General features: G+C 42.6%; 1 long non-coding RNA gene across 3 annotated transcripts; it reads left to right on the forward strand.

Moving 5' to 3' along the window:
* Nucleotides 1–12,026: 12,026 nt before the first annotated feature.
* LOC112673485 (uncharacterized) lies at nucleotides 12,027–30,142 on the forward strand. Of its 3 annotated transcripts, none has more exons than XR_003144806.3 (3): nucleotides 13,000–13,647; nucleotides 14,737–14,900; nucleotides 30,025–30,142. It is a non-coding gene; the product is annotated as an uncharacterized LOC112673485 (long non-coding RNA). The 3 variants fall into 3 exon arrangements; XR_004808864.2 differs by lacking the exon at nucleotides 30,025–30,142 and adding an exon at nucleotides 15,517–16,524; XR_004808863.2 differs by lacking the exon at nucleotides 30,025–30,142 and having other exon boundaries at nucleotides 12,027–13,647; nucleotides 14,737–15,237.
* Nucleotides 30,143–72,089: the final 41,947 nt, after the last annotated feature.

Here is a 72,089-nt window from a genome sequence, read left to right on the forward strand (position 1 = left end):
AAGCGGGCTCCATGCACCGGGAGCCCGACGTGGGATTCGATCCCGGGTCTCCAGGATCGCGCCCTGGGCCAAAGGCAGGCGCCAAACCGCTGCGCCACCCAGGGATCCCTTAAGTTAGAATTTTTTAAAAATTTTAATGTCAACATTTTGTTACAAAAATTTTCAAACATACAGAAAAGTTAAAAGAAATTTATCCATATCTGTATCCATATCCATATACTGATTCAGGATGACTTTTGAGCAGAAATATGATATTTTTCAAATATATTTGAAGATGATGAACATAAATTAACTAGTAGATAGAGAAATGTGTGTCGTTTTCCAGCTAGTGGTCCTTGGACATGATAACCATGGCAATATATCATAATATTTTACAGTCTTTGGTATTTTTCAAAATATCTTCAGGTCCATTTTCTTGCTGGATCATCAACATCCTTGAGGTATAGCCAAGGCAAGTGTTACCAGGTGTTATTTGTATATTGATACATGAGGAAACACATGATCAGAGAAGTTAGGGGGATTACCCAACATCACACAGCAGGAAAGGTGCCACTGCAATACCAATCCTGAGCTCTTAGTCCAACCACATTCCTATAGAAATGTTTCCCTCTAATTAATTAACAAGTTAGTTAATTACAGGTTTTCTGTGACCCTGTCAGCTCCTTAATTCTGGTTGCCTGTGACTTTGGATCTTTTTAGGTTATAAATGCAGGAGCATGTGCCCGCCGTAGTCTAGCCACCAGAAACACCAACATGAGGATTACCAACCAGCTATAAGCAGGTTCAAAAGCTCCACCTAATTCCAACACTTTACTTTCTTTAAAAAAAAAATCATTTAAATTCAATTTGCCAACATACAGTGCAACACCCCATGTTACAGATCACCTCATCAGGTGACATCCTCAGTGCCCATCACCCAGTTCCAACACTTTTTCTAAAGACAGAATTTCTCCTTGTCTATAAAAGTAGAGCTAATTTGGACAATAATTAGACCCCAAAAGCAAGTGTATGCATATGTTGTGTTTCTCCCTTGAGAAAAGAATCCAGGAAGAATCTGGATAGTTTGGGAGTCCAGGGATTCGTTCTGGAAACATAACCACCAACACCATCCTTCCAAGTTTCATGCCAGAGACTAGCAAAGACCAACATCCTTGCCTGCACCTCAAATGTGGATTTTCAGCATTTATGGTGATTTCTCCAAAACACCTCAGTGCTCTGGGTTTCAATTTCCCACCTTGGGAACACAGGCTTTAACGTTTAAGAGCATGACCAGAGGGTGGACCTGACGCTCCCATCTGACATGGCAAAGTCCTTGTGGGAGCAGGAGGCATCTTCACAGGATCTCACAGACTGCTCCATCCTTGCTCGAGTACCACATTTCACCCACACAGAGAGCCCACTGCTGCCAGGGGCACCATTAATCTGCTTTATGGATGAAGAAGCTGAGCCTAGGAAAAACGAAGAGTGACCATCTCAGGGGAGATGGACTCATTTCAGAAGTGAACTAACTGGGCCAGAATCTACTCCTGCTCTGAAGCCCTTGACTCTTTTATGGGTCACAGGTCTCACGTTATGCACATGAGGGGAGGCTATGCCGGTGCAGTTTCCCCTCCTCCAGCCTGGTGCTGTTTTGGACTTCGGGGCTGCTCTCATTTTGTGCGGACAGAGCTATCCTGGTCACAGCATTCTTATGCTGGTGCAGAAAAACATACCAGAAGTCAGAGCCAGAGGTCCACCAGATATAGGAGCTCATAGAGTGGCTGCACTCTGAGCATGAGCTTTGCAAAATGGCTATTAACCAGTCAGTGTTTTTTTTTACAGAAAAATGCCCTCTGCTTTCTGCATATTTCATAGTAGCTAAACTTAGGGTGTATATGTGTGTTTCTTTTTAGCCTCCATAAGAGCATCTATTCAATGTAAAGTATAAAGAGCAAGTATTGGTAAACCATTGGGGAGACCTTTTTTAATGGGAACATCTGCTTGTACTTGCCCTTTGGAAAAATCAATGAATTTGATTTTTGGACAGTCAGTTCCTTAAGCCTGAAAAAATTCATTGGAACACTACGAGTGAACAAAGTCCACCCTCCAGCTCTCATCAATTTCTCTGAAGTTGGCCAGATGTTTCGCAATTTCCCCATAACAGGCCTTGGGAAGGTCTGTAGTGAGAACAGCACCCGGGAGCTTGCGTGAAGCAGCAGTGAGTGGCTGCAGATAGGATAGTTATTACAGGCAGATAATTTTTTAAGATGATAATATCTCTTACAGAAAGAAATGCAAATCCTATAACAAAAGCCACCAGGCTAGTGGAAATCCAGCAGCAGTGCCTTCATAATGTGGAATTTCATAACTTGTGACTTACTATCTTGTCCCAAACTAAATGATGGAGAAGCTTTCCAAATGGAATCAATTATGAAATCTATTGCCAAGTTGGCCTCCTTCTGGGGCTAGCGGGCTGAAAAGTGCCATCAGTCTGATGGGTTTGAGGAGACCCCAAGAAATGAACTGGAACACTAGAGACGGGAGAATTTTGTCCAAAGCAAGTGTCATGAAGGCCCGCAGAAATTCTAGCACCTCCCCAGAGAATCAGGTGCAATTTTACTCTTTGCAGAGAAGGATCCAGGAGCCCCGAGTGCTGGTCTATTTCTCTTTACACTGTGACTTGTTAGCCTCTTCCTTCAGCCAATGGCCTCAACTTTGTTTTCCCCACATTGTCATTTTTGTGGCCCAGACATGCCAACGAGACAACATCATTTTGAGGAGAATTTTATTTCATGGTTAGGATTACAAGCAAAGAACATAACAGCTTTCTGCTCACCAAGGAATCTCTGGCAGAGGGGAATAAAACCTGATAATCCGGGGAAGGGGGAAGGGCATTCACTTTTATTGCACTCCTCCTAAATCCAGGTACTTTACATAGTTTATCTCAGATAAGTTCATCCTAGGCAACAGCTCTATGAGGATTGTCATTCAACAAAGAGATTTAAGAGGGTTGAAAAAGTTACCCAAGACTTTAAGACCAGAGCTTAAAGGCAGGCAGACACAGGACCAAAGTCTAGAATCTTTTGATTTACAAAGCACCACCTTTGAATACAGACCTGTAACTCTTAGACCAACTCCTAAGGCCTGGAGACCAGCAGGTAAAGGAGGGATGGCAGTCACCTAGTGTCTTGGGTCTGGGAAGAGGTCCACATGGGAGCCCTGAAAGAACTGGAACCACCACTGAGGGGCTAGTCTTCCTACTCCAAAATGCAGCTCTTGCTTTGTGCAGTGAGAAATAACAATCTGAAGAGTGCATGACACAACCCTTGCCTTCAGTCCAGGGCTGTAGCTCCAAGTTCCCACCTGGAATGATCCAAGCCCTCACCTAGCTATCCAGGTAAGTCGGGCTGACTTGTCACCTTTAGCCTGCACCAGGGTGAATGGCCAGATGGCATTCAGGCTGATTCTGTGCCTCTGGCTGACAAATCTCCGCAGGTACAAGAGTCAACAGAAGCCTTGGGGACACCATATGTCCCTGACTCATCGTACTTGCTGGAATCACCATCATTCTATATGACATATGCTTTCCTGGGCCACAGTGGGGGTGGCTCAGAGGAAACTTGTCTTATAGTTGAGGGCAGAATGATTAAAAAGATAAAGATATATAGGGAGTGTCCATCTGTTAGTCATATCCTAAATGACATTTATTTTTTAAATGTGCTTTGTTTTACTAGACAATGTCAACTCCTATCCCTTCTTCCAGGGCCCAACACAACGCTGGCCTTCATAGGCACTCAGGGATGTGAACTGAATCAAAGGGTCGCATTCCTAATCGGTGTTCTTTGTTTATCAGTCTGCAACTTCACCCTGAGATGAAAATGAAATCAACCCTAGTTTAAAGATCTCCTGTTGACATGGGGAATTGCCACCCAAGAGGCTGCCCCTTTTATTCTACACACTACAGATTCAATCCATCAAGACATCCCATTAGTTCTACCTCAAAAGTTCAGGACTGTGCATTGAGAATCATGCTACTTTCCACCACTTGCGCTGTTACCAAAGTGACCCTCCACAACCTTGCTCCTGGATTATTGCAGGAACCTCCTCACTGGTATCATGCTGGCTCATCCACAGTCTATTTTCAATAAACCAGGAAGAGTCATCCTCTAAAAATGTAAAGTGGTTGAAACTACATGCCACTTTAACAATTGCCAGCAACATCCCCATCTCCCTGAGATTCAAGTAAAATTTCCTACATGCTCAGCCCCACTACCTCACTGAGACCACCTACTGCTCTCCCCTTGGTCATCTGCTTTTGCTCCACAGACCTCCAGTCCATCTGGAATGTTCTCCCAGCATGGCAGACATCCTTGACCCACTTCATGTCTTTGCTCCAATACGACCTGGTTACTGAAAACATCACATTTACTATAGTAATCCATTTGCCTGCACCTTCCTCCTTCCTTCTCTTGCTTCACTTCTTTTTTTTTTTTTTTCCTGTAGTACTCATTAGCTTTGAGCATGCTCTAAAATTCTAAAATTCACTATTTCTTATTTTTATTGCTTACTCACTGCCTCTCCTCATGAGAAGATATAGTGGAAGAGAACTGAGTGCCAGGAGCAGTGTCTGGCATACAGAAGGTGGTTAGTAGCTTTTACCAACTAAATAAATCAATAAATGGGTACAATTGCTTTGAAATGGCTTGAATGTCACCTTAGGTTTCTAAGAACTGATTGCAAATGACATTCCTCAGAAACACAGTCTCTTATTAAAATCCTGGTTTAAATGGCCTTTTCATTGAACAAAGAAATATAAATATTTGATACTTACTGATAAGTACAGAGAGATTTATACAATCAGCCAAATTCTAAAAATATAATTAACCTTTAGAAAATAAAAAGAAACAGGTAAAATTAAGAATATTTTATTTGACCTGATATATACAAATATTATGTCAGTGGTTAATCAGCATAAACATGCATTTGAATGAGATAGTTTACATTATTTTTTGCATATCAAATCATCAAAATCTAGTGTGTATTTTACATTCAGAGCACAACTCAATTTGGACCAGCACCTTTCAAGTGCTTAATAGCCACATGTGGGTCACAGCTACCATATTGAACATCACAGGTCTAAACAGTTCCCAATTAGGTAAAGGTCTTGTCTGGAAGATTGACTTTGTTTGCTTGCCTTTGTAATGAACGACTAATTGGAAATATACACTAAATTCTAGTGTTATACATGAGTTAGTTTTCAGAGCAGCCCACATAAATCCTGTTAATGACTCATACATCTGACTATTAGTTCTTAATCACATTTAACCACTGCTATCAATTTGATGTCTATCTATCACCAGAGTCCAGGCTTGTAGCAGGCTTGAGTCAGCAGAGTTGAGACTCCTTTAATATTTTTGCATAAGAACTCATCTGTCTAGGTCAGACACCCTGCTCCCCTGGCACTATAGTTTCAAAGTTGAGAAGCAATGTATGAGGAAAAGGGTTTTCCTTGATAACTCTTTACTCCTACCCATTTGTAAGTGTGCATGCTTCATTGATTAAGAACTATTGTTATTAACCTGGAAAATTTCCTGATAGCTTGGGTCAAACAATTGTACCTCTTTTCCATATTTACTCTTCATTGTCAAATTGTGAACGATATAGATGAACTAGGAGAGGTCATGTGTTATCATGGCTTTAAGAAGTTGATACATTGATTACCTGTTTTTGTTTTTTGGGTGTTTCTTTCCCCTCACCCAGGGAAGTGTTACTGAACTGGCCATGGTGCTAGGCATTTGGTTCTTTTAACGAGTCAATGGGTTAAAGGAATGTGAGGCCCAGATAGTTGTGACTCTTTTGCCTTATTTAATGAGGACTTACTATGTGTTAGGTCCCATAGTGCATTATTTTATTGACTCTCCCCAGACCCCAAGAGGGATGTTCCCATATTTTCCCCATTGTGCTGATGAGGTTTGTGAAGGGTAAAGAATTTAGTGAGATCTCTCTGATCCTGACTTCAATTCTCAAAATTTTTTGAAAATCATAGTGAATGGAAATATAGACAAATGATAACAATAATATTAAGTTGATCATTTTTGCTAACACTTTTATGTGCATTTTAAAAATCATTTTCTGAGATTCTGGCCAAATGGAGAACTAATGAACTGGAGATCAATTTTAAACCTGGTGAGCCACAGATGGAAGGCAGAAAGTTGTTGGTTCTCTTAGTGAATCAGGGAATAGCAACCTAGGGGCAGAGGGCCAGGTACCAAATGGAAGTTGGTTGGGGTTTCCCCATCATGTGTTTTCTTTCCCCATACTTCCTCAGGAAGGATCATTGCTTGCCCATCATCTTTTTTTTTTTTTTAAGATTTTATTTATTTATTTATTTATTTATTTATTTATTTATTTATTTATTCATGATAGACACAGAGAGAGAAAGAGAGGCAGAGACACAGGCAGAGGGAGAAGCAGGCTCCATGCAGGGAGCCTGATGCAGGACTTGATCCCGGGGCTCCAGGATCACGCCCTGGACCAAAGGCAGGCACTAAACCACTGAGCCACCCAAGGATCCCCTGCCCCATCATCTTGATGGGGAACCAATCCCACCAGCCTGGGGTTGGTTAGCCCAGCACCAGCTGGTGCACGGAGTCCATTACAGAAGACAGCACACTGGCTGGTTCCCAAGCACACACCCTCTCCAGTTTATACCTAGGTCAAGTGCAAGACAATTTCAAAGGAAGCAACTATGGAAACAGCACTGGGCCCAGGAAGTCTCCAGAGCACCTCAGTTCCCTGGCACGGGGTGGGTGACTCTGAGAGTGGTCTGGTTGACTATAAGCATCAAAGTCCACCACTCTGACATCATTCCTGACCTGTGTCCTCACCAGGAAGCAGGGTAAGTCTGGGCCTGCGCCTTGTTCCACCTTCAAGGGACAGCTGACCCACCAAGGCAGCTGGTGCTCCCTACTGCAGGTGGGCTCACAAGGAAAATAAAAAGATTTCTCAGGAGCATCCCTGATAACTAAGTGACCTCCACTGGATAACATATCACTGGTAGGCCAGAAGTTTAATAAATATCCTCAGAGATATCAGGAAGCACAAAACAGGAATACACAGACATAAACTTCAATTGTTGAAATAAAGAGCTCACTAGAGGGACTTAATAGCAGGATGGATATAGAAGAAGAACAAATTAGGGAGCAGAAGGTCATATTAAGAACCTCTGCAGACCTCAGGAAGTTAAAGAGATGACAAATACAGAAGAAAAGTTAAGAATATGGAGGATGGAAGTGTCTGTATTCATAAAACAGGAATACCCAAAAGAGACAAAATAAACAGGGGTGGAAATATATGTAACTTCAGATACCAAGGTCTCATAGGTAGACAATTTAGCAGGAGATGCCAATATATCTTTAATATAAAAACTATCTGGAGGCACTTGGGTGGCTCAGTAAGTTAAATATCTGCCTTCGGCTCACGTCAAGATCTCAGGTTCCTGGGATTGAGCCCCACATTGGGCTCCCTGCTTAGTGGGGAGACTGTTTCTCCCTCTCCCTTTGCCCTCTCATGCTCTCTCTCTCAAATAAATAATAAATAAAATCTTTAAAAATAATAAAAATAGGGATCCCTGGGTGGCGCAGCGGTTTGGCGCCTGCCTTTGGCCCAGGGTGCGATCCTGGAGACCCGGGATCGAATCCCACATCGGGCTCCTGGTGCATGGAGCCTGCTTCTCCCTCTGCCTGTGTCTCTGCCTCTCTCTCGCTCTCTGTGACTATCATAAATAATAATAAAAATAATAATAATAATAATAAAAATAAAAACTATTTGATTAAAGAGACAAAAATTAGCAAACATTGGAAATGTGTGAAAAGCAGTTATAAGCATAATTTAATGCTGTTTTGTCCAACATGGTAGAAGAAAACCACATGTGGCTCTTCAGTATTTGAAAGGTGGGTAAGGCAAGTGAGGCACTGAATTTTTATTCAATTTTAAAATATTTCTTAAAATCTTTTTTTAATTGAAATATAATTGACATACAATGTTATATTAATTTAAGATGTCTAACATGTAGATTCAACCATTCTATACATTACTCAGGGCTCACCATGGTAAGTTTAGTCACCATTGTCACTATACACCATTATTAACAATATTATTGACTATATTCTTTATGCTGTACTTTCCATCTCTGTCCCTTATTTGTTTTATAACTGGAAGTTTGTACCTTTTAATCTCCTTTACCTATTTCTCCCAATTTCCCATCCATCTCCCCACTGGCAACCACCAGTTTGTTCTCTATATTTTAGTCTGTTTGTTTTTTGTTTATTTGTTCTTTTGTTTTCTTTTCAGATTCCACATATAAATGAAATCATATGATATTTGTCTTTCTCTGACTTATTTCACTTAACATAATACACTTTAGGTCCATCCATATTGTCTCAAATGGCAATATTTCATTCTTTTTTATGGATGATATCATTCCATTGTATACATATATCATATCTTTTTTATCCATTTTTCTATCAGTGGATGCTTGGGATGCTTCCATATCTTGGTTATTGTTAATAATGTTGCAATAAACACAGAGATCCATATATCTTTTTGAATAAGTGTTTTAATTTTCTTTGAGTATATACCCAGTAGTGGAATTATTGGATATGTCATTTCCATTTTTAATTTTTTGAGGAACCTCCATACTGTTTCCTACAGTGGCTGTACCAGTTTACGTTCCCACCAACACTGTACAAGGGTTCCTTTTTCTGTACATCCTCACCAATGCCTGTTGTTTCTTATCTTTTTTATACTAGCCATTTGGACAGATATAAAGCGATATCTCATTGTGGTTTTGATATGCATTTCCCTGATGATAAGTGATGTTGAGCATCTTTTTGTGACTCCTGGCCATCTGGATTACTTCTTTGGAAATTCAGCTCCTCTGTCCATTTTTTAAATCAGATTGTTTGTTTGTTTGTTTGGGGTATTGAGATATGTGAGTTCTTTTTGAGTTTTATTTTGGTGTAGTCCTGATAGTTTATTTTTGGTTTTGTTACCCTTGTCTTAGGAAACATATCCATAAATGTGTTGGGAAGGCCAATGTTCAAGAGATTACTACCTATGTTTTCTCTTAGAAGCTTTGTGATTTCAGGTCTCACATAATTTTAAGTAATTTAAATTAAGAACATTTGATTCAAGTATTACAAAACTTTTAAGTATGTTTGTTTGGAAAAACTTGGGTATGAGCCCACTCTTCCAATTATAAATTGAAACCTAAATATACATCAAGTGTATCTGATGTGAATTTATTTATTTATTTATTTATTTATTTATTTATTTATTTATATAAATTTACTCATGAGAGACACAGAGAGAGAGGCAGAGACATAGGTGGAGGGAGAAACAGGCTCCATGCAGGGAGCCTACTGTGAGACTTGATTACAGGACCCTGGGATTAAGATCTGAGCCAAGGCAGATGCTCAACCGCTGAGCTACCCAGGTGTCCCGAATTTCATGTTTATATTGAGATATACCTTCACTGCAGGTTACTTAATACAAATAAAAAATAATGTAAAATGTCTCACTAATAGTTTTATATTGATTATGTGATGAAATTATGCTATTTTGGATCTATTGTGTTAAATAAAATAAACAATTAAAATGAATTTCACCTATATATATTTACTTTGTTAATATGGCTACTGGCAAATCTATAAAATTATATATTCCTAAAAAAAAATTATATATTCCTGGGAACTGACCTGCCTTGGGCTCAAATAAATAAATAAATAAATAAATCATTTTTTAAAAAGTGAGATGACAAAAAGATGTGTATGACATTCTATAATGCATATTGACACCGGGTTAAATGGACAATGGCAGGGATGCCTGGGTGGCTTAGTGGTTGAGCGCCTGCCTTCGGCCCAGGGTGTGATCCTGGAGTCCCAGGATCAAGTCCCACATCTGGCTCCCTGCGTGGAGACTGCTTCTCCCTCTGCCTGTGTCTCTGCCTCTCTCTCTCTTTCTGTGCCTCTCATGAATAAATGAGATCTTAAAAAAAAAAAAAAAGAACAATAGCGTGGGGAAAAATAAAGATCCTTTACTGGAGAAATCCATGGAAAGAAGTTGACATGAAATCAACAGATGTCCTTCAACTCTCAAACAAGCACTGTCAAAAGAGAGAGCCCCACACCAACCTTCAGGGGTCTGCCCAGACTTCAACCTGCACGTGAAATACATTTGGGTGGTGCCTTTGGGAGCAAGTGGTTTGGGAGCCAGAATACAGAGGGTCAAGAGGAAATAACAAAGGAAGATAAATCAACAGAGGGGCCTGTGTGAACAACATGTGCTCTGGCCTCACCTGAGTATTCTTTTTATTTCAGTTCTCTGCACTTAGGGAGATGTACAAAGTTCCTTTAAATGCTGTAAAGATTTTTGGGTTGCCCTTCTCAGCCCATGCTTTTCTCCTTTCTTGAATTCCAAAAATGTGGTAACAAAATTTAGCAATGCATTTCCCACTGGGGGCTCCTGTCCTGCAGTTTCTAAATGGAAAGCTCTTTAGAAATGAAACAGATATCTGATCACTCTGATCATGAGATCAGTAGTGTTTCGTGGCTGGTGATTGGCTCTTCAGGACAGCACCTGAGTGCAGAGCCCTGTGCAGAGCCCTGGCCGAGTATGCATGTATGTGCATGTGACAGAGACGACAGAGACAGAGAGAGATTGAAGAGGGGGTAACTTTTTCCTGGCTTTTTCTTTGATTCCGTAGATGTAGTCATAGGGTTAATTTTAAGGCTTACCCACTGGGTGCAGTATCTTCAATTTTATAACTGGAATTGATCTAATTTTGTCTGAGGAGGCTGCCGAAAGCAAATAGGGCACTTGTTGGGTGAGATGGGGTGCCCATATACCACTTATAGAAGAAGAGAAAGCCATCTGAGCTGTCAGAAATACTCATTTGATCAAGGCATCACTTTTTTCCTGACATACCCAGATTAAGGCTGTAACCCCTGGGGTTTGGGGCTGTAGGCACAGCCACCCAGCCAGCCTCTTTGCCTCACATCGTCTCTCTTTGTCTGTAAATAGCACCGAGGAGCAGCAGGTTGGAGGCCCAGCTTCAACAGCTGACCGAGCCAGGTGTGTTTCCATTGGCTGCAGGGGCCAGGGTGAGCTCTATTTTCTTCTGTACATAAAGATAAGAAGCCAAGGGCCCCCTTCCGAAAGCAAACACATTTAATTTGAACCACCACCTCCCCATGATTCACCGGATGGAATTTACGATGGTGTTTACCCTTTTCCACAAAAGTAGCAAATGAATCAGTCCTAATAGGAAATATAAATCCTTAGCAGATGCATTTGGAAGCTCACAGGGGAGATTTTGCTGAGGAGACCACCGGGAGTCCAGAGTGTCCCCTCTCCAGAACTATAAAGACTGGTCCAGTTCTCTGGAGGAGAAGCAACTCCAATGACGAGCAAAACAAGTCTTTGCATGTGCCAAGTTCTGCTTGGCCCCTCTTAGCAGCGGGAATCCAGACAAAACTCCAGGAATGCTTTGCTGGGCAGCTGTGGTACATTCAAAGCGGAGAAACAGCCTTAATCTTTGCAAAACCAACAAAGATAAGCAATTGCTTTAGCTGGGTTGAAATTAGCCAACGCACTGCTACACAATGTCCTTGTGACCATTATCCAGGCTCTGACCGCCGAATGGCACTGCTCAAGTATGCTGGCAATGTTTAACAAACCATCTGTCTTGTACCTGTTCCCACTGAACAGGAGCCTTTGTCTGAGCCCTGGCCCCATCCAGCATGTCTGCTGTCTGCTCGCCGACAAGTGACACCACACCTTCTCTTTGCATCATATCAGTTTCTCAACACTCTTGATGATGGTTTGTCCTTCTACGGAAAGAGGACAGTTTTGAAAGGGGATATGGATTTTCCGTCTGTCCATCTATTACATTACATTATCACTGTGTGTAAAAGCCTTACTTGCCTATTTGATTTTTCTTCTTTTAGGAGGAATTTCTGTATTCATTCAAATGTAAGTATTGCCGATTTAATTTTCTTTCTTGGTATTGTTTCCTTTTTTTTTTTTTTTGAAGACTTTATTTATTTATTCATGAGAGAGACACAGACAGAGATTCAGAGACACGGGGAGAGGGAGAAGCAGGCTCCATACAGGGAGCCCGATGTGGGAGTCGATCCCAGGACCCCAGGATCACGACCTGAGCTGAAGGCAGACCCCAACCATTGAGCCACCCAGGCATCCCAGTTAATTGTTCTTAAATTAGACCCACACCCTCAATATATTTTTTATACCCCAGTAAAAGGTTTTCTGCTTATGTTACCTAAGGGCTAGGTTGAACTATTTGAACTTTACACTTTTGTAGGCCTAATGCAGTCAGATATTGGCATCTTCATATGGCTCCACATATATAGATTTCCTTGTCAACTTGCCCATTGTGCTTTAGAGTAACAGCATAAGAAGATAATTAAAGCAGTTCATGGATTTTATTTTGTAAACAAAAATTTTTAATCAAGCAAAATAATCTTTTCAGAATTGATTTCTCCTGCTCTGCCTTGTCCTGCTCAGAAGTAATATGTCCCCATGTTCGTTTTCTACATATCACAATGTAGACACACAGTTGATCCCTGGACAACATGATTTGAACTGTGAAGATACACTTATATGTGGATTTTTAAAAATAAAAACAGTATGGGGCTATAAATGTATTTTCTCTTCTTTATGATTTCCTTAATATATTTTTTGTCTCTAGCTTACTCTATTGTAAGAAGACAATGCATAATACACACAATGTGCACAATATTATTAATCAATGGTTTGTGTGATCAGTAAGGCTTCCAGTCACAGGAGACTATTAATTGTTAAGTTTTAGAGGAGTCAGAGTCATAAGTGGGGGGGTGGTGTCCTTTACCCCCACATTGTTCGAACATCATACTGTTGGCTACAACTGTCTCTGGTATGTCTTCACAATGGTAACCATAGAAATCAGCTTCATGGTGATGCTGTCCTTGAAACTCACCCTTCAAGCCCTCACCCCAGCGGTCCGACCTCAGGCCTGGATGCCAAGCACCACCTAGCTGCCTTATCTCCACCCCTCACTTGGACTTTCAGGACATGCTTCTTATCTAGTCCAGGAGACTGGGTTTGATAAGGGGTAAACAAAAAGTTAGATGCACAGGGGCTCCAAGAAGCATAGAGTATGGAGTTGAAAATAGCTCTGTGTTTGGAGATCTTTAAACATATGTGTCCACACTCATGTTCTAGCACCCAGAGATCCCCACCTTTATTTCATTATGCTCATGGGCATGTCCTAAACTCAGAGCACACAGATCAAGTTGAAGGAATCCAAATGCCCACGCTGTCTTTCTAGAGGAAATTTGGAAAACAAAACAGTTGCTTTAAAACCAGCAGCACAACAAATCTTGTCCTTAAATCTAAATCTTCACTGAAGGCAGAAAGGAAAGCAAAGATAGAGGATGGGAAATCTCTTCAGATTTTAACTTCTGGAATATCTTGGGGAAGAGAAGCAATTGTGGGAGCAGTCTAACAGATTGGTGGTCCCCACTGGGGGCTCAAGGAAAGAGGAATTCCTTTATATTTTTAATCTCATCCTTCAGTTTCAAGTTTGGTGTATGTTCTACGCTTTGTAAGGTAATCTAATATTAGATTTAATTTAATGTTGAATTAACCTGTTGAATTAATATATTTTACTATCATATATGTATTATTCACTAAACAGTTAAATGTATATATGCACTATATATATAAATATATATATATAAATTCATTCATGAATGTATCCATTCATCCGACATCTGGACTGTTTTCACCTTTTGGCTATGGTGAATAATGCTGCTATGAACGGGCCAGTACATGTATTTGGGTATCTGTTTTCAGTTTTGGGGGCATATACCTTGGAGTGAAATTGCTGAGTCATATGAGAATTCTGTGCTAAAATTTTTGAAGAGCCACCAAACTGCCCTCCAGAGCAGCTATACCATTTTATTTTCCCACCAGCCACATACAAAAGTTATAGTTTCTCCACCTCTTTGCCAAAACTTATATTCTTTTTTCTAAAAATGATTATGGCTCTCTTAGGGGATATGAAGTGGTATCTCATTGTGGTTTTGATTTGCACATTCCAGGAGTCATCTTTGTCCACATGATACCAGGATGCATTCTCTGGTATTTGTCATCTGGAATGATCTTTGGATCATTGGCCCTCCACGGACGCCCCCTGGCATGTCCCAAAACCACCAAAAGGCTGCATGTGCTGATACCTCAACAGGATCCCCCTTTCTCAAAGGACATTATTGCCACCAGGAGTGGGAGTGGCATGTATCTGACAATGAGGGGGATAAAAAAGAGGTTTTCGCTCCAGGCTGAGAGGAGTAGGGTCCTGACATCTGCACAGTGGGGGTGAGCAGGTTTTTGGAAGTCAGAGAATATTGTGAAGCAGATGACCCCATGTTGGGCCAGAGTCCTGGAGCCTTAGCTGGACCAGAGAGCACAGAAGTGTGTGTCCTGAGTCCCCAGGCAAATGGGAGCATCCTGATGCAAGAGCAGGTGGGCAGACATGGAGCCCAGTGACATCTCAGGAACGGAGGAGCAGGTGAGTAATGTGGGATCAGGACAGGAAGAGTCAGGGTCTTGGAGTCCAAATACATGGCTGGTTTTCAGAGAAACAAATCCAAGAGCAATCCCTGCTTATGAGCCTACTGCTTTCTGTCCCCTCTCTAGGGTTTGAATGGTGATACTCACTGTGGCTGCACATCAGAATCACCTGGAGGCTTTGAAAACTCCCAATGCCCAGGCCAAGAGATCAGACTCATTGCATGGGGGACGCGTGGCCAGGATTTCAGCATTCCTCAAGTGATCTGAATGGATAGCCAAGGCTGAAAAAAGTAGAATTTTAGATTTAAAACAGGGTTAAAAATAGACTTTATTAGATTGCTGTTTTTATTATAAAAGAAATATGGGCACATTATAGAAGTTTGGATGGAGCAAGGATGTTGGGGGAGGATGTCACCCCATAGTTGCCCCATGGCCTCGGGGCTGCTATATAGATAGTGCATCTGTGCCCTATTTGGGTCTCCATTCCCAGAAGGGTGGATGAGGGCTGGCCGCCAGGGCAGGGCTGTACGGCGGAGGACACACAGGATGTAATGTATTTTCTGTGTCTGCGTCCCTGTGTGGGCACAGTGAGGGCTGCACTCAATAAATGTTTGTAGGATGAGTGAATGGAAGCAGGAAGGCATGAATTCATGAAAAGCGGCCTAAGACACGGTCCCTGCCCTCTAGGAACTTACAAAGGGGCAGTTGAATAGACATTATAATGACAATAATCGGATGGCAATAACAGTTCCTGCATCAGTGGCTGTGTGTGTCTGTGCACGCAGCCCTGCAGCCAGGGAAACCAGGGGAAAGTTTTTGAAAACTCTGTTTTGTAGCTAGGGCCTCTCTTATCTTTATTAATGCCCTGCAAGGCCCTGACACACTGCCCCCTTCTTGACAAAACAGGTAAACAGGAGCAGAGCAAAAGCCAAGGAGGCAGGTTGCCTGTGGTACCCAGAGCCCACCTGAATGGTCACTGAGAGGGCAGTGAGAGTGGAGAAAACTCTGCCTCTCCGATATGGAGTTATTCTGTTGATTGTTTGTTCTTTGCTTGTTTGGCCAAAATTCCCCAAGCACTCTGGCCTACAGAGGAATTAAGTAAGCTGATAAACCTCAAGTTCCTTGTCAGTTAAGGCTTCCTCCTCAGAAATGGTGGTCATGGTGTAAAGAACACTAAAAGGACACGGGAAAGCTAGGGACTTGTCTTGTTTTATTGTCAACTATCCAGATGACCTTAGCAAATTTCCATACCTTCTCTGACCTGCAGAGCAAGCAGCAGTTTCTGTTCACTTTCCTTGTGTGGTGGCTGCACACGTTCAGCAAGATGGAATGATTGCCCTAAAAGGCACCCTTGAATCCTTAGGTGCTCTTAGCCTCCTGTTACTTACTGTGCAGGGGGTCCACAGGTCCCTTCTGTCCCAGGGCTGGCCCACAGGCTGGGTGTACTGACTTTGGCAGGGCTGCTGTCACACCCCCCTGCCACCTCTTATACACGCGGGGGGAACGTGGGCGATGCCAGGAACCAGTAGGTACTAGACTTCTACAAGCATGCTGAAGAGTTACTTATACACACAGCCTTATTAGTCACCACTGGTATAATTTCTCTTCCCATTTCCCTGTTAGTCCCTGGCACCCCTCTCCTGTTCAGAGGCAAAATGACCTTTTCCCCCATGGCCCATTCTGCTTGTTGTTGTGGTGGTGGTTAATAAATCTGGATCAAAATGTGTTTGGGTGGCCTTAGGTGACCAGTGAGGGTGAGTTGGTGAGGACCCTGGGAACATTGACCCCTGCCAGTCTAGATCCCTTCTATCAGAGGGCACTGGCAAATGTGTACTTTGAGCCTACTGGGTGGCTCTCCCCAGAGTGGTTCACCTGTGCTGGTCATCTCGTGTCAGGCTGACAAAAGCCGAGTGACAGCCAGCTTGCCTACATGCTGTTTGAAGAGCTGGAATGTCAGTTAGCTTTTACAATTTTTTAAAAGTTATTTAATTTTATTTTATTTAAGATTTTATTTATTGATGGTTAGCCATGCCACAGAGCTTCTCTGTGTACTTTCACTTCAGAAGTGAATTGGAAATTCCAACTTATTTCTGAGCTTCTTAAAGGGAGAGAAGCAGTAAAGTAAAATAAAAGCCTTAGTGGACGTAGAAGAGAAGATGCCACACTTTTCTCAGCTTTGCTGATGAACTGCTCTATGGCTGACTAATTCTCCTCTGTGGGCCTCATTTTTCTCTTCTGTACAATGGGAAGTTTGGATGACTCCTACGTTTCTCAAGATTTCTTCAGAAAAATAACTGGCCCTATTTTCAAATAACTTTGTTTTGTTTTGTTTTAGATTTTATTTATTTATTCATGAAAGACAAACACACACACACACACACACACACACACACACACACACACAGAGGCAGACACAGGCAGAGGGAGAAGCAGGCTCCATGCAGGGAGCCCAACGCAGGACTTGAACCCGGGACTCCAGGATCACGCCCTGGGTGGAAGACAGATGCTAAACCACTGAGCCACCCAGGGATTCTCGCAAATAACTTTGTATGGCACAGACCTCAATCTGTAAAACTCAAAAAGGAGATATTCTACTAGTTTAATGACTAGCTGGTATACTAATTCTAGTTTAAATTGGTAACATTTGCTTATCCTAAAATCACCTATGATAATTTTATGGTTAACATATAAACATATAGCTTTTATCATATAAAAAGGTAAATCATATCAAATTCAGCATGCTATTTTTAAGGACAATTTTATTGGTTGCACAGCCTGTATAACATTTTGAATCACAGCACTGAGCAGTTGTAAGTGCTACCTTTCTTTAAATTGTATTATTATTTTTAAGATTTTATTCATTTGAAAGAGAGAAAGAGAGAGCGAGAGCACAAAAGGAGGTCAGGGAGAGGGAGAAGCAGTCTCTTAGCTGAGTAGGGAGCCTGATGTGGGGCTTGATCCCAGAACCTCAGGATCATGACCTGTCTGAAGACAGACACTTGACCAACTGAGCCACCCAGGTGCCCCTAAGTGCTATCTTTCAAGGCACAATCTACCTATAATCTCCACTTCTTTCTCTGTGACAGGAAAGGGCAGGTGAAGCTGTCTTTTGAGGCTGGGGCCAATATGTCTTCAGGTGGTGGGGAGTGTGCACGCCATTTCTTTTTAAAGATTTTATTTGTTTATTTATTTATTCATGAGAGACAGAGAGAGAGAGAGTGGCAGAGACACAGGTATATGGAGAAGTAGGCTCCATACAGGGAGCCTGACGTGGGACTCGATCCTGAGTCTCTAGGATCACACCCTGGGCTGAAGGCAGTGCTAAACCACTGAGCCACCCGGGCTGCCTGTGCGTGCCATTTGTAATTCCAATCTCAAAATCATTTCCAGAATATTAAAAAAAAAAAATCCAAGCAAATGTTTTCTGGCCACTCAAACACACATTAGGGAAGCAAGATAAACAGAACATGTTTAAACCCCTGAGCTGCCCTCAATAGCCAGCCTAGACAGCAAACATCTGGGTGGAAATATGAAAATACTTTGACATTGGTACTTTCTCTTCAAATTACACAGAAAGCATTAAGACAGTGATTTTTTTTTTTTTGTAATCCCACATTTGTTAGGATCACATAATATAACCCTGTAGACCTACTTCTGTTAATTGACCCCTGAGCCTTCAACAAATCAGCACAGAAGTGATTGTGTCCTCTATCATCTTACTCTGGAGGTTCACTCTCCCTCATGCTATCAGGAAAAGGAAACTTTTCATTAAATAGCTTGACTGGGTCCTCATACACAGAGGTGTTCAGAACCACATGCCTGGTCCAAAAAATGCTTACCTGTTGCCACTTTCCTTGCTCCCTGCAATCTCTACTTGCTAACACTTCTATTCACAGTGATTTGAAATAAGGGGAATCATCTTGTTTTGAGGCTGTGAGAGGCACTGCCTGCTTTCTCACCAAGAGACACTCTCCACCTGGTAAGGGGTGGGGCTGGAGGCAGGAAGGAATTAGAGGGCAGAGCTTCCTCTGCATTGCAAAGTTGCCCTTGCGGACCACCCAGCAGTGCAGACTAGGGAAATCTGGCCCAGTGGCCTGGCAGGAGTTTGGTTCTGGGAGGCAGTGATGTATGGTATGGAGTGATTATGTTTATACACAGGTAGCTGGCACAGCAACACTCTGGTGCCTACCCCATAGGTGCACTTAATGCCCATGGATCCTACTCTGTAGGTCAAGAGACAGCCAGCAGGTCCTACTTGTGCATAGCTGCCGTCCCACTGGGGGAGAAGGGCTGCCTGTGAACTCTTCTGCTCCCTTGGTTTGGGTCCTGCCTGTTTCTCTGAGCATGAGCAACTGGTAAGATTCTTGTGTTCTCACAAATGAATACTGGAACTCCAGCCAATACTTCACCAGCTGCTTGTGTAAGGAAATGGCCATTTTTTTTCTGCTGCTGGAGGAGAAACGGATGCTGGAGGTTTGCCCATACCAAGATACAATATGGCATCATCTTTCTGAGTAATTTCAGAGATTTTTCAGGGGTTACTTTCAACCATATTTGTGCCCTACACATCAACGATAGAATTCACAAGCTATGGCTCTCCTGTGTTCAGAACAGATGCAAGCCAATGCCCAAGAGGTGCCAAGAGGGTCATCAGCATATTCAATACCAGGTGCTGCCTGCAGGTGCTTTCTGTCTCCTCACTGAGACTGTGAGAACATTTTTAGCTGGTTTAATACAGATGGTTTCGTTCTGCCTAGGATGCAGCATGAAATAGAGCCCTGCTTCTACGCACACGTGTACATACAAACGTGTAAGACACCTACAAACCATTAACACACATATGTTAACCAGGTAATTGGAAGCCTAGGGATGAACCTGGCCAATTACAAGAATTTCTGTAGAATTCTCCAACCCTAAACCTCTGCTTAGTGAAAAACAAAAGGCAATGTGGGATGTGGGAGGGTGGTTTCAAACACTTGTGTGTCCAGTATTGCTTATGATGGGGTAAAATGTCAGTGTCTAGGGCAGCATGGTCAATAGAACTGTCTGTGAGGATGTTGTACTTCTGCCCTGTCTAGTACCATAGCCTGCAGCCACCCACGTGTGGCCTCTGAGCACCTGACATGTGGTTTGTGTCCCAGAGCAGATTCAAGGGCTTGAACTCTAGTGATTGTGCAGCATGGCTTTATAATCACCTCTATCTGAAATTTCCTACCTTTTCACCAACGTGGAGTTCCCAGACAATCTCTAACTCACATCAGGACTCTGACTTATGCCAACATTCCCGTGTTTGAATTCGGAACTCCCCTTTCCATAGTTGGCCCGTAGATGGCTCCCGGCAGGGAGAGCCTTCCCATACCTTTGTGGGGACTGAACCCCGAACCCCTGCTGTCAAGCAAATTCCAAACAAGAATGACACTGTGAACCTCAAGATGTTCAGGTACAATTTTTTAAAAAAATTTTTATTTATTTATTTGAGAGTGAGAGAGAGAAGGAGCAGGGGGAAAGGGAGAAGCAGACTCCCTGCTGAGCAGAGCCTGACATGGGGCTGGATCCTAGGACCCTAGGATCATGATCTGAGCTGAAGGAAGATGCCTAACCAACTGAGCTCCCCAGGCACCCCTAATTTAGTGCTTTAAAACTTGGGAATGAGATAATTGTGGTATTGCTTCCAAACAATCTGGCCTCCTGAAACCTACCAGATCATGGAAATGATGCAAATGGTCCCTGGACAGAGCCCAGTGCCCTGAGGACCAAAGTCTGGCTTCTTTAACAAGACCTGTGAATTCTTTACTGGGTGGCCCTGCCTTCTAGATCTGTGTCCTCTCTGATCACTCTCCTCTGTGCGCTGGGCAAGCCAAACTCTTGCTTGTTTCCCCAGACACCTCTTTGCACCTCTTTTATGTCATCCCCTGCTGGGCTGGGCTCCCTTTCCTTACCTAGGTGTCTCCTCTGGGTTCAGAGCCTTGTTCACCCCCAACCCAGCATCTGCTGTCAGCTCCCCAGGAGACAGGTGGCTCTATCCTACACTCCACAGAGGCCTACTTTGGGGTTCCCCTGTCTCCCAGCTGGCACACCAAGCAGGAATTGGGACAAACGTTGGTGGTTAAATTCAAAATGGGAATTTCAAAGGCTGCCTCAGTTTCCTGAATGGCTTTGAGTAGAAGTTTCCTCACTCTGCCCCTACCCCCACTCCCACCCCACCACATAAGAAAAAGAATGACTTCTTTGTTCTTCTGGGGCAAACTTTTTTTTTTTTTTTTTTTTTTTTTTTTTAATCTTGCTCAGCCTGCCCCTATAAAAGGCTTATCTTCACTGCTGGTAGGAGACATTTTAATTCCTTCCTGTTTGCTGATCCTTGCTCCTCAAGGTCCCTCTGCAGGCACCAGGTAACGTCACCAAGGAGTTGTTGGAGCCCATCTGTCACCTGACACACTATATTTATAGTCATGATAGCTTGGGTGCTGGCCACCCAGACCCTGGGAGTCACTTCTAGCAACACTTCCAGAGAGTAGCCCCACCTCTCCTCTCAAAACCCACCTCCTAACCTCGCAAGAAGGTATCTTCTTGATCATTTGACTTTGCAACTCCTCTTGCTTCATTTCCTGTTGGCCATCTCTTTTTCCAACCTTTTAGGTTTAGAGTGAAGTTATGGTAATTATCATTTTAGAATTTTGCAACATGGCTTGACATTTATGGAGATCCTGCAGGGGTGTCAGAAATTATTAACCCCTTCTGGGAGTCCCTGATTTAGGCTTTAGCCATCAGCTTTGTTTTGCCATGTTGATCACCCTGAAGGTTTCAGAAAAGAAGGTGCTGAGAAATGTCTGTGCTGGTTTGGGGAAAGGACTCTTACATTAAAAAAAAAAAATTGAGACAAATAAGATGAAGCTTTCTATTATAAAAATGGTGTAACTGAATAAAAGGATCTTTGGTACCTGGGATCCTGTGATGTTCTTTACTTGTTTCCCATTTCCTGGTCCTGGGAAGCCTGAACTATGAGTATCACAAGGATGTGGCATTGAGGAGGAAGAAAAGATATGGTGAATGTTAAGGGAGAAGAGACTTATGAAAGGAATTGGACTTTTTTTTCTACTGTCCATAGTTGGAGGAGTGAAGATTTGGAAGTGGGTTTTGGAAGACCAGAGTAGTATGTATCACCAACCAGTCAATCTCAGAAGACAAGCACAACCTACCATAGAAGATGGACCATGATGGGGGAGCTTGGAGGTAGATCTATGGGAAGCTATTTCGTCAGTGTAGCTACCACTACTGATGTCCAATTCAGTTCTTGGTCAGCAGGGCAGAGGGTCAAGAAAATGAACTAGACGCAGAGCAGAGAAGAACCAGGACAGGTTGACTCCCATCAGGTACTTCTACCTCTGTCCATCATTGTATCCAACCACTTGGCCATCCCTTGAGGGTAATGGTCACACCTTTGCTTCTGCAGTCCAAAACTTGTACTAATTCCTCTTTTGATCAGTGCTAACCCAGAACAATACAGAAATAGGGATTCTGGAAAATTTTTTTCCCAGGTTAGCTAAGTTGACACAGCATAAACCACCACAGATGTGTTGAATCAGGAGAACTGTCACCCCAAACAGCAGAGCTGGAGTGAAAAAGAGCCATTGCTGAGTGGAGCCACTTCTGAGTGGAGAAGGTGAGAATGCGGTGCAGAGCACCAGCCGGCAGTGCAGGGCAGCCAGGTGGAAACAGGAGGGGGATCGAGGCTGAAAGAGCAGTGCACAGCCAAGGCCATGAGTGTGTGCCTTTGTGTTTCAGAATGGAGCATGTTGAGCACTGTGATGAAGAGGACAGCTTGAAGGTATGTGCCTTGAGCTGGTGATAGGTGGTTTCTGTAGTGAGATGAATCCTTGGTTTCTTGGGGGTGTGACTATGGAAGGTTACCCCTAAGAATAGCAGATCCTAACGATCCCATTCTTCTAGTCCTCAGCGTTTTACCCTCGATCTCTACATCTGAACCACAGGCACCTAACCCCCAACTAAATTGCATAGGCGGCATTTGTGCTGGTTGTTATGATTAGGTCTATAATTTTTGAGGTGGTTAAAGAGGAAAAGTCAGTAACTTTCCCAAGACATTGGACACTAGCAAAGCTGGAACTCAAACCCACATGTCCTGATTCAAAGTCTAATGCTCTGTTCATTTCACCTGGTAAAAAGGAGACAGCAATTTTGTTCTGTCTGTTGTACCCCAGGCAACAATGTATATTCAAGATATATTCAACAATCTATAGACATCCCATATAGAGAGCATGATTTTGGAGTTGGTTTTTCAGTGCTGAGGATGGAGGATCGTAAGCTCACTCATATTTTTCTCATAATGGCCGTTTCAGATTGGCCGATGATAGCATTCACACAAGTAATAGAAGGCCTTTGGGGCTGAATTAATTGTCTCCAGTAAACTGTCAAGCCAGCACCTAGATATAGCCCAGCCTCCTGGGTCCACTGACCCTAAGTAGAGAGCATGGGGTCTCTGGGTCGGTGTAAAATAGGTAGTGATGAAAAGAAGCAACAAGGACTCCAAAGAGGGAATGGGGGGAAGGCTTGTTCATGGTACAGGAGAAAAATTGTGGTCATTTCAAAGGATAATTTAAGAGGAGTGATGGTTTGGAGCCCCTCACCATCATCCCTATACACCTTTTCACTCTCTTTACATTCCTTCCCTTCTGAAATATTCCCTATCTGTGTCTTCTGTGTCCCCGTATTCTATGGACCTCTGTGATCACAGATGAAGCACGTTCACATCGAAGCCTTAGAGATAGGCAGTTTTTTTTTTTTTTGAGATAGGCAGTTTTTGTGGGTAAAATAGACAACTCTAAATATAAGACAAAAATGTCAAGTTGAGGTGATTCAAGTTTCCCAGAATTTCTTTCAGTTTCCTTCAGTGGCAAGGACGATCCTCTAAGGTACCAGGACCACCATGTAAAGGGGAAGGCAGAGGCTACCCATGCTGGGTTAGCTGGGGCTTCCCAAAGGTTACTGCTGAATTGCAGGAGGCTGCAGACTTTGGTCACTGTCAAAATCACATCCTTGCCTTTACTTTCTCTGGTGTTCGGCTGGGGAAACTTTTGGCAAGCAAAAAACTGGGGATGGGACACCAAGGAAGGGTATCAGATCTGAAGGCTATTCCAGATTCAAGCTGTTGTTTGCAGAAGAAATGTGTTCTTAGAAGCAAGTAGCCCATTGGACAGCTGTTTGCAAGTCCTTAAAAAAAAAAAAAAAGAAAGAAAAACGCTGTGCCTGTAAAAAACAGCATCGGCAAAACATCTGCTGAATACACAGAGGGCTCCTGGTCCCTGGTAGGGGGTGGGGGATGAGGAGGTCTGTAAACAAGATCTGAAGCAGGTGTGCCCCAAACAGCCACTGTTGTCCCTTGTCCTTACTCACACCAACCCACATTCTAGATGAGGACAAGCGAGCCACGTGGGAGAGGCAGCTGCTGCCATCAAAAGGGAGAGGTGCCCATCAGATTACCCAAGCACAGCACCTGTGGGCTTGCTCGAAAGATGGGCAAGGTTATGAAGCATCATGGTTGGGAGCTTCCTGTAGCTGAGGGAACAAATAGGGCAAGAGAATCCTCAGGGCAGGGGTGGTGGTGGTGCGGGGGGGTGGGAGGGGTTGGGGGTGTGGAGAGGACCTTTTTGCAGGGAGGTGTTTCTTATAGATCCTGTGAGCATTTCATTGTCAGGGCCATCTGCCTGTGAAACCACTACTCACACTGGCAAAAGGTCTGAGGCTTTTTTAACTACACCGTGTGACCAACAGCCAACGATTACCCTTTGGTATAGAGGAACTTCCACGGTGTCATGGCCCAGGCCACTCTCAGCTGATGAAAGAGCACCCTCTCTTCTCCAGAACAGATGAGAAATATAACAACAACAGTTTCTGATGTTTGTGGAGTGATTTTCATTTTCTAAAACATGTTCACATCCATTACTGCATCACACTGAATCTTCCCAGCGCCTCTATTCAGTAGCCCCCACTTGTATTGCAGAGCAAGACCAGAAGCTGAGCTTGGCCAAGAGGGCTAGAGTTAGTAGAGCTCCACTCAGCTCACAGGGTGGCTACATGCCACTGGGTACTTCTCACCTCTAAGGGTCTCAGGTTTTTGTCTGTCTGGGAGCTGATAATCACTCCCACTTCATAGGGTTTTTCTCACACTTTCACAATTCAGTGGAAAGTTTGTGGAGTAGTGCTTGGCACCAAGTAAGAGCTCAATACATACTGGCAGTCTTTACTCTCAGCATATCCTTCACTATTCCCCACCAAGCTTTTCAGGGACACTGTCCCCACCATGCCGCCTCGACTCCTTCTCACTTATGTCAACCTGTGTCTAAGGCTCTCTTAGTCATGGCCTTCCTTAATCACTGGCTACAGCCAGCAACTTTTGGAATTTACTGTTATGGCATTTCTGGCAATCAACACAACTAGCATCACCTCCATGATACTGGACCTCTTCTGTCCCTCCCCTCTCTTTACCCCTGGGCCCTAGCCTGTCCATGGTGGATGCCACTTCGGGACATGTGTTCACACCGCCACCTTATAGAAACAAAGAATGGAGATTTTGAATGACTTACCAATGGGGCTAAATAGTAAGAGATTTTAAAGCCACTTAGTGAAAGCTGGTGTTTAGAATCAGCCTGAATCTTGGAAGTTAATTCAGAACAATGATATATTAGTCTGCTTGGGCTGCTGTAACAAAATATCAGACGTCTGTTTCTCACAGTTCTTGAGGCTAGAAAATCTAAGGTCAAGGTTCTGGCAGATTCTGTGTTTGATTAAGGCAGTCATCCTGGCTTGAGTCCTCACATGGCAGAGATAGAAAGAGAGAGAGACAGAGAGAGAGAGAGAGCGAGAGAAAGCTCTCTTCTTTTAAGGATGCTAATTCCATCGTGAGAGCTCCATCCTCAGGACCTCATCTAAACCTAATTATCTCCCAAAGTCCCCACCTGCAAATGCCATCCCCTTGAGAGCTAGGGTGAATTTGGGGAGAAAGAGATATTCAATCCATAATAAATAAGAATTATTTTCTTTTAATAATAGTCCACGAGCTTGCTCCACTAAGCATTCTCATCATTAGAGGCAGAGTGATGCATACTCTGTACATGCCCACAGGTTCTGAAGAGCCTCCCTATTTGCACCAGGACTCAAAATAATTGGGTTTGAAGAATAACCCAGTACATCCTAAATAGATGCAAAACTTGGTTCTGGTACAAACCAAACAGTGCTACTTAAGTATATTCTTACAAAATATTCTCAAAATTCTCCTCTTGCTCGTGTAAAGGTCTCCAAAGACCCCTGTGTATAAGAAATTAACTTTTTAAAGTTTATTTTTTAGTAATCTCTATACCCAACGTGGGGTGCCAGCTTATGACCTTGAGATCAAGAGCCACAAGCTCCTCCGACTAAGCCAGTCAGGTATTCCCAAGAAATTAATATTTGCCATCATGGCTTAGGAGTTGGGGTCACCACGAGGGGAGGGTGAGTTCAGGAATGGGAAAGAGCTAAATAAATTTTTAATGGTTTCCCTCAGGATTACATAATGAAGAATCTCAAACACATAAAAAGTCAGATGCTTTGTTCACTGAACAGCAGCCACTCAGGGGTGCCTGGACGGCTCAGTCAGCTTAGTGCCTGACTCTTGGTTTCACCTCAGATCAGAATCCCATGGGCCGTGAGATCGAGTTCTTCTTTGGGCTCTGAGTTTGTTGGGGAGTCTGCTTGGAATTCTTTCTCTCTCGGTCCTCTCCTACCCTTCCCTCTCTCTCTCTAATACATGAATACATCTTTAATTAAAAAAACACCCAGATTCTATAATCATTAACATTTCCCTTTACTTATGTTCTCATGTTCTCACCATTCTACCCATCCCTCATTGTTTCTGGTAGATTCTAAAGTAAGTTTTACACATTCATGCATTTCACATCTGAACACGGCAGTATGCCTTTTATTATCAACTAGGGTTCAATAAATGTTTGCAGTTTTTAAGGTAAAAAGTTATATATAGTAAAATGCACTCACTTTTTATTTACGATTCACTGAATTTTGATAAATGTGGACACCTCTGAGATCTAAGTCCTTGTCATGATAAAACATTTCTATTACCCCAGAAAATTATCTCCTGCCCTTCTTAATTGGTTTTGTTGTGCTTTCCTTTTTTACCATAGTTTAATTTTAATTGTTTTAGAACTTTATATAAATTGAATCATACAGCACATTGTCTTTTGAACCTGATTTCTTTCACTAAGCATAATGTTTCTGAGGTTCATCCATGTTACTAGATGTATCAAAAGTTCAACCTGTTTCATTGCTAAGTAGTATTCCATTGTTTTGATGTCCCACAGTTTATCCTTTCATCTGTGATGGACACTTGCACTGTTTTCAGTTTGGTGTTATGAATGGATTAAACTTCTCAGGTTTATCGTAAGACTCCTAAATGGTTGAGTCATCCCTCAAGCCCATCACAGGTAAACTTTGGATGTGGCATGAAATTATCCAGAATGTATGCTTTATGTTTGAAGCATTACTTTAGGGACAGAGTGGGGTAGGGAAATGGGAAATTATTCTCTATTTGATTATCGAGGGAGAAAATGAGTGTCCTAGGAAATAAATCCTTTTGTGGGGAAGGTGATTGTAATAACAAAAGGCACATATCCATATTTGTGCTTTTTAAAAAAAAAAACTAGGGAAAATGAAGTTTTTACTTTTTGGCTGATTTTTTTTTTTTAATAAGAATAGAAAAGCAGATGATTTTCCAATAGCTCATCCAAAATAGTAAATGGAGATCAAGGTAGTCCAGGGTCCTTCCTCTGTGAGGGTCAGTCCCAAAGTCAACAGACAAGGCAAACTTCCAGCATGTTGGACATTGGGATATGTCTCAGGGACTCCCTTTCAAGGCTGAAGGCCTTACGTCCAGGTGGCTGAAGAATTCCCACAGGCATCTCCTACCCAGAGCCTGTTCAACTGAGATCAAGGCTCAGTTTCCTTGCCTCAAGTAGGAACTGCCCTAAAGTCCAGCGCAGCTCCAGAACTCCCCATAGGATTGGCTAAGTCTTTCTTTGGGCCTCCCTCTCCTGATCTGCTTCCTTCCCTTTGCTCTCCCAGCTGGAGATCTCATTCCCTGATTAAACATCCTGCTAGTTTCCATTTCAGTGTCTGCTTGCCATGGAACCCAACCTGCAACATCTGTTTAGTAGATTTTATTCTTAAAAATCTTATCAGAAGGGGCCATGCTGGAGATGAACATTGCTCCTTTTGTGGGTGCCAGGGGTCAGGATTCCCTCCAATCAGAACAGACAATGGGGCATTCAGTTGAACTAGAACAGCAGAAGCAGCATTGGGTTTGCTCTTAGGAGCAGTTGTATAGACAAAGACACCCAAGGGTAAGATGGCTATGTCCTGAGAGGCACGCAGGAGGGTGAGCAGGAGAATGCAGAGTCAGTAGATTGTGGCTGGTGGGGAAGGAAAGTGGGATGTATGCCCTGCAACCCTGTCACCAGCTCCTTCTTCACTGTGCTGAGCATGTTGTTGAACTTCCTTGGTTTCCGTGCCATTCTACGTGAAGAACGACTTTTCTCAACTAGTCTCCTGAGGTCAAGATTGGTCCAAAGAGAAGAGAAAATATCATCCTACAAGAAACAGACCCAGAGGGAAAGGCGGTTTCAAAAGCTTTACCTGTTGTGACAGTCAGATGTAGGACATCCCGAGTGCCTGTGTTTCTGTGCATTTGCTATTTGCATGTTTTGTAAAAATTTGAGATGTGTCAATAGAATCAAGGGAATCTCCCCTCCTTCTGGAAAGGTGTTATTAACCTGATACTGTATAAGGAGGGGGCAGCTCAGTTGGTTAAGTGAACTCTTGGTTTCAGGTCATGATCTTATGGTTGTGAGATCCAGCCCCGAGTTGGGCTCTGTGCTCAGTGGGGTGTCTGCTTGAGATTCTTCTGTCTCCCTCTCTCTCTTTCTCTCTTCCCACTCTCATTCTCTCTCTCAAAACCTGAGGAGTTAACTCTGGGAAACGAACTAGGGGTGGTGGAAGGGGAGGAGGGCGGGGGGTGGGGGTGAGTGGGTGACGGGCACTGAGGGGGACACTTGACGGGATGAGCACTGGGTGTTATTCTGTATGTTGGTAAATTGAACACCAATAAAAAATAAATTTATTAAAAAAAACCCTGAGGAGTAAGAAAAAAATAAAATGAAGGAATAAGGTAAAATATATATACATATAAAACTGAGAATAAGGGCAGATAAGACATGGCGGCAGAGGTTCTCCAAGTGGAGTCAGTCGCCAGGAGGTTCTTGCTCCTTAGTGCACCTCAGGATCTCCTGGAGGAGTTGTTAAAACCCAGATTCCTGAGATCTACTGCAAGGGTTTCTGAACAAGCAGGCAGATTCTGAGATGTTGTATTGCTAATGAATTTCTAGGTACAGTTGATGCTGCCAGTCTAGGGATCACACTTTGGGAATCAATGATTTAAGGCATGAGTTAAAGTAAGAGTGTGGCTTCATTGAATTGAACATATAAAATGGTTTTGTACAATGATAGAGACATTAGGATGTTAAGCATGCTACAGACATGAAGCAGTAAATGCATTTAGTACACTTCCTGGTTCTTTATGATCACAGTCTATCCACCTAGCTCCCCAGGCTATTAGGAAGATGGGCTCCCATGAGGAACCGCATGGCCCACATGGGACATTTGCAAAGCCTTTGTAGTGGAACCTCCCAGAGCTCATGACAGCTTTCTTCTGCTTTTACAATAAGCCCACTGGACAGCTGCAGTCTCTGGCCCTGGTGGGAGCCTGTTTCTCCAGGCTAGAGTATGATTGTATGACAAATGGAAAACACCAGGGAGAACTATGGTTGTCCAAGAAGCAGCCTCTTGCTATCTTATGGTTAGACGTTTCCATGACTAGGGCTCTCATTTGGAGCTGTGTAAACAAGTGTTCACCTTCTTGCTCTTCCCCTCCCCCACTTCTGCTTCAGTGAAGTGTGTTGTGTGTGATGCTGTTCATGCCCTGCCCATATCCTCCTGGCCCTCCTGAGGTCATCTGCAGAAAGTTTCCCTGGCATTGAATGCTTTGTCTGTGAAAGGGCCTTCTCTGAACAGAGGAATGCATGCCCCAGTGGATCAATCGCTCAGAGAGCTTGAGTGTTTACACCCCCAGAAGAAGCCCTTAATCCATGAAGTACAGGAGTTGGTAGGAAAATGGCCCAGGTTCCCTTCCCCTTGTGGGACAGTCCGGGATTGGGTTCCACATGCTTTCTCGCTGGGTGCCCTGTAGGTTAGGCTCCAGTCATCCACTGGTAGCCTGAGAAGTAACCCACCCTTTGTGGCTCTCCTCCCTTTCTCTCTCTTTCTTTTTTTTTTTAATTTTTATTTTACTTATGATAGGCACACAGTGAGAGAGAGAGAGAGGCAGAGACACAGGCAGAGGGAGAAGCAGGCTCCATGCACCGGGAGCCCGACGTGGGATTCGATCCCGGATCTCCAGGATTGCGCCCTGGGCCAAAGGCAGGTGCTAAACCACTGAGCCACCCAGGGATCCCCCTTCTTTCTCCCTTGTGGCTCTCACCCTGTTTCCTGGGATCATGTTCCAAGTAAACAATCTGTACTCAAGTTCTTTACTTAGTGGTTGTGCCAGTGGTATCCCAAACTAAGACTTCTCTGTCTTTGCCCTCAGGAAATGAGACTATGCACAGCACAGATCCATTTCTCTTTTGATTCAACCCACTTTAGCAGTTACAGGAGAATGTCAATATCAATTAATATCCATATATCAATTTGACCTCCATTATCTGGCCCAAATGGTCATTTTAATTGCTGGTTAAATCTTAAGAAGGAGTAATTCGGATAATCCCCTACCCCCGAAAATCACAGAATAGTTTTCTCTTCTGTCCCTTGGAGGTGGTGAAGTATATTTGTCTAAACACATGTTTAGTCAACAGCTTTGCCGCTTTCAAAGCCAACGCAGAGAAACAAAGATGGATTTTTTTTTTATAGTAGAGTCAACTTTAGCTTTCTACACAAATGTGTGCTCGATGAGCCCAGATGAAATGAACTATGCAGGGTATAGACTTTGGTCATGCTCCCTGTATGGAAAGCATTTTGAAAAGTCGAGGCTGATTTACCACAGACTGTGCTCATTATGTTAAAACTGATAACGTTATTTGAATTGGATACTTTCCACATTCTAACATCCAGGCATTCTGAAATCATCAGCTTTTCCTCCCTCTGGAGAGTTTTCAGATCTGGGACAAAGCTCTACCAGGATGTAAATACTATAGCATTTCTTCATGTGACAGATAAATGCAGAGCACACTTCCTTTAGATGCTGTATTTATTTGTGGTACCTGTCTTATCTCTTGAGCTGCTGCTCCAGGATAGGAACCATGTTGTCTCTGTCTTTATTCCCTCCAGAACTGAGTGCTCTCTAGTATATAGTAGATGACTAATAAACTTGAGGGAGGCTGAGCAATTTCCTTAAGAATAAAACCAAGCAAGGACACAGCATTCAATAATAAGCATCGCATCTGTCGTCCCAAAGCAACGGTCACACAATCCAATCCTTCTGTGATTCTAATCATCTGTCTGTTGTTAGGGTTTCAAGAGGATGAAGCAAGCCAGCCAGCCAACTTTTACTTCCTCATCTGTTAAAAAAAAAAAAAAAGGCAATAAAATTTGTCATCACCCAGGATGCCCTTGTTGTTGTAAAGGTCAATTGGGTAAAATCTTTAAGGTATTCTGACTCTGGCCAACGGGAGATATATGAATATACCTACCACCGTGTTTTGTATGTAGTACCTTTATTGACAATGTCTTCATACACAATCAACATCACCTGCAAAATTTTCATGTGCTCAATGCCTAGAAAAAGCCCTTCTCTTTAAATAGCTCAAAAAATTTAAATGTCTGTCCTTTATAAGCCAGGCTTCAACGATGTACTTCTTATTTGCTTATTTTCAACTACTCTTAAAGGACAATGGGATACTCGCAGTTTAAATCTTGACAGCCAGTTTGTGTGTTCAAGGGGGCTGTAGTAACGTGGCAGCACAAATCGAAAGCACATTGTCAGTGAGCTGGAGGCGAAAGCATCAATTCGGAGGTCCTGGCTATCTTGTTTGTGGGAGTGGAGTAGCTTCACAGAGTCCAATAAAAGAACAGTTAGCAACGGGTTCCCATTTACCCTGGATGCAGTCTCTTGACACACAAGCTACTTTCTGTGAAGGCTGGGAAGGTGGTGTTGAAAAAAAAGCAGTCAGGGAAATGTGCATTTTAGGTGCTGAGATGCAAGAATCAGAGTCGTTTGCCTATGGGTGAAACTCTAAATTTTGGGAAGAGACTAGCCTATTGCTGTTTGAGCAGAATGGTCCACTCTTGGTACACATTTAAGAAAACAACAACAACAACAGACATATTCAGTTTTGCTTTGTTTTTGGAATTTTTTAACTTTATCTTTAATTTTTCTTTTTCTGGTAGGGGCAAATAAACACCTGGGGGCGGGTGGCCAGTTCATCGCATATGCAGCCTTGCTACCGGGGCTCAGGCCGATGAGGTGCAGAAACACACCGGGCCGAGCCCCCGGGACCTTGGCGGGGCGAGGCGGGTGGGGGCGTCTACCGGGGCCGGACTCGGGAGGGCAGCGCCCGGGTCCAGCTCCGGGAGGAGCGAGGAGCGCAGCCGAGGGGCTCGTCAGTACCTGGCCCGGCCGCCCGCGGCAAACACAGGCTATCAAAGCCCTGTCAGCACTCCTGAATGGGACAAAGAAAAGGCGCATTAATGATTAACTCTGCTAAAAGCTGCGGCTTTTGTATTCCCCCGGTGCTGGCCTATCTGGCTGCCATGTGACCGGCCCGGGCCCTTTTCTCGCGGCTCGGGGAAAGCTCGAGAGCAAACACAGGTGGTCGGGGCGGCGCTGTCAGGACAACCGCGGACAGCGCCAGCTATGCCGGCGAATTAGCTGCTCTGTTTGCCTCCACTTTGGCTTCCCGGGGCTCTCACTTTCTAAGTCGAATGTCACTTTGCACCCGTTTTCAACCAGTCACAAGGGCCCCGGGAAAGGGGGGCGAGGCCCCCCGGAGAACGGGAGAGGCAGACACAGAGCAGCAGGTCCTTGGAACCCCGCAGCAACGGTAGGGGGCCAAAGGCAAAGGTCTCCCAAACGAATTGAAACCCCTCAGGTCTTTAGCCCCTGGCCAGAGCACACTTTTTCTTCTCAGAGGGGTTATTTTACTGAGCCATGATGATAACGTCATAAGCCCCCCAGAGTGGACCCTGGGCTGGGCACCCTAAGGTGGGGTCTGGCAAGGGCTGGCTCCTTGAAATTGGCCGTGGCCCTGGTGGCCACCTGCAGTAGTGCACGGGGAGGGTGACCTTGCCTAGTCCTGGTTGAGAGTCAAGGTCCCTCTAGTGGCATTAGTTGTTTAAATGCATTTCTTCTTTGGTCTATATCAGACAGACTTTCTTTTTCCTGTTCAAATATTTATATGTGTTATTGCTCGCTGCTGCTTCAACTGCTCCCAACCACACCAGCAGCCATAAAGCACAGATTATCAGGGTCAGGTGATAAAGGCCCTTTGAATCAACACCAGAAATGAACAGAAAATGAAATAAAGTTATAAAGAGAGGACAGCATAAATGTCTACAAAGAGCATAGCAGTTTGAAGATATTCCAGCAATTAGCTACAACAGGACTTTTTTTTTTTTTTTTAAGATTTTATTTATTTACTCATGAGAAACACAGAGAAGCAGGCTCCCTGTGGGGAGCCCAGTGTGGAACTCCATCCCAGGACCTGAGCCAAAGGCAGACGCTCAAACACTGAGCCACCCAGGTGTCCCCAGGAAAGACATTTTATTCAAACTAACAGTACCGCTGAAATGATTACCAGTGGTTGATATTTAAATATAGCATTCTGCTGAACTCCCATGTTAAGAAACAAAATGAAACCAAAGGAAACAACGAAACACAGCCCAGCAGAGGTCTTTCTACTCAAATGCAGTTCAGAGCTGGTGAATGTTAGATCAAACACAGCTGTGGTGTGTGGGATCCAGCTGATGCTGACCTAGAATCAACGTGAGCAGCCTCTAGCCCTCACGGCCAATCAAGGCTACTGTCATCTAGGGTGGTGTTTGATGGAAGGGGTTGCGGAAGTGTTTATTCCGTATATTTCCCCATTGCTCCTAAACTTTGATTTTTTTCTGATGAAGATGACACAGTTGCAGGTCCCAGCTCCAGGGGGACTTCGTCACCAGTCAGTACAGGCACCCAATGTCAGCAAATAACTTTAGCAGATAATTAATTTTTCAGCTGATACATAATTAGTTTTCCTTTGCAAAGGCTTGCAGACAGGTGATATCCATGTTGCCTGAATTACTCAGAACAGGAAATCACAGTTAAATAAGCATCCTCTAGTAGCCAAACCAGAAATAAATGACTGTAAGGAGCACAATTATGAAACTGGCATAAAGGAACGTTCTTATGGGGCTGAACTGAAAAATCAGCTATTGGTATATGCTCAAAGGCTCTTCTTCCCCTTTTGGGTTATTTTACATTCTAAACAGATTTTGTTGCATTCCTTAAATTCTTTAAATTTACAGGTACAGAGAAAGTATCCTATAGCATCCACTGATGAAATGCAATTATGGCTAAAGTAATAATTCTTGATTATCTTTTTTTAGAAGACTACTCTATCACATGTCTGTAGCTGTTTTCAAGTTATTCTTTTTTGAAAAATTCAATACAAAAATACGGAAAAAGATTACACAAAGAAACAAAATACATGGTAATAATAATCATGTTGATGATGACACTTAGCTTTTATATGATACCTACTCTGTGCCAGACACTGTTCTAAGAACTTTTTATATATTTATTCCTATGATCCTACCAATGAACCATAAGATTTGTGAGTCTTTATCTCCAGTTTGCAGAGAGGTTAAGCACATTGCCCAGGGACACACAACCAGTTATGGCGTTGGGGTTGAAATCCGGACAGTCTAGTTCCCAAAAAAGGTGAGTTAGTCTTCTTGCCCATGCTTCTCAATGCCTCTTAATGTTCCCTGGGATATTTCACTAGTTAATAATATATGCATGCAAAAATATGTATAGATACATACATATGTGTGGTATTTTAAAAACAGAAACTCTGGGCAATTGGGGTTCAAATCAATTGAAAAAATTTTTTAAAAAGATTTTATTTATCTGAGGGAGAGAGTGAGCACAAGCAGGGGAGGGGCAGAGGGAGAGGGAGGAACAGATTCCCAGCTGAGAAGGGAGGCCTAGATGGGGCTATATCTCAGGTGGGGCTTGATTCCAGGGCCCTGGGATCATGACCTGAGCGGAAGGGAGATGCTTAACGGTGCTCCAACTGAGGCATTTCTAAGAGACTGTAGAACAGGCCTCAGACTCATCCTAGCAAAGATATTGATCCTCTAATTCCCTGCCCTGTTGAATTAGTGGTTGGCATCTCAGAGCTTCCATCCTGCCTCAACTGCATCCCAAACACACTAGTGGGCAGAGAAGTCTTTCAGACTGAGAAAGGGTGGAAGCCTCCAGGCAGCTTGGATCTTTAGACATGAGACTTCTGGGGTGGCTTACAAGGTAGGGGAAGGAGAAGAAACACTGCCAGTGTGTGCTACAAATTTAAAAAACAATTTTTTTATTAGAGTTCAATTTGCCAACATATAGCATAACACCCAGTGCTCATCCTGCCAAGTGCCCCCCTCAGTGCCCATCACCCAGTCACCCCAACCCTCTGCCCATTTCTTCTTCCACTACCACTTGTTTATTTCCCAGAGTTAGGATTCTCTCATGTTTTGTCACCCTCACTGATATTTTCACTCATTGTCTCTCCTTTGCCTTTATTTCCTTTCTACAAATTTCTTTTTTTTTTTCCTTTCTACAAATTTCTTAACCTCTCTGATGATCAACAGAAGAAGAGTTCATCTTTCCGAACTGACTAAAGAATTCTCTACTCGCTTTATTAGATATGTTCTGGTTTGTTTAAAAAAAAAAAAAAAAAAGAAAAGAAAAAACTTCTTATTTTCATGGGGTCCAGACAACCTAACATATAGTACCTGTGGCATAGGAAATAACATGCCAAGGGCCAGATGTCTGTGCTCCTGGTTTCTGACATGTGGCACATGGGACAGTCTTGAACATTAAGTTTCACAAGGTTGAGATTCAGATTATTTTATGCATCTTCACATACTAGGACCTGCTTGTAATAGGCCCTTTATAGGTTTGTTTCAGTGAATGAGTGAATTCATGAATGTATGAATGAACATTTGAATGAACAAATGCCTGGTAGGTACTGAGAAGAAAAGGACAAGAGAAACATGGGGAATATGGAAAAGAGTGGAAATCCAAGGCTAAATATGAGGATTCTTCACCTATAGACTTTATGAGAGATTTCATCCCTCTTGAGAGGAGGTCATATAAAGAAGATAGACCTCAGTAGCATGTAACAGAAGCTGGACTTTCCCTTTTTACCACTCTAATTATATTCAAATGTATAATTAATTAGGAATAAAAAAAACATAGAGATAATCTATTTCTAACTCCAACAGTGAAAATGGATTACTAGCCTGCATATTTAGAAAAAAAAATCAGATTGTAAGGAAGCTATGAAATTTTAGGCCAGAGGCTGAAAACTATCACACGTAAACTTTTCTTTTGTCCTTCAAATTTCAAATAATTTGGCAAAAATGAAAGATTGTCAATATTTGTCTACATTAAAAAAAAGATATAAAATCAAAATCCAGGGGGTGCCTGAGTAGTTCAGTTGGCTAAGCGTCTGTCTTCAGCTCAGATCATGATCCCAAGGTCCTGGGATTGAGCCCCATGTCGGGTTCCCTGCTCAGCAGGGAATCTGCTTCTCCCTCTCCCTCTGTCTCCACTTGTGCTCGTTCTGTCTCTGTCAAATAATAAATAAAATCTTAAAAAAAATCAAAATCCAGAAGGATAGTAAGCTAAATTTAAAGAAATCAGAAGAAAGCAAAAGATTAGGATTACAGTGAAGATAAATAAGATAGTGAATAGAAAAAAAAAATGGAGAAAAGAGACAAAGTCCAAAGTTGTTTCTATGAAAAGATCACTAAAACTGACAGTCTTCAGTTAGACTGACCAAGAAAAAAGAAAGATTAAAGAGCACCATCAATCAACCGGATCTCTTCAACATTTATAGAACACTAACCACCAACAGTGGAATACACATTATTTCCAAATGACTGTGAAACATGTACCAATTTTGACTACATCCTGGGCCATCAAAAAGTCTCCATAATTTTATAAGACTTGATATCACACAGACTGTATTCTCAGGCCACAGTGAAGTCAAAGTAGGAATCAGCAACAGATAACAAGAAAATCTCTAAAGACTTGGCAACTCAACAGATGGTCCTAAATATGTGAGTCAGAGGAAGTCTCAAGTCCCCAGGCAGACAAAATGCTGAACTAAATAGAAATGAAAATACATTGTGTGCACAGCTAAAGCAGTGCTGTGAGGGCAATTTATAGTATTAAATGTGCATATTAAAAAAGAGTCTCAAATCCATAATATAAGCACTCACCTAAAAAGCCTAGAGAAAGGAGAGAAAATGGTCCAAAGCAAGCAAAAAGAAGAAAATAATAAAGATAAGAAACCAATGACATTTAAAACATAAAAAAATAAAGAAAATCAATGAAACAGAATGGGTTCTTTGAAATGAACAATAAAACTGATAAGCCTTTAGCAAGATTACAAAGAAAATAAAGAGAAGACACATTGCTAGCATAAGAAGTGAAAGGGGCAGTATCATGGTACACCACACCAACAACAAAATAGTAATAAGGAAATACTACAAACAACTAGATGCACATAAACTTGACAACTTAAATGAAATGGATACATTTATTGAAGACCATAAACTGTCAGGATCCACTCAATATGAAATAGATTGAGTAGCCCTGTTACTATGAAGGAAATTGAATTGGTAATTTAATAATACCCCTCAAAAAAACCCTCCAGTCCCAGATGGAGATGCTGGAGAATGTTTCCAAATATGTGAAGAAGAGTTTACACTAACTCTAAACAGTCTCTATCAGAAGACAAAAGAAATGCTTCCTAATTCATTTTATAAAGCTAGCATTACTCGGATACCAAAACCAAAGACATTGAAAAGAAAACCATAGATCAATATCCCTCCTAAATACAGTCACACAGACACACATGCAGACACACAGAAACACATATATACAGACAAATCCTTAAAACATTAGAATAGAATGCAGTAATATATAAACATAATTATATACCATGACCAATTTGGATATATTCCAGAGATGCAAGGCTGGTCTAATTAGAAAATCCGTGAAAGTCATTAACCATACAGTCCACAGAGGGAAAAAAAATCACATGATTGTATCAATCTATACAGAAAAAGCAATTGACAAAATTCAATACCCACTCAGGATAAAAACTGTCAGAATAGAGGAATACATCCCCAACATGATAAAGACCATTTACATAAACCCACATCTAACATTATACTCACTTCTCTTGAGATTGGAAGTAAGAGAGGCTGTTCACTTTCACTAGTCTTATTCAACATAGTGCTGGAATCTCTAGCATTCGCAATAAGGCAAGGAAAGTAAATAAAAGGCATACATATCAGAAAGAAAGAAAGAGGACAACCCCGGTGGCCCAGCAGTTTAGCGCCGCCTGCAGCCCAGGGTGTGATCCTGGAGCCCCCGGGATCGAGTCCCAGGTCAGGCTCCCTGTGTGGAGCCTGCTTCTCACTCTGCCTATGTCTCTGTCTCTGTCTCTGTCTGTCTGTCTCTCTCTCTCTGTGTCTCATTAAATAAATAAAATCTTTAAAAAAGAAAGAAAAAGAAAGAAAGAAAGAAAGAAAGAAAGAAAGAAAGAAAGAAAGAAAAAGAAAACTATCTCTATTTGGAGATGACATGCTTGTCTACATAAAAAAAATCCCAAGAAATTTACAAAAAGATCTATTGGAACTAATAAGTGAATTTAGCAAGTTTGTAGGATATAAGAAAAACACACACAAAAAGATCATTGTGTTTTTATATACTAACAATAGACAATAAAATGTAATACCATTAATTGTTTTTAAAAAATAATTGCTTAGGTATAAATCTAACAAAATATATACAGGGCTTATATGCTGATGACTGTAATTCTGTTGAAAGAATCATTGAAGATCTAAATAAATGAAGTACTGTGTTCATGGGCTGGAAAATGCAATATGGTCAGGATGTAAATTCTCCCTAAATTCACATACAGGTTTAATGAAATTCCTATCAAAATTCCAGCAAAAATTTGATTAGATATAAGCAAGATCCTCCTAACATTTATATGGAAAGGCAAAGGGATTAAAATAGCTTAAACAATTTTGAAAAAGAAGAAGAAAGTGGAAGGAAAACAGTTTGTTGGACTTTAAGACCCATTTGTAGCTCCAGTAATCAATACTGTGTGGACCTGGCAGAGGAATGGATCACAGAACGGAGAATCTGAAATAAGCCTACTATAAATTTGCCCAAAAGAGTTTTGACAGAGTTGCAAAAGTCATCCACAGGAGCAAAGAGAGCCTTTTCAATAAGGTAATTGGATATCCATAGGCAAAATATGAACCTTGACCCCAGTCTCAAACCTTAGACAAAAATTAACTCGAAATGGATTATGGGCTTAAATGTGAATATAAAACTATAAAACTTTTGGAAGAAAACATTTATGATGAAGGAAAGGCTTTTATACTTGACACCAAACACATGATCCATAAAAGAAAAATTTTTAGAAAGTGGACTTTGTCAAAATTAAAAATTTTGCTTTATGGAAAACTTTGTTAAGAGAATGAGACAAGCCACAGACTGGAAGACTGCACATACTTGCAAACCACTTATCAAAAGAGGACTAGTGTATAGAATATGTTAAAACTTTCAAAACTCAATGCCAAAAGCCATACAATCCTATTTAAAAATGGGCATGAAGAGACATTTCATGGGAGAGGATATACAGATTGCAATTAATCACATGGAAATTAATTAGAGATTAGGGAGATCATTACCCATTAGAGAAATGAAATTTGAAACCACAATAAGGAATAGTGACAATACCAAAAACAGGGTAGGATGCAAAGAAACTGAATCTCTCTTATATTTCTGGTGGAAGGTAAAATCCATAGCCAGTGTGGGAAACAATTGACTGGTTTCTTTCAAAACAAAAGATGCTACTACCATATGGCCCAGCAGTTGCAATCCTGCACATTATCCCGGGGCAGTGAAGACATGCTCACTGAAACAACTTTGATGTCCCTCAGTGAGTGAACCGTTAAATGTGGTATATCCATTTCATGGCATACTACTCAGCAATAAAAAGGAGCAAATTATTGATACATGCAAGAACCTGCATGAATTCTAGAGAATTACATTGAAGGGAAAAATTAAATCTCCAAAAATAGCATAATGTGTCATTCCATTTATAAAACATTCTTGAAATGACAAAATATAGATTATAGAAGTGGAGCACAAATCAGTGGTTGCCAAGGGTGAAGCAAAGGGTAGGATAAGAAAGACACGGGTTTGCCTGTAAAAGGACAGCATGAGGAAGGCTTGTGGTGAGGCAAATTTTTTTTTTTTAAGATTTTACTTATTTGTTCATGAGAGACACACACACAGAGAGAGAGAGACAGACAGACAGACAGACACAGGCAGAGGGAGAAGCAGGCTCCACGCAGGAAGCCCGATTTGGGACTCGATTCCGAGTCTCCCGGGATCACGCCCGGGACTGAAGGCGGCGCTAAACTGCTGAGCCACCCTGGCTGCCCCAAATGTTTTGATCTTGATGCTCTCAGTGTCAATATCCCAGTTGTGATATTATCCATTAATTTTACAAAGTGTTACCAGAGGCTAAGGAGTACATGGAATTGCTTTGAATTAATTCTCACAATTACATATGAATCTACAATTATTGCAAAATTAAAGGTTGAAAACAAAAAAAAGTCTGTGCCAAGTTTTTAACAACGGTGACTTTTAAGGTTTTTTTTTTTTAATTTTTATGTATTTATGATAGTCATCAGAGAGAGAGAGAGAGAGAGGCAGAGACACAGGCAGAGCGAGAAGCAGGCCCCATGCACCGGGAGCCCGACGTGGGATTCGATCCCGGGTCTCCAGGATCGCGCCCTGGGCCAAAGGCAGGCGCCAAACCGCTGCGCCACCTAGGGATCCCGACTTCTAAGTTTTTAAGCTAGAATATGTCTGCAGAATAACACGAAGAAGCAATTGCAGCCAATGATCCTAATGTCACACCCACCGGCTCTCCAGGGACTTGTGAGTATAGCCCCAAAGCCTTCCTTCCACATCAGTTCCCTTAAAAGATGGACGGACAACCAAGGTTCTCTCCAGAACCCAAAAGCAAAATAAGAAACTTACATTTAATGTCACAATAATTTGTCTGGAAAACAGTAGGTCAGGTTAGATTAGTCACAGTATATAATTAGTCATGAATTAACCCCTTTAAACTATGTTTAACTAAAATATCCTTCTCAAGATGTATAATTGTAGTTTCAAAATAGAGATGATTTAATTCACCAGTATATAGCTCAAAAAACCACATTATTAGCTACAGGAATTGAATATCAATAGAAAAACCACAGATCAGAGAGAGAGTTGGTGGTGAATCAGTATGTATTTATCCATCTTTTTATAATTTATACCTCACAGACTTCTAGATAGAAACGAGGCACCCTCAAATATTAAAACACATCATAGCTACTCATTAATCTGTCTTCTGTAAATTGCAAGTCAAGACAATATTGCTGGTTTCTCTCTAGCCCTGCCTTTCCATCACTGGCAAAAATAGAAAAACAAAAACAAAAATACAAAAACAAAACAGAACTTCAAAAAATGGAAGGTTTATTTGCAGCCAGTTTTCCAGGCCATGAATAATGTAGATATTTTTAGGAGGGATCCTGCACTTGGGCAATGCTACTTTCCATAGCCTTTATGCATCATATGGTGGATTCCACATCCACTCTGTAGCAACCATCTTGATCCCTGATTGGCTCCCCCCTACCTCCCCAGGAAGAGCATCACAAATACTCAAACCTACTCTGGAATATGGTTACTGGCCTCTCCTTGGCAGAGGGGATCCCACATTTTCTTGTAACCCACAGTGCTTCGTAGCCACAGGAGCACGTGGGTTCTCCTGAGCCCCACAAAGGTTTGAGGTCCCAAGGGGAGTCTGCTCCCTTTGTGAAAGTGTGAGGAGGGAAGTGATACGGTGTTAATCAATACACCCAGTGATAAATGTTTATCTTGAGCAGAAAGCAAATAAAGGCAGGTTAGCCAGCCCTTTATTGTCTACAGAGTGGTCAGATCCACTGTCAGCGGCTGGAGCCTTTTCTAGGTTATGTGGCTTAAAGTTTATCAACCTTTTTTTTTTTTTTTCTAGATAACAAGTAGGGAAAGATAGGCAAAATCTGGTATTTATGTATTTTTAAGATTTTCACAAATATATAGTTGTGTGTTTTGTTTGTTTGTTTTTTCCCAAAGGCACAGGACCAACACTGGAAAACCTCCTTGTATTAAGATAAGCCTCCAAATGCTGACTGCATATGGGATAGGTTGGGGGTGGGGGATTTAAGACTACTGCAAGATTCTCAAGGAAGGCTCTCCTGTATATCCTTTGGGTTCTTCTTGAGCAGTGATTCTCAAATTTTCCAGGACTCCTGTTGAGAGCTGGTTAAAACATATTGTTGAACCCTATTCTCAGAGTTTACGATTCAATACATTTGGATTGGACCCCAGGAATTCACATTTCTGACAGGTTTCCAGCTTTTGCTGATGCTCGTGGTCAACGAATGCTACTTTGAGAACCACTATTCTGACCTACTCTTCTCAGGTTTTTCCATATTTTACATCAGTGATTCAACTGATGTTCTGAGAATAAACACATTAATCTCTGGGCTTTTTATTTTTTATTTTTTTCCTGAGTGAGGCAGAATTTCTGGGCCTGGAGGAAAAGGTGGGAAAATGATCCAATACTTGGAAGCAATCCAAGTCCAAAGTAGCCATCGAAGGTCAAGAACTAAACATAGTTAGTGTGGCTATTAACTAAAGAAAAAAGTTGGCCACCACAAGAAAAATCAGAGCCCTCAGTGTAGTGAAGCTGTTTTGAATATTCCTTTTGAGAATTCCCTGAACTTTGCAAAGTGTAGTAAGAAAGCCAAAGCCATGTCCTTGACCATTTATTTGGGAGTAAATTCTACTTTAGCCTGGGGCATCCATGAAGAAGGCAGAAGGGTGTTGAAAAGCTAACAATTTAATCCATATTAGTTTATTTAATTCAACAACCTCTGAAACCGGGGTTGTTATCTTGATGTTATTGAAGAGGAAGTTGACTCAGCCAACATCACACGCACTGCTTGTATGGCAGAACCAAGATGGAGCTCAGGTACCAGATGCCCATTCTCTTCCATATAGCATGTTCTCTTTAAAGATTATAATCACCCAATGGGCATCTGCTCCACATGGATAGCCACTGCATGTGGGGATCCTGGGAGAAAAGGCATGGCCTTGGGTCAGAAGGCTCTCTGTCCCTGAAGCAGTAAAATTAATCATTATGGAACTGAGTTCTGTCAAAGGGACGTGATGTTGCTGCAGATTGATTTCACATGTTCCAAAAGGACTTCGTTCAACATGGCAATTAAGAGTTGGGCTCAGATTTAGTTCTATCTCTGGAATAAGCAAGCTGAGGAGTAAAAGCAATTCCTTCTGGACTTAAACAAAGAGGAAATAGAAATAATTCTTATTGAAATTAGCCATACTCACACAACTTTAGAAATTACTGTAGGTGCTTGTGACAGAGACTGATTTTTATTCCCTGAGATCCATTCATCCCTCGTCCACAGTAATATACTTCCAGTTTTTAGCATGGCCCTTGGCTACTCATATAAAAAAGACTACACTTCCCAGCCTCCCATGGGGCTGAGCACGGCCATGAGTGCCGAGGCTGAGCACTGAGCACGGCCATGTGTGTCAAGCCAATAAGATACCAGCAGATGTGTGGGGCCACTCTGTGGATCCTTCCTTCAAAGACAACTGACCCAGCCTCCTGCTCGAAAAGGGACTACAGGGATGCCTGGGTGGCTCAGTGAGTGGGAGTCTGCCTTTGGCTGGGGGTGTGATCCTGGAGTTCCCAGATAGAGTCCCACACTGGGCTCCCTGCGGGGAGCCTGCTTCTCTCTCTGCCTATGTCTCTCATGAATAAATAAATAAAATCTTAAAAAAAAAAGGAAAAAGGAGTATAATTTACCATCTTAGGATCATGAAGACCAGGATTAGAGCTTAGAGATAGCTGATTAGTGAGCTGTAAGGAATTTACAGAGCAGATTTGAATTTTTTGTATGAGAAAAATGAATTTCTTTCTTGTTTCAGTCACCACTGTGGATCTCTGTTACTTGTGGTCAAACCTAGTCCTAATGCAAACATATAAATGTTTGACAGGTTTGAACCATGATTTTTCTGTTTATTTTTGGTCATGAGAATGGCTTGTTCCAAACATAGTGTGTGCACGCACACACAATTACAGAAGTTAGTGATCTTTAATCATCATTTGAATGACTCATTTCTTCTTTCAGACTTTTAGATGCCTATATTAATTTTTTTTTGCTGTATCTAGCAAAAATTTTGGGAAAAAAATCCATCATCATTTATATGTTAATTTCATTTAAATAAATGACACGTACGAACAAAGTACATGTCTGCAGTGCATGGAAAACATATGGGTGGTAGTCTACAAGGGGTTATTAACTTTACACTTCCCATCTGGAACCCATAAAGGATCTGTTCTCTGAGACAGTAAAGAGCCAAGGTCACACTATAACATCACATTTGTAGTAAATAAGACGGCCGTCTGATGTTTGAAATTAGGAGTTACCACTCCTATAATAATTCTGAAAAGACACAATACTGCCTCCTAGGCTCACATGACCACAATCTGTGTATATAAGGAAATTCTAACATGGGTTATGACGCCTAAAAACCATTTTAAAAATCACTGAGATCCAGAGGGTTGTGTTTAATCTTCATAATCTTATCAGTGATATGCTAATTAGTTCTCTGTTACTAGCAAGTCAAGTGTCAGAAGTAAACTGTAGTAAATTACCTATCGGCCACCCTGCTACACCAACAGTTGATTTTGAATGGCAGCACACTTTGAATTTTAATATTTATAGCAACCATCCTGGTGAATAGAAGTATTCCTGCAAAAGAACAAAATCTGAGGGAAAAAAGACCATAAATCTTAGGTTTTAAGAAAATTTGTAACAATGTGAAAGTAGATGGATTGGAAGAGAAGCTAAATGACCTTGCTTTGGAACTTGCTAGGTTGGTTCACATTCTGCTTTACCACTTAGCAGCTGAAGTAGATATAGATGCCGCTGATACTGCATTCAGACCACTTTGGCCACCTTCTCTCTTTCTCTGTCCTGTCGCCCAGCCTTGGTGTTCTTCTTTCAACAGCCCCAAATATGTGACTCCTGTTTGGTGGCTAGTTCCTGAGCAGAAGCCACTTTGCCCTTATGGCAGAGAGAGCCAGAAATGCCTGGTAGTTTTACATGCTCCCAGAATGGTCCATAGCCAGCCAACTAAGCTGGCGGGAGAACAAATCCCACTTCCTGTTCAGAGAAACCGAGAGTTAACTTACACTTTGGATTTCCCTTGCCAGATCAAGAGAAAGCGCCCCCGGATTTTTCCCTAAATCTCATGAGTTTGTCATTTCTCCTGGGAGTATTTCCTTAATAAATTGCTTGCTCCTGATTCCTTGTGTCAGGGTCTGTTTCTGGGGAGCCTAAAACAGTGTTTTGTGATGTTTGGACAAATTATTTCTCTTTGTTTCTTCCTCTGCAAGCTGTAGGCAGTAGCTATCCTCACTTCATGGGGCTTTTGTGAGCTTTACAGATCACGTGTGTAGCACGTTGCCGGCCTCTGGCACGTGTTGGGAATAAAGTCAATGTTATCCAAAAGAGGTTCCTGTAGAGGAAGGTGTACCACCCATTTTGTTCATCTCTATCTCACCCCTTCCCTTTTCCCTTTAAAGCATGATATGGCCACTGGTGAAGTATGCTCAAAGGCATTTTGTTCATGTCCTTCACTGGGTTGGAAACTCTTCAGGGCAGAGACTGCACCTAGGATGTGCCATGATTCCAGTTTGTCTGGTACTGTCTTAGTGTTAGCACTGAAAATCCTATACCCCTGGAAAACTGTCTTGGCTAAATCAGGATGGTTGTCACCTTATACCTCTTTTGTTTCTAATTGTGTCTTACCATCTAAGCACAGTGATAGGCGTAGAGTAGATGCTCAATAGATGCTTGATGAATGAAGTACTGATGTATGAGTACAATCTACCATCACATTTTATGACATACTTATTGGTCTGTTTTCTCTAAAAAGGTGTTTGTGGGAGCTCAACATAATCACAAGAGTCCTTAAACAGAAGAGGAAGTCAGAAATGAGGAGTTCAGAAGAAGATATCGCTATCGAAGACAGGCACAGAGGCAGGACTCAAAACCCCACCCTTGCCTTGCTGGCTTTGAAGATGGACAAAGAGGCTGCCTCTTGAAGTTGGAATGGGCAGAAAAAAACAAAACAAACAAACAAAAAACAAACAGATTCTCCTCAGACAGTGGTCCTCTAGAACCTCCAGAGGGACAGTGACTCTGCCCATATCTTGATGTTAGCCCCATGAGACCAATGTTGGACTTCTAATGTAGCAAAATATCAGAAAAGAAATTTGTGTTTTTAAGCCATTGTGGTCATTGGTTGTGGTAGCCATAGGAAATGAACATGACCCCTTTCAGAATCTGCTGAAAGTGACATGTACTTCTTGCAAGGGAAAAAAAATGGATTCAATTTTAGGAATTTCCAGATGATGGACTCCAGGTAAAGGATTCCAGTTCAGATGTCCAGGTCTATATTCCAGATGAGAAAAAACATGCAGTGAACTCCAAGAAAGATGCAACACTGCTGGCCTTGGGACACATGATTACTGCATAGGCACCGCAATTTTGAAAAGCAAGAGTCTGGGGTGAATGCTACGTGCCACACCTGGCACGAAGGTGCTATGCTCCAGCAGCAGAGCACTGGCAAGGGGAAGGGATAGGCTGCATAAGCTTCAGTTTCTCTCCTGTGTAATATGAGGGCAAGACTTTCCAGTTCAGAATTTCAAGTTTCAACTCTGAGAAGAACACTGCACTAGGCAAGGAGGGGCTAACAGAGATGGACCGGATCAGATTTTCTGGAGGTCTGGCACTCTGATAGGGACCAGCACAGCAGAGGCTCTGCATTGTGTCTGGAATGGGTAAATTCAGACTGCAGGAGTCTGAGAAGTCTTGACAGGGTCATGGGATATTATAGGCACAGATCACAGTTAGAACAGGGGCCCAGAGTAGGAAGGAAACAAAAATTGGAATAATATACTTGTGAATATATTCTGGAAGTGATGAGACCACTATGTAAAAAAATGAATGCAACAATATATAAATATAAACCTGAGTAGATGATATCCTTTCAGTGCTTCTGTGTGTGGAATGCTCACTGGCCCCATGCCTGGTCCTTCTACGGAACAGGCTCCCTGAACAGGCTTTGGGGCGTCCAACTCAAGTCTTCTTGCCACACTTTAATTTTGACTGTAGAAGCTTTTAACCGTTTCTTCTTTGCTTTCTCAAACAATTGCCTCCGATTCATTTTAAACATTTAAACATATGAAGAGTCCTGTCATTTTTTTTTTTTAAGAAGGATCATAGGCTCTATGGTAAATTTTATAACCAAAGGTTTTTTTTTTTTTTTTTAAAGATTATTTATTTGACAGAGAGAGAGAGAGAGAGAGAGAGAGAGCATGCACAAGCAGGGGGAGGGGCAGCAAGGAGAGAGAGAGAGTCTCAAGCAGACTCCCAGCTGAGTGTGGAACCTGACACAGGGCTCAATCTCATGACCCTGAGATCATGACCTGAGCCGAAACCAAAAGTCCGACGTTTAACCTGACTGAGCCGACCCGGGTACCCCCCAAAGATTGTTTTGAATAATATTGACCCTACTTGAATAGCCCCTCAAGTTATTGCTTTTCTGAAACTAACAACCATCTTACTGCAAAAGTTCTCCCTGCTTATTTAAGAACAGAACAAGTGATTGCACCTGTGAAATACAATAAATAAAATGAGTAAAACTACTTTGTAAATTACTTAATAGCCTCACAAATGCTAACTCTGTGGTTAGGGTTTATGGTTAAATGAAAGCAGATTATAAAAAAGTCTACTCTATGAAGTTAAATTTGCATATGTGTACGTAAAAGTCTAAAAATGTTAATAGTAGTCATTCCTGGGTGTCGGCATGATTTTTATTTTGTTATTTTTTCTTGTAATTTCTCAGTTTCTTCAGTAAATATTTTTATACACCTGAAAGTTTTTCCAAAAATCCCCCAGAGATTGATGCTCCTCTATAGTTTCTTCTCATGCTTTCTTCTGGGAAGATTTTGGGTGATCTTTAGTGGTTTTGTGTCAGCCCATGTGGTGACATGTTTCTAGGGGCTGCCTGGCATGCAGTCCCTGCATGGCTCTTGGCATGTGGGTTAGATGACAGAGATTCTCATCATGGAAGGAAACGTAGAGCTTGTCATATCTGCCCCCGCTATGCCAGCACTCTGTTCTCTAGTACAGAGACAGAGACCTGTTCACAACCCATTCCAGACATACCCTGAGAGAAGAGATTAAGTGGGGTCCCAGGAGCAGGCCTGGTCACTGTAGAGTGACAAAACACAGGGAAGGTTTGCAGTGTCCAAGATGACGGTTCATGTGCAAGAAATAATGTATTAAACAGGTATTCCCAGGGATGGAGAGCAGGTGGGAGAAGTAGGGCAAGAAGGCAGGAAGCCAAGCAAGTGTGTGATCTCAAAATTGTAAAGAAGATAGCTTTAGCCTGACTACACGGGGAATCTGGTGCATCTTGTGTGCCTTAGAATTCTCCCACCCCAAGGCAAGGTGGCTCCTTGAACACTATCAGTCACTGGCCTGCCCCACATGTGGGCGTGTGTGTGTAAACTCCCAGGCACTTCTACTGTGTGCAGGAGTGGCAGAGGGTTTCTGGTAGCTGAAGGCAGAGCCCCAAAGAGAGCCTTGATGCTGCTATTCCTCCTTGGAAATGAACACGTCAATCCTTTCTAATTCCATGCACCATCTATTCCAGACATCACCCTGGGGCCTGTGCACACGGTATCAGCCCTAGCGGATTCAAATCCATGCAGACTTTGAGCCTCTTGGCTCCTTAATTTGATAGTAAACAACAACGCAGAGTAATATAACACATAAGATGATGTTCAAAAAGACGGTGCCCTCATATTATCTTGGCCAATCATTGTCCTTGTTATAATGCAGTGTCATAGACTTGAAATAAGGACACCCTGAATCTCTTGCAAACAGAGGCATCAGAAAGTTTAAATTCAACTCAGACTGCTTGATCCGACGGGGTTCTTGCCAAGAATTCTGAGGCTAGGTGTGAATTCAGAGGGCAAGGTGGGTCTGATCGATTAGCAATGTCTGCTAGATGTGAGTTTAGAGAAAATGAGTATGATCAATTAGTCATTTCTGCCAGGAGTTTGGGAAAAGGCCAAGCCAGCCCTTGGATCAGTTAGATGCCATCCCTGCTTTCATCTGGTCAAAGCTCCTCAGGGCAAATACACCTTATAGTCGGCATCTTTAGCTTAACATGTTGGTCAAGAAGACATTTCCTTTTCCTTTTTTTTTTTCTTTAAAAAAAAAAAAAAACCCTCTCTTTCCCTCTTAGTCTCTCCCCTCCCCATTTTATCTCATTTTGGTGCTTATAGGTTTTTATTCTATAAACACTTTGCAGTCTTTGTGACATGGACTCATTCAGGACATGTTTACAGTACTTAATGACATCTCCCTGAGAAATAATGAGAATGCCTTTAAAGGTTGTCTCCTCCTGTGCGCGCAGAGGGACGGCTCGCCAGGCCTGCAAGATGAGAGTGGAGGGTCTGGCAGGGGGAAAATTGACTTAATTTCTTTTCACCACATGAAATGGAGTGTCTGGGTGATCTGACCTAAATGCATGGCCTAAAAACCAATTAATTCTGAATTGTGAATTTGTGAGCACATCAAGCTGTGTGTGGAATTCCCGATGAGGCAGACAACGCATACCTGGCTTATTTGCAAAATGTGAAGATTTTTCCACATAAATATACCTAATGGTTGGTTATTAAAGTGCAGCCTCGGTCACATGGCACTTCAGCTCCAAGCCCTGAAGCAGCTCCCCGCGATTTTTCGATAGAAACTCAAGTTCTGGTTGGCTTGGCCAGCCCTCAGCAGCCCCAGCCTCCCTTCCATTTAGTTGAACATCCCCTCTGGGTCCTGCAGGCTTCCAGCAGAGGGACCTTTGAGCCCCAGACCCAATGCCCAGAGGTTCCATTTTTGCCACTAGGGTTCCAAGGTCAAGATGTGCCTCATGGTGGGGATACACTCAGAAAGGTGATGAGTCAGTCCTTGCCATCGCAGAGTTAACAAAACTCACCTTCCCTACAGTGCCTATGGAGTCCCCACTGCTGTGCATTTACTTGTTCTATGTTCTCCACCTGTTAAATTAACTCCAATTTTATCACATTTAGTTTAAATTCACCTAGTGTTCACTGAGGCCACTGTGCCTGTGACACTGATTTGTTTTGGGGAACAAAAATTAACCAGACATAGATTCTGCTTCTAAGGACCAAGTAAGAAAAAGTTGGGAAGGAATATAAGTAACTATAACACAAAGACAAATGTGGTAGCCAGTAATAGAGCTGTAGCTAAAACAGTTCAAGAACACTCAGGGGAGCTGCTGGTGTCTGTGTGTGGCATGGTATATGCATGCCCAGGTTGTGGTGGTGCATGTGATGTGTGTGTGTGGTGTATATTATACTGTGTGTGTGATATGTGTGTGGGGGCCAGGAGGTGTGTAATGTGTATGTGTGGTAGGTATATATGTGTATTTTATATGGTATAAAATGGTATGGCGTGGTATGTGGGCCAGTGTGAGGGGTTTGTGTGTGGGCATAGGGAGGATGTGAGGGGTGTGTAGTGTGGTATTTATGTGTATAATATGCATGTGTGTGGTGTGTATGTGTGGTATCTGTATTGTATGCGAGGTGTGTGGTGTGTGTGTGTACCTGTGTGGTGGGTGGTGTGTGTCGTGTATGTGTGTGGTGTGTGTGGTGAATGAGGGGTCTGTGTGTATAGTGTGTGGAGGGATCTGAGGAGTGCATGGTGTGGTGTGTACGTGTATATTATATGTGTGTTTTGGGTGTGTGTGTGGTGGGTGTATGTGGTGTGTATATATGCAGTATGTGTGTGGTGTGTGTGTGTTTGTATGGTTTTGGGGGGTGGAAGGCAGTCTTAGATGGCTTCATGGGGAGGTGGAGCCTGCAAAATCGGTAGGATCTCTCAGGGATGGCGGTGGTAGGGAAAGGCTGTGCAGGTGAGGGGGGCTGTGTGCTGGAGGCCTCAAATTGGGAGGGTACCCACGAGTTGCCAGGGAAGGAGCTGGGGAATCAGTAAGAAGAGCTGGCTCCACACTGTGAAGGGCTCCTGCTGAGAGGCAGAAGTTGGGGGTCATCCTGAGGGAAGCGTGGTACCTGGGGTGTCTGAGAATCTGAGCAGAGGGGGCTGCTCAGGCACAAGCAAGGAGAGGGGCTGGAGGGGCAGGAGGGGAGTGTGAGGGGATGGGGGAGAGGGTCAAAGCATTCCCCTAGGGGTGTCCCCATTTTGAAACAGGGCTGCAGGAGTGAAAGGGGGGTTGGGAGGAGCCCACAAAACCATAGCCTCCTCACCTAGAGCAAAAGAGCTTTTGCCCCAGGGCACCTCTCAGCATGAAGGAGGGTCTGTACATAAGGGAGTCCTTTGGCGGACAGATCCTGAGGACATTCACACCCCAGGGGGATACCTGCAGCAGTAACACTCAATGGGGTCCTGCTTTTCCTTCTTTTATGTCTCACTATCCTCCCTCCTGCACTCCAGCTTTCTGGGATCACCTCTCCAGTAAGTAGAGGCACTGAGTCCTTGTCTCTGGCTCAGCTTTGGAGAACTGTCCAGTCAGCCATGAGTGCAGAGTCTGGAAGAGGGAGTGATGACAGTTAACACAGGTGTGGAACAGCTCTTTCCCATTGGAGGGCAAACTCCTGTCCCTGTGTAGCACTCTGGAGGGTCATGAAGGCATTGAGCCTCAGTTGGCCACGGTGGAGGGTGTGAACCCAAGTTTTCCAACTCCAGGGTTCAAGTTGTTCAATCTAGGGAAGTTAGGCTCCAGTGTTCTGAATGAGTCTGTGAACACACTCACTCATTCAGTTCACTCCTCTACTCATTCAGTTACTCAATCTGTGACAACGCACATGAACGAACACGGAGGCAGAGATGGCAATGATATCTCTATAGGCCAAGGGCTAGCAAATGTTGCCAGCAAACCACCAGAAGCTAGGAGGGAGGCATGGAACAAATCCCTTCCTCTTGGCCCTCAGAGGGAACCAACTGTACCCACACTTTGATTTTAGACTTATAGCCTCCAAATTGTGAGACATTAAATTTACGTTGTTTAAACCACCCAGTTTGGATCTCTGGGGCTCAGTGGTTTAGTGCCTGCCTTTAGCCCAGGGCATGATTCTGGAGTCCCAGGATCGAGTCCCACATCGGGCTTCCTGCATGGAGCCTGCTTCTCCCTCTGCCTGTGTCTCTGCCTCTGTCTCTCTCTCTCTGTGTCTCTCATGAATAAATAAAATCTTTAAAAAAATAAAAAAATAAACCACCCAGTTTGTGTCACTTGTCATAGCAGCTCTAGCAAATGGATATACCCAATTTCTAAGAGTCCTTTCATTTACATCTGGTAGAGTTAGCCTTTGTAAATTCCCAGGAAAAAAAATGCAAATTCCAAGACTCCTGGAGGTTGAGATTAAGACCTCTTTCATATATTTCACGCATTAAAATGTCACCTTTCTTGTTAAAACAATCAAACAAAACTGTCATAGATCCACCTGCCTTCTGCAGACATTCTGTGCAAATCTTTTCATGGAGCTGGAAATGCAGACCTGGGGACAGATGCTGGGAACAGGGATAGCAGGAACCGTAGCAGCAGCTTTTGCTTCTTCTGATACACCCTCCCTGTCTCCCAACCAGCTCTCAGAGTGCTCCTTGCTTGTTCTCAACAGCCCATGAAGGACAGGACAGCTGGCTGAATCCCAGCTCATGACCTCCGTTGGGTGAACTGCCAGGCTGGTATGTGGCCTTGACCAAGGCATTGTAGAAAGGGCAAAAAGAAAGAAGAACCAGAGCAAGTGGCCAGAACACACTGTGAACCTCAAACTATGGTGTGGGTTTGTTTTGTTTGTAGCTGCTGTTGAAATCCCAAGCACCTTTATTTGCAACAGGTAAACTCAATGGCACCCCTCTCCCCCCACCTGACCTACACCCCAGAGCCAAGCTGGCTGAAGGTCATTTTGACTCTCACCTATTTTCTTGTGCCAGAAAAACACTTTTCTTGGCAGGGCGGGGGTTGGGGATTGGTTTTCTGGTTTGAGCTTCACTGACCCTTCTCTGCCTCCTCCCTGTTCTATTTCTTTTAGGAGGAAAAACCATTTCAGAGCTTTGCTGAATTTACCCATGGAGACTCAACCAATAAATTCCTAACTCAAAAGATTAAAGACATTTATGTACAACATACAAAAAGAAAAGTATTCCTTACATCAGAGTCCTGGTGTTTGTATAGCTTAACCAAACAGAGGATAATGTTTGAAAGACAAGGACTGACACAGACATTTCTTGTTTTCTAAAACTAGGCTCAATTACTCAAAAAAACGTTGCCTACTTTGTTGTTTTTAAATGCTTTTATCTCTTTCTGATTTGTGGCTGTGCTCTCTATAGAAGCAGATCTCTACTTAACCACCTTAGGCAGGTGTATCCCTTGAAGCACAATCCCCAAGAACTAGGATTCATCCATCAACTGTACTCGCTGGGAGCCAGAAGTGTTCATGAATAATTTTTTTTCTCTGTGACTGGTCTATTTTATTATTCAATTCAAAATGACAACCAAGGACAATGAAAAAAAGGAAATTTGGTAGAGAATGACTGGGATTGGAATTCAGAGAAAGGGGAAAGGAGCTAATATTTATTAAGTACCTACTTGGGAACCAGCAGTGAAAGACAAACCTTCCGGTGTTTTCTTGATTCTTGAAAAAAATAAGTGTGACTTTTGGCAAATTTTTGAAACTCTTTTTTAAAAAATCCTCAAGAGAGATGGATGCACTAAAACAATCCAAACAACCAGTTATTTCATATAGCATCATTTTAAAAAATTTTTTACATTATTTTATATTTATTAAGTGGTTGTGATTTGGGGGGTCATATTTCCCATGATTTGCATTTTGAAATATTTGTTTGAAATTCTTCTACGCCATTACTTAGCATATACTTAGAATTTTTATTTGTCAAATAAATAAATGCATGAATAAATTACAAAAAAATTATGATTAGTGAGACATTGTGGTAACCCCAGCATATGAAACTGGACAAACAGGCTCCTGTTTTTTCATGAGGAATAGAAATAGCTTTAAAAAATTTTTTTTTGCTATTTTTTAAATCAACAAATCATGTGCATCATTTTACATATAATTTAAATGTTTTATAAATGTGCAATGGATAAACCATTACATAGAAAAAATAAAACATCAATCACATAGATAGTGGTACACAGGATATGGCTGAAAATAAAAGTAACACAATGCTCTAAACATACTTTTTATCATCTGATACCAAAGACAAGTATTCTTCAGGAATTGCCAAAGAAGGTGGGTGTCCTCTTGTACTCAACATAGACTGTGTTAGCTATTTTCCTGGTGAGTGTTCTGGAGCAAGACTGCCTAAGGGAAGCAACTTCTTGGCATTTCCAATTTTAAGAAATAGGAGTAGCTGGTTTGACAGTTGACCCAACATCAATGGCCATCATCGAAAACACTGCATTTTCAGATTGTGATTATTAACTGCTCTGGAATTTCTAAGCTTGAGCATCTCTTTTACAATCGGGAACTTTTCAAGAGCCTTTGAGCCTTATCCAATTATTTATAGAAAACAATTTATAGGAGCATATAGGTGGGTGTTCCTACCTGCAGGGCCTGACAGGTGCATGCAGCATCTTGCCAGAGCATCCTTCAGCTCCAACTCATCCACATTAAGGAATCCAAACAGATGCAGAAAGTGTCTAAGACATATCTTCTGGTGTGGTTTTGTTTCTTCATTATTTCCTGCAGAGCAGGGTTGGGGACTTTCACTTGCTTTGTCTACTCTGTTAGATAGCTCCAAAGTGTTGTAGTGATCAAGAAATCCTGTTTGAGGAGATGGACCCCACAGGAAGCATATGTCAAGCAGGATTTGACATATGTCTGCCCCTCCTTGATGCAATTGCCTAATCTCAGAAGTCCCTTACTTAAAAGAGCAAGGGGCTCTTAGGAGAAGAGTTGGTAAGACTAAGTCCTTGCCCCAGTAGACAGACTTGCTGGAGTCCACGGAAGATCTTTTGATCAAGGGATTAAGCTTGGAGCTTGACTGACACACTGGTGTAGAAAGCCTTCCAGAATTCCTCAAAGATTCCTGTAACATCTTGACTTTCTTGTGATTGATATTGATGAATAGATCTAGGTAGACCAAAGGTTCTGCCTTTCCCCATAAAACTAAGTTCATGAGAACTTAGTACTTCACAAACCTTTTGTCCTGGAACCTCATCATATTCTTAAAAATTACTGAGGACCCCAAAGAGTCTTGATTTATGTGGGCTACATCTAGTGATACTTATAGTCACCATATTAGAACTTGAAACAGAAAGATAAAACTATTCATTAGTTCATCTTGAAAGAATAATAGTAAAGCCATTGAATGCTAACATGGCTAATAAAAATAACTATATTTTCCTAAACAAAAAAGAGAGAAGAGGGGTATTTTTTACACTTTTGTGGATCTCCTTAACATTTGGGTTGATAAAGATAACTGGGTTCTCATATCTGCTTCTGCATTTGATCTCTTGGGTTATGTTACTTGGGTTGAAGTATATAAAGAAAAGCTATCTTTATATAAATGGTTTTTGGGAAAGGAAGAGGTGTTTTAATAGCCTTTTCAGATAACTGTGGATGTTTGTATTTTTTTGATGCTGAAGCAAAGCCCAATAAGGTAGTTTCTTAGAAGTCAGTTGCAATGTAACTTCCAGGACACTTGTCATATTTTGACACTTATAAAATGTCCTGATTAAATAAAGGAGGGGAGCTTCTTCTATTGTGATTGATTTTAAGGGGTGGGAGTTAGTTGGATTGGCACTAGGTAGCATGAAGACCCTGTCTACTACTGCTTGGCTCAGTGTCTCACTCTGCCTCACCAAACTTGAATTCTATTAGGTGCTTCATTGACTAAAATGTGATGTGGAATCAGATGGGAAGGAACCCAAGCCTTGCCAGCCTTCTCACCTCATTTGTACAATAGTTTATAAAATGTCAGGGCAAAGCCTTTCAGAGTCAACCAGGTGGCTGCGTGTGCTGGCTTCCCTAATTCTGAAAGAGGTTACTGATGCCCAGTAGGGGCAGAATGAAGAATGAATCTCCGTTATGTAAAATAAAATGTTCACTGGGTAATAATGGGGCATGTGAATGACGCTCAGAAGACATTAAAGGTAAATGTAATTGTACAGTAAACACAGTGGTTTAAATATGAACTTTCTTTGTGTGTGAGACAGCTGTCCTCTGAGCACCTGCCCAGGACTCTCATTTACAACAGTCTCCAGCTTTTGCCAGCATGCTGCTTCACACAATGGGGACTGGTACTGTATTCCCATTCCCCTCCCTCCCATTTCCTCTCCCTCTTGTCTTTGCATTATTGTGTCTCAACATTTGTGACTGTGTATAGACCTGTGTGCTCAGAGCTATGAGCTCAATTACCACACTATTGAGATTTGTCTGAAGCAGCCTCATGAAGCTGAAAAAAATTTCATGAGTGGCCCATCCATCCTTCCTCAGAACATGGCGTATCATTTCACCCATCCACAGGTCCTAGGAAACAAGCAAACCTTGGCACACGCAGGCTCCCATTGGCTTGATCTCACATCTTCATCTATGTGAGAAGCTTCATATAGAGCCACTGCTCATTGAAAGTTTTTAGCAAACAACTTCTCCAGTTCTTTTCCCACCTTCAGTGCCTGTACCCCCTTCGACATTTAGCAGAGTTCTTATGGTGCTTTTTCCTATGGACATAAGCAATATGGCTTATCAGGGCATCTTTATTTTTCCATGGACCCCAGAAGCTATATTTTGAATTTCATTGCAGAGTATTTTCCCTTGTTCTGTTTTTTTTCCAGGAAGGACACGTCTGTTTATATGGTTTTAGTTCTGGGGGAACATGCCTGCACTGCCCAGGAGGTAGACCTCCTATTAGGGAGAAAATGACTAACCCCTGAAGGGCTGAACCCCCGAAGCGCTCAGCATCTCTTTGCTACCACTGAACTAGTGCATATTTGCAAGAGACACATATACTTTAAAATGCAATGAACACAAGCCCATTTACTTTGGGTTTGGGCCAAGAAATTAATCTGACTTATTTGCAGGTGAAATAACTTCAAGTTTAGACAAATGAAGACCCATTTTAAGCACTTTTGTTCTTTGAACTGTAGAGAAGTGACTTAGTGTTGCTTTGCTTGGATACTTTAAGCCTGAGGAGGCCACTTTGCCAGTGGAAGTGCCTGAGGAAAAGGAAATAGCTCCCAGGTCATCAGGGTCAGGGTCCAATGGCAAAATGCAAGCTCTGACTCTTGAAAGTTAGAGTTTACTGTCCATTGTATGCTAGGATCCACCTGTCCCCTGTGGTTTGGGAAATGATCCCTACTGGTAATTAACATCCCCTCCCCAACAGATATTTACAGGAAAAACAACTAATATTGAGCAATGGGAGGCTGGCCTAAATCCTAAAGGTTGTTTTTTGCTGTGCTTTTCTGAGAAGAGCCAAGTGGTCAATAGAACTGTCCCCAAAGAACCCTAATCAATATGTCCTCCAAAGGAGGGATGATCCTGATCAGAAGGTGAGGGCAGGGCAGATGGAAGCTGGAGAGATGCTTCTTCAGAGGGCTCTGGGAGGACATAGGGAGTCTCAGGTTTCCCTCCTTACATTTGCCTATTATCTAGAGATGCATCATTTTAATTTGTTAATGAACAACCCTGAGCATCTTCTGTGTGTTAGGAGAAGCTAGGAAAAGACTTCTGACCCAAACTCAAGTGTTGTATGGAAGGGGTGGCGGTGGGGAGGTCAAGGAAAGATTCTGGGAACAGGTAGCTTCTAAGTTGAGTACTAAAGAATGAATGTTAGCTAGCAGTTTCAGCAGTGCCTGGGTTTTGGTTTTCCCCAAAAGCAGACTCTCAAACAAGGAAATGAGGACAAGATGTTTGTTTGGGAGGTGATCCTGGGAAGGACCATGGGGGTGGCGGGGATGGGGAAAGGAGTCAGGGAAAGCAAGGGAAGGCAGCTAACACTGTTTGTCTTCATCAGGTTTAGATGACACCATCCTGCTGAAGGCCTCTGGGAGGGTGTGGGGAACGTGCTTCAGAGTCATCCCACCTGTGGAGATGGAGGTGGGTTCCTGTCCACCAACAGCCATCAGCCATCCCTGAGATTATTCTCCAAGGCGCTAATTTCCTGGAACTCAGATTTTGCCTTGTGGGTGGGCCTGAGCTCTGAGCACCCGAGCCTCACAGATTGGTGGTGTTGGAAGATGTCACATGGGCACATGCAGGAATGGCTACTTGCTGGCTCAGGACAGGTGGGCATCCCCTGGAGGGACTCAGGGGGTGCACATTCCCAGAGACAGTGGGCATAAGGGACTTAGATGACTAGCAACAACCAAGCTGGATGGCTTCCCCACTTGGAGAGCTGAGTGCCATCCTGCCGTTTTCCTGCTGCAGCTCTCAGAAGTCCCTGAGGAAAGCTCTGTAACTGATCTCAGTAAGAACTTAGCCCAGGATTTCTGCAGCACCTCCCATCAGTGCATTTGCCTCTGCCTCAGTGTTTGGATATTTATGTCAGATCCTTGGAAAAAGTAATGGGATTTTAGGAGCAACTGGCTTTTCTTCTAGAACAGAACAGTACACCTGGCTTCAGATGAAGGGTTGGCATTCCTGCCAGCTAGCTGCTCTTGCTCCCTAGATTTTCATGGTAGAACTCTATGTGCCAGTTGGCCTCCTGCCCTCCCACCTGCCTTTTGAATGAGTGGTAATCCACCCCAGGGCCTTTGCCTCCACTATCCTTTCTTCCATAATATCCTGTGCCAGATTATTCATTGATGGCTCCTGCTTCTCGGCCCATTGTAAAGGCCACCACAAAAATCTCTTGCCTGATTTTGGATTTATCTTCCTGTCGATAATCGCATCCTTTCATTTAATTTCCTTCCTCAGCTTGTAACATATGTAAAGATTTCCCTTTCTCTTGTAGTTTTCCTTTCTTTCCTTGCCTTTGTTCTGGAGTGCTCAGGGCTCCCTCCCTCCGGTAAGCTGTCAAGAGGAGACACATACTGGGCAGTGTTGATTGATGCCAGGTGAGCAATTCCCAGTGATTTTGTGAGCCTGTGTTTGTTTAGCAGGCTGAAGTTTCATTTAATCCTGAGGAAAGGTCTTGGATTTGGACTGGAGATTCACAGACCCAAAAAGGGACTGGAGCCTTGGTTTGCTTTTGATAAGCGCTGAAACCTTAGAGTCTTATTTAAACTGGTTGGGCCCACCCACCCAGCCTGTTCCTTTCTCCTCTTTTTCTTTTCCTTGTTATTTATTAAATTTTATTTCATTTATTTTTATAAATTTATTTTTTATTGGTGTTCAATTTGCCAACATATAGAATAACACCCAGTGCTCATCCTTTCAAGTGCCCACCTTTGTGCCTGTCACCCAGTCACTCCCACCCCCCGCCCTCCTCCCCTTTCACCACCCCTAGTTCATTTCCCAGAGTTAGGAGTCTTTCATGTTCTGTCTCCCTTTCTGATATTTCCCACTTATTTTTTCTCCTCTCCCCTTTATTCCCTAAACTTTATTTCATTTAAATTTAATTTGCCAACATATAGTATAACACCCAGTGCTCATCTCAACATGTGCCCTCCTCGGTGCCTGTCACACGGTCACCCCATCCCCCCACCACCTCCCCTTCTGCAGCCCTTTGTTTCCCAGAATGAAGAGTCTCTCTTGGTTTGTCTTCTTTCTAAATTGCTCCTTTCTCTTCTTAGAGATGTAGTCAAGCTCCCTTAGTCTGTTCACCTCTCACTGGCCCTGCCAGCAGCTCCTCCCCGCAGGCTGCCTCCTGCCCACTGGAAAACAAGTACACCTGGCAGGTCCACCGTGGGCTTCTCCTCTCGCTTCCCACCCAGGGTGTCTTGCAAAGGGGCGGCATGGTCCCCTGCTCTGAAGATGATCAAATGCCCCCCTCCCCCAGCCTTTGTTAGTAACTGAAATGCCCCATACCAGGTGACAGTGGACAGAGGGTACCTGGGTACAGACCTCACAGGAGGTTTCAAGAAAAATAGTCATGTCTGCTTCGTGGGCGACTATCTTGATTGCTAAAGGCAACAGTTTTTTTTTTTTTTTTTTTGAGTTCAATATGCCAACATATAGCATAACATCCAGTGCTCATCCCATCAAGTGCCCCCAACTCAGTGCTGGTCACCCAGTCACCCCGTCCCCCTGCCCACCTCCCTTTCCACTACCCCTTGTTCGTTTCCCAGAGTTAGGAGTCTCTTATGCTTTGTCACCCTCACTGATATTTCCCACTCATTTTCTCTCCTTTCCCCTTTATTCCTTTTCACTTTTTTTTATATTCCTCAAATGAATGAGACCATATAATGTTTGTCCTTCTCCGATTGACTTACTTCACTCAGCATAATACCCTCTAGTTCCATCCACGTTGAAGCAAATGGTGGGTATTCGTCATTTCTAATGGCTGAGGAATATTCCATTGTATACATAAACCACATCTTCTTTATCCATTCATCTTTTGATGGACACCGAAGCTCCTTCCACAGCTTGGCTATTGTGGACATTGCTGCTATAAACATCGGGGTGCAGGTGTCCCAGCATTTCACTGCATCTGTATCTTTGGGGTAAATCCCCAGCAGTGCAATTGCTGGGTCATAGGGCAGGTCTATTTTTAACTCTTTGAGGAACCTCCACACAGTTTTCCAGAGTGGCTGCACCAGTTCACATTCCCACCAACAGTGTAAGAGGGTTCCCTTTTCTCTGCATCCTCTCCAACATTTGTGGTTTCCTGCCTTGTTAGTTTGCCCCATTCTCACTGGTGTGACATGGTATCTCATTGTGGTTTTGATTTGTATTTCCCTGATGGCAAGTGATGCAGAGCATTTTCTCATGTGCGTGTTGGCCGTGTCTGTGTCTTCGTCTGTGAGATTTCTCTTCATGTCTTTTGCCCATTTCATGATTGGATTGTTTGTTTCTTTGCTGTAGAGTTTAATAAGTTCTTTATAGATCTTGGAAACTAGCCCTTTATCTGATACGCCATTTGCAAATATCTTCTCCCATTCTGCAGGTTGTCTTTGAGTTTTGTTGACCGTATTCTTTGCTGTACAGAAGCTTCTTATCCTGATGAAGTCCCAATAATTCATTTTTGCTTTTGTTTCCCTTGTAAAGGCAACAATTAATTCAAGTTTTAGAAGTCATACACAGGCTGATGGACATGTCAGCAGGCCTCCAACCCCTGACTTGGAAAGCCTGCCCTGTCACCTCTCGATGTAGTTTTGCTTCAAGTATAACTTACTGTTTAATTTTCTTTTTGATCAAGAAAAGTAATGTTCTCATAGAAAACTTCTTGTGCAGACAAAAATAGAATAAACCAAAGTCTCACATAGATCTCCCGTATAGAGGGAAACCACCACCTTAGAGTCATTGGCTCTAACCTCACATGGAAGCACTCCTAGGCATCCCTTGTTGTGAATTCCCATTTGATGGCTGTCTAAGGTGCCTGAGGGGGGCAGGAATAATCATCAGTTTTGTGCATTTGCAGAACAAATTCCTCTAAGCTGTGTTAAGGGTGAATGGAAAGTGAAGGAGGTTATAGAAGGAGAAGCTAGCTTCAGTGGTAAGGAAGAAGGGGCAGGTGAGGAAGCCTTCTGTATGTGAGAGGTTGAGGGGTGGGTGGACAGGACACACCAGAGCAGAGATGGGCCACTGGACTTCAGCCTTGTCCACTTGCTTGTGGGCGTTCTGTGACCATGGGTTCTATCAGGCTTCCATTAGCCCTGGGAGTGCAAGAGTGTATATTTGCCAATCCAAGGAGCCCCTCATGTGACAGCACATAGGTGGGCAATTCCGACTTCCAGGTCTAGGAAAGCATCCATGGGTACTTTTAAGCACTGTCAAATATCAAATTATTTTCTTAAATGTTGGTACCCTTCCATCACTGGCAACTAAACACATGCTCAATTTGCATTTTGGCTAACTCCGCCCTGGGGGTGGTATAGGATGGGGCATATTTCAAGGCAAGAAGAGCTTTCAAGTAAAATAGTGTAGTTATTGATGCTATATATTCATGTTATAGGAAAAATGGTCATTTATCCCACAACTACCTTCCATTAAATCCATTGGATCATTGGGAAATTCCACTGGTTCTGCTCTGCCAAAATGGATGGTGTGTGTAGGTTTAGACCTGGAAACAATTGAATTTCTTTGTTCAATAGAATGAAGAGAATGTGGATTTCTGGGACAATATACAAGAGAAGAAAAAATGAACTAAGATGGCAGAAAGCTGGCTGCCACACGGGGGACAGGATCATGAGAATCAGTGATACTAGGAGAGGAACGGTTAAAAAATACTTTCACCTTCTTAGTTTGGGGGCACAGTACGACACCCCTGTTTCGTGTCTAAATATACACTGAAATGTAAGTATCATGAAGGGCTTCCTGCAGTGGGTTTTTAAAATATGGACACAGACAAAGGGGACATGTCACAATATTGGGATGAAATTTGGAAACACACACAAGGAGTCAGAGGTAGAGCCTGGAAGCAGAAGTCCTTCAGAAATATACAGAAATATCAGGAAGGCTTTGGATTTCCCTGGGGTCTGAGATAAAGACTTAGGGTGATTTGACTTGTGTTCCAGAGACACAACCTGACATTAGCCTTTGAGATAACCGCAGTTCATAGTATAGGTAGCTGGTAATTAATGAAAAGTGAAATGTGCTCTTCCTCGATATGGAAGCTGATATCCATGCCTCACTCAAACTAGTGTTACTTGTGCAGGGAAAGCAGAGATGAGGAGAAACCCAAATGCACACAGAGTAAAGCGAAAGTCAGCCTTGATTATATCAAGATAGTGATTTAAGAGTAGCCTTGTACTTTATAAATCAAGAGCACTACTTGCCTCTTTTCAAAGTTCAAATCTGAGAATCACTGAGTCTGAGCAGAAGTGAGTGATGAGAATTTGCATATGGAGGAGGTCTTTGGTACGGTGGTAGTCTCAAACATTTTTTGGCCAAATTCTCTGTAAGTTACAAGAAGGGCATGTACCCTAACACATGCAAAATATATTTGTTTACCTGTTGTATGTAATATAAGAGCATATTATTATATCACAAATAGTATAAAGTGTATACAAATTTGACCTTTAAAAAATGATGAAACAAACCTTCTTATGAATGTAAATTTTAATATTTTTCTTCCCACATCTGTGCATCTGCTGCTGCTCCCTAGGGAGAGTGCAGCACTTGGAATATTCCAAGGAACTGCAGAATCTGTTTTTGGAACAGACACATAGGTCACCCTATGGGATATTTGGGCTGGGCCAGAAGGATGCATGTAGGGTTGAAGGGATAGGTGAATATCAGGAATATGGAGAATTCTTTTTAGTGCCATTTGCATATTGTCATGAAATGTTCCAGTACAGTAACTCGAGGTATGTGTATTTATGTGTTGAAATTTGAGGTATTTCTCCTTCAGAAGTTAGTTTCCTAGTTGGGTATTTACTATTCAGTCAGGCTAGTCATAGATGTGGGTGACTGTTTGTCTGGTATGTAGGGGACTGGTTTACTGTCTTCCATCACTTTTGTCAATAAAGGAAGACAGGGATGCTTCCCAGATGTCTAGTACCAGGTGTAGGCACAATGTTCCCCTATAGCCTTCTGCTGAGGTGTTTAGGAAAGGAAAGTTCCCCATAGCATAACTGGACTGATTTTAACTCTGCTTTTAAGACAATAATAAGGGACATTGATAACTGTTATTCTTGTTTCCTTACAACATCTACTGGCATAGACTCCTGAGGACTGAGAGTAGCATGCCACGCCCTCCTGCTTAGCCACAGGTTTTGATGAAGTTATAGCCTTTATGAGGTTTGAGCATCATTATGATCAATAATGTTTGAAGCTCTTCCTGGCACTGCCAGTTACCAAGTGACATATAAGCACAAAAGTATGGCCCATTGTTCAAAGAGCTCAGAGATAGGAAATTGCCAGTACCTGTGTGCATGATCTGTTTAGGAACACTCTATAAGACTTCGGTGAAACACTTACTGTTGTAAGGTGGGCATAATTACTATGGAGATTCCAAGAATGGGAAGTGAGGAACCCAGGGTTTCCTGGGCACAGAGTGCTCTACATATGCTGTCTTGTTTCACTCTCTAAACCACACTGAGAGGAGACTGTTTTCAGGTTCATTTCACAGAAGAGAAATAGTGGTTCAGAGCAGCTCCGTTTACTTCCCTGATGGCCACCTCATAAGCAGTGGGGTTTAGAAGGAGAAGCCACATCTTAGTAGCAGAGCCCACGTGCTACAGCAGAAGTTACCAAGACACACCACAGACAGACTATGCAGAGAAGGGGTTTTGTTTTTTTGGGTCTTGATACACCTAAGATTGAGCTAAATTTAGTGGAGTGGGTTGGTGTAACATGATGATGAGGATGTGGACATCACTGCCTGACTGCCTGGAACAGGTTGGGTAAGATGGTAAAGGCAAAACAAAAACAGAACTGGCTGAAAAATATATTCAAATAAAAACTGAATTACTGTGCAGAAGATTTTATTTTAATGGAGTCCCAATAGTTTATTTTTACTTTTGTTTCCCTCGCCTCAGAAGACAGATCTAGATCTTGCTACAGGCAATGTCAGAGAAATGACTGCCTGTCCTCTATTTTAGGATTTTTTTGGTTTTAGGTCTCACATTTAGGTCAGGTGGCTAAAATAAAAAAAACACAAGAAACAACATATGGTAAAGATGTGGAGAAAAGGAATCCTCGTGCACCTTGGTGACAATGCAAACGGGGGTAGCCATGTGGAAAACAGTATGGAGTTTCCTCAAAAAATTAAAGATAGATCTACCATTTGATTACTGCATAATTACACTACAGAGTCTTTACTCCAAGAATAGGAAAACATCAATTCAAAAGGACATATGCACCCCAAGTTTACACAGCAGCATCATTTACAATAGCCAAGATATGGAAGCAGCCCAAGTGTCCATTGAGTGGTGAATGGAGAAAGAAGATACGATTACATATATATATTATATATATAATGGAATATTACTCAGCCATAAAGAGAATGAAATATTGCCCTTTGCAATGACATGGATGGAGCCAGAGTGTATTATGCTAAGCAAAATAAGTTAGCCAAAAAAAGACAAATTGTTGTGCCCAAGATCGCGAATCCGAGAAACCACCAAGGAGCCGACACCGATGCAAACACACGAGGGTTGATTTACAAACTCGAGCTTGGGTCCAAGTACACCCGACACAGCGGAGCAGGGACTTGGACCCCGAGGTGGGTTCCAGCTTAGTTTTAAGGGCTGGTCTCGGGGACCTCCAGAAACGGGGGTGGGGGGGGAGGAATTTGTCAAGTTCTGTTTACATTCCGATATGGGGCTTTCAAGGGCACTGAGCTCTGTTCTTATTCTAATATGGGGCTTCCTAGGATGCTAAGCTGTAAGCTGTTTTCTTCCTGTAACTGAAGGAAGGTAAAGTTCAGCTCTTATTCACAGGGGCCTGGGATGGCTGTACTTGTGTTAATGCTGAACTTAAAGTGGAACGGCCTTAATTTTCTCCACACAAATACCATATGATTTCACTCTTATGTGGAATTTAAGAAACAAAGCAGTGAACAAAGGAAAGAAGAGAGAGAGAGAGAGAGAGAGAGAGAGAGAAACCAAAAAACAAACTCTTAACTATAGAGAATGAACAGATGGCTACCAGAGAGGAGGAGGATGGGGGATGGGTGAACTAGGTGAAGGGGAGTAAGAGTACACATAACTTGATGAGCACTGAGTCATATATAGAACTGCTGAATAACAATATTGTACATCTGAAACAAATATAACACTGTATATTAACTATGCTGGAATTAAAATAAAATAATCATATCACAATAAAAACCCCAAAACTGAATTATAGGGATGATTCCCTGAAATGATAACTATCTAGAACTATATTTATGCCAATATTTTGTATTTCCATAGTTCCAAAAGAACATTTATAGGTGCTAAATACAAAATATAAGGAATAAAATAGTTAAACACAATTTCAAAAAATATGCAGAATAAAGAGCCTGTGGACACTCTATAACCAGGCTAGAGTTGGAAACAATTCTGGCTTAAACAATTATTAGATACACACTGACAATATTAAAAGCATAAAAATTTGGAAAAAAACTAGACTAAAATTCTCTATAGATCCCTGACCCCTGGTAGCCACTGTGGAAGGAGAAACTGTAAAATGTATCACTTCCCAGGTGGTAAAAAGAAATTATGACACTTTTTCAAGAGTTTATGAGTTTTATCTGATCCAATTCTTTAAAAATTTTCTATCATGCACATCTTTACACATAGGACAGTGCAAACATTGAAATGGATCAGGTTCTCAGCAGAAGTTTTTTTTTCCTGAGGCTCCGGGCCCCTCATGGGGCGATGAAGTTGCAGGGACCATGTGTCAGTGCACCTGACACCGAGATGCGGGGCACAGCTTCCCTTTCGTGTGAGGGTCCTCTGACCAGCTAAAAGGACTGGGGTCAGCAGTCCAGACACGCCCCAGCGTCTGAGCTCTTCGAGGGAGGCCCCAGCCAACAGCAGAGCAAGACAGCGGTTCAAAGGCCTGGCGACTTGAAGAAGGGCTGTGCCATTCTTCAAACAAGCATAAGACTTTTGCAGGTCATGCTATGGTTGGATGGCCCCCACCCTCACTGCCTCCCATTTCCCTGTTGGTGGTTATCCCCCTAACTTCCGCTGTGTGTCTGCTTCCCAGAGAAGCCAACCTGTAAGAGTGACATTAATTCCTAATATCATTTATGAGGAATGGGTGGAAAGTGGTCCTTTTCATGACCCTAGGTTTTAGGGACTTGCCTATTTATAAACTGCAGCAAGTGCCAGCAGTTTCATCAGGTCACAGGGTGACACTTGTCACTTACAGACTCCCTAATGAAACTCTATAAAACAGGGCAAAATGACTTGCATCCTTTTTACCTTGCCCTTCTCTTGACAGAGCATTTTCCTTTGAACTATTTCCAGTTGAAGATTACATATTTGATATCTGATATTCTTTCCTAAATGTCCCACTTTTATGTGTTTTCCTGACCTTGGGAAGTTATCATTTGATTTCGTACTCATGAGTTCACCAATCCCCTGGGAAGTTTGCAGGAGGAGACTCACAGAGCTCAGGAGACTTATCCAAGTCCTTGCTCATAGATGTTTGAAGATAGAGATTGGAAACTAGTTCTTTCAACGCCAAACCCTGAACCCCCAAATCCTTGTCGACATGAGTCCTTTGGATCTTGCTCAGGATAATTTGAAAGTGAGCTGAGGCCTGAAAAGTATGGGCACATGCAGCCTCTGGTTAAAATGGGGCTGCTCCACCTCCGGAAAATGCACTTCAGCCCACTTTAGCCCCTTCGTCATTATGAAGAAAAGGGTACCTAGAGATGGCTTTGGGTTTCCCTTCTTCCTGGAGACTGCTGTTGGATGCCACTCAGACGGACTCACACACCTTGATCTTATGCTCTAGTTGGCCTCATCCCAGAGCATGAGGACCCTTCCCCATTTATTAGTAGGAGGTGCCTCCCTCCACCCTTCACAGAGCAACCATTTCTTTGCCAGTCGTACTTCTGCATGGAGAGCATGTGAAAGTCAGGACCATCTCGTTTCAGACAGAGCCTCCCCACCCCCATCCTGAGAGACACACTCTCACACACAAAACCGAGGCTGATGTGCACTGGGGACCTCGTTCCAGAATAGGGATAGGAACAGGGAATACGCTGACTTGCTTGGCCTTTTAACTGACACAATGAGGGGCTTGTGGGAGTCTCAGCAGGAGCCCAGAGAGAGAGGGGGCTCCTTAAGCTGACAGGCCACCACGGGGGCATTGCGTCTAATTTAACCTGACAATGTAGTCATTACAAGCCTTCTCTAACTTGCTGGCCTGCAGGAACAAAGGGAAATTCTCCCCCAAGAATGTCAAGGAGCTGGATAGAAAGATCCCCCTGACCCTGTGCTTTCTCCCACCCCCATCCTAAGCAAGAGAAATCGAGATGTGTGTTCATATATTCATGCACAAAGACTGGGAATGAGGTGGCTGGAATAGAATGATTTTCCTTTTCCCCTGAGAAGAAAATTGCAAATGCGTCACTGTGGCTCAAGCAAAAGCACAATGCCGTGCGCCTTTTAGGAGTTTTGTTCAAGTTACAGAAAATACACGGACACAGGCACATTCGTACCAATGCAGAGGTGTTCTATTTCTTATACTTACTTCTTTCTTTGCAATGATTTATCAACCAAAAAACCAGAGCTTGGGCTAATTGTATTACTGGAAATGTACTCTTACAAGTGCATCTTGGGCTGTGTATTTTTCTCTGAGTATCTGATTTGGCTTTAACTACGGATTGGGAAGGCTGCACAACACTGGAGAATAATTGCCCCAAAGCTCCAAATATTTATCACCAGGGCAAGCTGCAAGCTGCAGTCTGGGATGCTGCCCTTGGCGGTCTGGCCCCCATTCTTCTTGACAATGGGGTGGACGGAGGGAGAACTGTTGGATTGTTTACTACTTCAAGACGTTTTAAAAGGTAATGAATGTACAAACAGCAAGGGAAAAAGAGCCTTCTGTAAGGTGGCTTAGAGTCGGGATAGAAAATTCAAACAATTTTAGCCTCAAAAAGTCAACATTAGACACCCTTCTACTAAGGACCTACAAACAAACAGAGTTACTCTGTACACACATTAACACACACAACTCTGTGCCGCCGTGACTTTCACCTTGCAGAGCCTCGGGTTCATGCAGGCATTTGCAAAGGACTCCACAGGTTTCAGAACCCGGGAGTGCGTCTCCTGAGAGCTTTCGGTGTTAGAACTTTCGTGCTTAGCTTGTCTGGGGCAGATGAGGGCAGGGGGAGGGACTCCCATCCAGGCTGGGGCCACATTTGGCCTTGAGACCAAAGCATCCTGGGGTGTGGAGAGGATTCTTGCCCTCTCCATGCAGTTTAGGCAGACAGATGCCTCTTGTGCTCTGTCGTCCCACATCCTGCATAATTAAAAGTCAGAGGGTTACGCTTTTAAATACTAAATAATTAATAATGGGAAAGGAATCTACCATCTTATCCTGCACTCACATGGGCCTTGAAAAGTTAGCTATATGCTTTCCTGCCAAGCATTGACTAATATGATTGAGAAACTAAATTCTCATAGCTTCATTCTTTTCTGTTTTGTGAGAGATTTAGTCCCATGCTACTTAAAGATCGCCCTGGCTAATCGGCCCAGTCTTTGTTTATGAAAAAGGAGACTGCCCGGCTACTCAGACATTTACCTAGAAACAGGAGATTGAGAGAATATTCTGTTTTCCACCCCGACATTAGGAGTCATCCACACACACTGGTGTGTCTGGCACTCACTGTGCCTTCCAATTCCTTCCAAATAAAACCAAACAAGGACTACACACAGGAAAGAAGTGCTCGAAAACATTGTACACCCCTTCCTTTTTCCATGTGTTCATCCTTCACCTCTTATTCTGAAACTGCCTTAACTCTGAGTTTCCTCACTTTTGTAAATGAAGTCATTTTTTTGCATAACATATCAGTAGGAGGTAAAACAGGAAATAGAACATTCTTCAAAAATATCTTCCAAAGTAAACTGGCGACAGGACTCTTTGTAACCCATCTCCTTAAATGTGATTATGCAAAAAGAGAAAATTTAATATAGCAATCAATAGAGTCCCGCCCTTTTATAATACAGGGTCTTAGTGACCATTGATTTTTTTGGCTAGCTGCACAAACTTAGTTATGCACATGAGAAGAGAGTTATGCCACAAAAGAAGAGAAAGTGACTTCCTTCCCGCAGTGAGCAATAAAAGCATAATTGTGAGCTCACAAAATGGAAGGCTCATTCCCTACCTTCAAAAGGCAGTGTACGTCTTTGGGATTATTTTAACAGAGTCAGAAACAGACAGCTTGTAAAATGTGGAGAGAGAAAATGCAGTGCCTTGGTTTTTGCAATGACAACTTGGCATGATCAATGTCACTCCAAGGGTGTTTTTCAAAGATGTCTTGTACTCTGGCACACATTTCTCCAGAAAATTATATCTGAGGGAAATAAATGCCTTAAAAAAAAAAAGCCTCCTAATTGTGGAGGCTTAATGTCTCTGCAGAGCAAGTCAATAGCACACTGGCCCAGAGCAGGTGGCCTTGGGGCGCTCCCCTCCGAGGGTCTGATGAAGCTAGCCTCTTCCCCGGATCAAGGTATTAAGGTATGGGTTATTCGTATTGATTTTATGTGCCGCTACGCTGTGCTGGTCATGCTCATATCTGTGGTTCACAAATTCCCCTTGAAAATGTCACTGCAGCTTCATTTCCTCTTCCATCCATCAATACCGCAGCTGGAGGCGCTAACCCTGAGGGCGGTCGTGTTGTCCAGTGCCTCCCAGGGCCCTGCAGATTCCCAAAGTTTTCATGGATATCAGCAAGGGGGACTGCGTGGGTGGCGCGAGCGGTCAGCAATGTTCTCACCAAAGACAAAGACCAAAACCAAAAACACTTCCAAAGATTCTTCTCTGATATTCAGAAGGATTTTCCTTCTTGTCCAGAGAAGCTTGCAAATGAATAGGCCCTCTAGTGGTTTACAAGGACACTCAGATGGAAGGGGAGGTCTCATCAGACATTATTGGACATCATTTGAAAGCGCAGCCACACCCACAAACAGGTGTATGCTTAGGAATTTCAACTCCTGAGCTATTATAGGCAACAGTCACATCTTCAATTCTAATTGAGATAAATCTTAACGAAAGTTTGTCTAAGACGCTGATAATTTGGGGACAATACAGATTTTCCCTGGCAATTCTACGGTCTTTCCCAGCAAAATACGCAAACTAAGCCATTGAATAATTGTAAACAGACACTTTTCCTTCTCAGAATGGAATAAAACTCGCCTTTGCTGGAAGCCAAACAGAGATTTACACACAGGCACAGCCACGACTGTATTTATCAGTCTACGATGATCCTTTAACAAACATGCAATGGGGTAAAAATAAAACACATGTTTTCCCTTATTTCTCTGCAAGCACTAACTTAAGGTTTTATTATATTTGGCCATGGGACATTCAGTAAACTTACTGATGATATCAAAGAATGATTTTACAAACAGTAAAAGTTACACTATTGACACCTCCAAATTCTGGAGTATTTACATTGTGTTAGGTGCACACTTGCTCAGGGAGATTAACAAACATTACTAGAAAGGCTGTGGCCAAATCCACCCTGGTTGTTTATAAAACCTTTACAACTCATCAGCCTCCACTAACACACTGGCACTGTTCAATTACCATCAGTTTTAGAGAGCCTTAGCAAAACATCCAGTGCCCATGTAAATAGACAAATCTGAAAACTAGCTGCTCTGTTGGCTTACATACTGTAGGTAATGTTTTCTTTTGCTCAAATTTGTTCTGGAAACTAATCATGCTCTGATAAAGCCATCTGCAAATATGAGAAAGATTGACACCCACATGTCAAAGTTTACACAGCCTGACCAAGTGTACATATAGTGCAGATGATGTAAGGGCTCTGCCGTGCAGAGCTTCTCCGGGGCCATGTTGGAATGGAACTTGCTGGATCAGAAGGCAGGCACCACTTGTCCATGTTAAAGCAAAACTTGCCTGTTTCCTTGCCAAGCTGAAACTCTCGCAGAAGTGGTGGCCACTTTTCTCAATGCTCATCAGAGAATTTTAACTTCATTGCCCTGGTCTTACCAGTCTAGGACCATAGGATGATTATCGCTTAGCTAATCCCAAACACAATTGCTTTCCTACAAATCACTAGACAGCTTCACTTTTACCCAGAAAATGAGAGTAACTTAGTGTCCACCTGCCAGAAAGGCTAGCATTAAAATTAACAAGAATTATGTA

The sequence above is a fragment of the Canis lupus genome, chromosome 24 (genome assembly GCF_003254725.2).
Source record: "Canis lupus dingo isolate Sandy chromosome 24, ASM325472v2, whole genome shotgun sequence".
NCBI classification, from domain to species: domain Eukaryota; kingdom Metazoa; phylum Chordata; class Mammalia; order Carnivora; family Canidae; genus Canis; species Canis lupus.